General features: G+C 46.0%; 2 protein-coding genes, 1 long non-coding RNA gene and 1 other non-coding gene across 6 annotated transcripts; 2 read left to right on the forward strand and 2 right to left on the reverse strand.

Moving 5' to 3' along the window:
- The first annotated feature begins 4,600 nt into the window (after positions 1-4,600).
- Positions 4,601-19,384, forward strand: PCMTD2 (protein-L-isoaspartate (D-aspartate) O-methyltransferase domain containing 2). 3 transcript variants are annotated; one of them, XM_066234573.1, is made up of 6 exons: positions 4,601-4,922; positions 7,206-7,536; positions 11,044-11,146; positions 11,840-12,011; positions 13,248-13,371; positions 16,686-19,384. In XM_066234573.1, exons 2-6 carry the CDS (start codon positions 7,230-7,232, stop codon positions 17,063-17,065), a joined length of 1,086 nt encoding a protein of 361 aa, XP_066090670.1. In that variant the 5' UTR covers positions 4,601-4,922; positions 7,206-7,229; the 3' UTR covers positions 17,066-19,384. The 3 variants fall into 3 exon arrangements, with proteins under 3 accessions (XP_066090670.1, XP_066090671.1, XP_066090672.1); XM_066234574.1 differs by having other exon boundaries at positions 4,603-4,721; XM_066234575.1 differs by lacking the exon at positions 4,601-4,922 and adding an exon at positions 4,967-5,681.
- A 2,136-nt stretch (positions 19,385-21,520) lies between these two features.
- Positions 21,521-21,596, reverse strand: TRNAA-GGC (transfer RNA alanine (anticodon GGC)). Its single transcript has one exon. It is a non-coding gene; the product is annotated as a tRNA-Ala (tRNA).
- Positions 21,597-31,495: 9,899 nt separating this feature from the next.
- LOC136308025 (uncharacterized) lies at positions 31,496-42,103 on the forward strand. The gene is made up of 3 exons (XR_010726036.1): positions 31,496-31,565; positions 34,757-34,941; positions 42,013-42,103. It is a non-coding gene; the product is annotated as an uncharacterized lncRNA (long non-coding RNA).
- Positions 42,104-64,671: 22,568 nt separating this feature from the next.
- Positions 64,672-67,134, reverse strand: LOC136309459 (zinc finger protein 337-like). Its single transcript, XM_066237596.1, has 3 exons — positions 66,924-67,134; positions 65,917-66,672; positions 64,672-65,522 (listed from the first exon to the last, which is right to left on the reverse strand). The coding sequence occupies exons 1-3, from the start codon at positions 67,132-67,134 to the stop codon at positions 64,672-64,674; spliced, it is 1,818 nt and encodes a 605-aa protein (XP_066093693.1).
- Between the last annotated feature and the right edge of the window lie 3,188 nt (positions 67,135-70,322).

Consider the following 70,322-nt stretch of genomic DNA (forward strand, 5'->3'; position numbering starts at 1 on the left):
CTAGGCCCACTTCCTGCCCATAGAGCTATGCCTTCAATGCCATCTACCCACAACATCATGCTAGGCATGTCCTGGGGCAGCTTTCAACAGTTTCATGCACCCCTGGGCAGCCAGTAGTGTGGGGGTAGTGGTTGATGCTGCCGCCCTGCATGTTAGAGCCCTGGGCCAGGACTGGTGATCTCTGAACATTGTTTAAACACCTAAAACCTTTAAATGGAATGTTGCACAGAAATACCACTCACCCCAGGTTGAGGGTCAGAGCTGGTGTGGTCTGGGGGAGATGCTCAGTACCTTGGAAGGGTCCAGATGGGCAGTGCCCAGCGGGTCTCTGGTTCTCCCTCATTAGCCAAGTACAAAACCTTGGAGACCCCTTAGGGAGAGCCAGCCACATATGGGATGTATGCTTTGTAGGTGGGGGCATTTGAAAGTGGAGGGCAGAGCAGGAAGTATGTGTGCATGGGCACTTCCAGGTCTGAGGGATGGCACATGGTTTCTGATGCAGAGGCACAGGTGAGAGCTCTCTGTGTTTGAGTCTGGGCCCATCTCATACCTCAGAACCTTCAGCAGATCACGTCCAGCCTCTGTGCCTGTTTCCTTCTCTCTAAAGAGGTCCACAGTACATGCTGCTGAAAGAGGGGAGCCCAGACCTCAGATCACGCACCACCCTGAGTACACCCTTAAACCTGCCATCACTGCCCAACACCTCCCTGTCTGTTCAGCCACCATTTCTAGCTCCGAGATCCACGCCTGGCAAGTTTTTAGCCACTTGATGTTTAACTACCTCTGCCACCCAGGGCTCACCTGTCTGCACCCACAGGTCTAGCTGCCACCCACCTGGTGCCCACAGAATGCATACATCTGCTACTACCACCTCCCTGAGCCATGTCTCGGCCACCAACTGCCGTCAGAGGTTCTGGAGGTCACTCTCCCCCAACTGGCCCCACCTCCCTGAGGCTGCTGTCCACTCAGGTTCCTCCCCTTCTAGGTCACAAGAGATGTGGCTTGTCCCTCAACCTTGGGAACTACATGGTAAGATATGTGGTGTCTGGAGACAGACCTCTGGACCCTAATCTGACAGCATTTCTTTGAAGGACCCTGCATTAGTTGGGTTTCTACAGAGAAACAGAACCAATAAGAGATAGATTAGACATCAGGTAAATTTATTTTAATGAACTGGCTCATGTCATTGTGGGGGCAAAGTCCAAACTCTGTAGGGCAGGCTGGCAGGCTGGAGACCCAGGACTAGTTAACACTGCAGCATGCACCCAAAGGCCATCTGGAGGCTGAGTTCCTACTTGGCTTGTAGAGCCTCAAGTGCTCGGATAAGACTTATCATATCTGGGCACTGTGGCCTAGCCAAGTGGACACATAAAATCAACCATCTCAGACCCCTTCCCTATGCCTGTGGTATACTGGTAACTTTTTATTAAGGTTGTTTGTTTTAAAATGAGACTTTTTTTTTTTTCATTTTTCCAAAGCTGGAAACGGGTAGGCAGTCAGACAGACTCCTGCATGCACCCGACTGGGATCCACCTGGCATGCCCACCAGGGAGCAATGCTTTGCCCCTCTGGGGCGTCGCTCTGTTGCATCCAGAGCCATTCTAGCTCCTGAGGCAGAGGCCACAGAGCCATCCCCAGCGCCCGGGCCATCTTTGCTCCAATGGAGCCTTGGCTGCGGGAGGGGAAGAGAGAGACAGAGAGGAAGGAGAGGGGGAGGGGTGGAGAGGCAAATGGGCGCCTCTCCTGTGTGCTCTGGCCGGGAATCGAACCTGGGACTGCTGCACACCAGGCCGACGCTCTACCGCTGAGCCAACCGGCCAGGGCCTAAAATGAGACTTTTTTATTTTATTTTATGAATCCTTTTACATACACAAATACGAATATTTGAGTTTACCAGTATTTTCAGATTGACACCAGACCTCAGTCACCTGTGTAGCACAAGCAGCAAAGAAGGGCTGACGCAGGTATGAACTGTGGGTAACTCCACCCTCTGACTACAAATGCCTCAAAAAGAGGAAGGAATATTTTTTCCCTTTTCAGAGAACCTGGTTTTGTTTTTTTCCAACACAACAGCTGTGCTGGGGCAACACCTCATGGTGAATTTTGCATCTTGTTATCACTGTGGCCCCCAGCAGCTGGGGTGCTGCCTCTCCTGGCTCATTTCAGGCACCCGTCAGAAGCAGGAGAGAAGGTTCAGGTCCAAGGCCATTGATTTGGGATGCCCCACCCCCATCTGCTTCCCCAGCCAATGATGTTTCATGCATCTGTCGGCAAGAATCTCACTCAGAGAGGCCCAGGACACTGAGAGTGGGCACCCACTTCCTCTGCAAAGGGCAGTGAGGGTGGCCTTGATAGCGCTTCTTGGCTGACATGGGAGGAGCCTCCTGCCTTCCACCCACCATCACCCAGCAAGGCTGCTTAACTCCACTCTACCAGCCAGAGGAGTCCCTGATTTGCAGCCCTGAATCAGCTCAGTCTGAAGTTTAGAAACGAGCTCCTCCTCAAAAACAGGATGCTGTATGTCAAACTCCTAGCTGAGAAAACACATTGTAATTGCAAAAGCAATTCTTGCCCACAGAAGAAACAGTCAGACAGCACTGTGGTAAATAAAACAAGAAATGGTGTCCTTAGCCAGGACTGAGGCACAGTCAAGAAATAAATTGATGTATATATATATCCCCCACATGGCTGTCATTTCCAGTGGCCTTCATACTTCTGTACAGATCTGTATTTCCATCTGGTATCATTTGCTTTCTGCCTGGAAAACTCCCTTTATCATGTCATGTCGTGCATTAAAAAAATTAATATAGCCCTGGCCGGTTGGCTCAACGGTAGAGTGTTGGCCCAGCTCGATTCCCGGCCAGGGCACACAAGAGAATCGCCCATTTGCTTCTCCACCCTTCCCCTTCTCATTTCTTTCTATCTCTCTCTTCCACTCCCACAGCCAAGACTCCATGGGAGCAAAGTTGGCTCAGGTGCTGGGGTTGGCTCCATGGCCTCTGCCTCAGGCGCTAGAATGGCTCCGGTTGCAATGAAGCAACACCCCAGATGGGCAGAGCATTACCCACAGTGGGAATGCCAGGTGGATCCCATTGGGTGCATGTGGGAGTCTGTCTCTCTGCCTCTCCGCTTCTCATTTCAGAAAATACAAAAAATAAACTAACTAACAAATAAATAAATAAATGAAAGTAATAGCTTGTATTTTTTAGAGCAGTTCTTGCTTTACAGAAAAATTGCAGATAGTATAGAGTCTTATTATTAGCATCTTGCATTAGTGTGGTACATTGTTATAATTAATGTACCAAAATTGATACATTTTTAACTAAAGTCCATAGTTTGCTTTCAAGGATTGTGTGTTTGATGTTGTATGTAAAATATCGTTGCCATGCCTAGATTTCCTTCTTCGTTATTTTCTAGAAATTTTATGTGACTATGGTGAGGTTTGTGTCTAAATTCGTTTTTGTGCATGTGGATAGCCAGTTGTCCAAGTACTGATCGTTGAAAAGACTGTCCCTTCTCCACTGTGTTGCCTTTGCTCCTTTGTCACAGACCAGTTGACTGTATTTGTGTGGGTCTATTTCTGGGCCCTCTGTTCTGTTCCATTGCCCTATTAGTTTTTTCTTTCAGTAATAGCACACTGTCTTGATTACGGTGATTTTGTAGTAAGTCTTGAATTGAGTTGTGTCAGTCCTCCAACTTTGTTATCCTTCAATACAATCATTTTGTTGATATTCATAAAATAACTTGCTATGATTTTAATTGGACTGCACTGAATCTATAGACCAAATTGGGAGGAATTGAGAGTATCACTACATTGAGTCTTTCTATTCGTAGACATGGAATATATTTGTCCATTTAGTCTTTGATTTCTTTCGTCAGAATTTTGTTGTTTTTCTCATATAGATTTTGTACTTTTAGATTTATGCCTATTTCTTTTCTTGTGCTAATTAATGTAAATGGCATTGTGTTCTTAATTCTAGTTCCAATTGTTCACTCATTGCTGGTTTAGTCACACACCACATAATTATGTTTTTTGCTCAGTGATGGACTGCACGTGCAATGGTGGTTCCATAAGATTATAATCGAGCTGAAAAATCCCTATTGCCTAGCGACATCATAGCCCATGATTTCAAAGGACTTGCCAAGGATGAGAAGGTTGCAGAAATCACCAAGGCTGTGGCTGAGATGGTGAACAACTCTACTCCGGTGTGGATGAGGTGACACTGAGGAAGGAGCTCCTGGTCCTGCACATCTAAGCTTGAATGTCCCTTCCGTGCCACAGAAGCCACCGCCGCCAGTGGCTATCCCTCACCAGTCGGCCTTGCCTTTCGTGCTCAGAGGGGTCCTAGCTCGCGATGGGGCGCCGAAGCACTAACCCTCCCCCAGCTGCCCTCTGAACCGCCCACCCCCGCAGAGTGCAGCCCCGCAATACTCCTCGGCTCCCCACACCGCGCGCCTCGCTCGCTGTCAGCCCGCGGGCCGCACCTCGTGGGCGGGTCTGTGGGCGTGGCCAGAGTGCGGGGCGGGGCCCTTGCAGGGCTGTTGCCCCTTTGTGCTTCGGCCCGGGCGCAGGCGCACGCGCACTCGCACTCGGTACGTTGCCCGCGCAGGCGCCGTGGGGCGGTGGATGTTTACGGCGGAGGTTGGCGCGGCACAGACGGGCCGCGGACGGGCTAGCAGCGCCCGAGGAGCAGCAGGTCGCGGGCCGGCCGAGCCCCGAGGTAGAACCGCCGCCGCCCTGGGCCCCTCCCTGCTGTCCGCCGGCCCCCGCCCTGGTCCGAGCGCCCGGAGGGGTCCCCGGCGTCCCCGCCCCCACGCCTGTCGTCCCCGCGTCCCGCGTCCCCGCCCCCAGAGCGGCATCACGGCCTCGGGGCGCCGCTGGCCTGCAGCTCCTAGCGGTGACGTCTGCGGCCGGCTATCAGGCAAGTCAGAACCGGCTGTCCCCGCGGCTTTCGCGGGAGCGGACAGGCGCCTACGCCTGGGGTCGCGGAGGGGCCGTCGCGTCGCTCCGTCCGGGAAAGCCGCTCGGCCCGTCCCTGCGTCCGCGCTCTGCTCGCCAGAGCGGCGGAGCCGTGGTGCGGGGTCCAGGACTTCGTGCTCGCGCCGGGACAGCCTCACCCGGAGAGCTTGCAGGGCAGACATCGCCCGTGGCGTGGACGCGCCCTACTGCCCCGGGGCCCCGCCCGGCCGCAGCAGGCGACGTGGGTGCGGGGAAGACCCGGTGTTCCAGACGGGAGGCCCGTGTCTGCCGTTATTCCTCCGCGGGCGGCGTGGCGTGGGGCGGGTGCTGTCTCGCCGTCTCCCGCAGGCGTCACTGTGCGCGCATGCCTCCTGGAAGCGGCGTCCCCGCGCGGTGCGCCCCCCGAGGGCCGGAGCATGCGGGGCGCACTGACGCGGAGTAGCCGGGGCTGTGGCTGGTCCCTGCCGGGCGCGGCTGTTTCAGGATCGCCAGGCACAGCCGGCGCGGCGCCGGGTAAAGCGGTTCGCGTGCCTGTGAGTGGGCGTGGAACCCACCTGGTCCGGCAGACAGCCTTGAGCCCATTGGTGTTTGACGGAGTGACGCGCGATCCCGCGGGGGTCAGCGACGAGCAGCAGGGCGACAAAGTGCGGGGAAAGCGAGGTCGCTGCGGAATGACCGGTGCTCAGCCTACAGGTGGTCCCAGGCACCCTCGCGGCGGAAGGTGGGGTCACCCGTTGTCACTTTGTCACGTGGGATCGCGGCTGCGGGCGTGCTGCGCTTTAGAGATGGTGCCCCTGGAGGCTTGTGCGGGCTGCACTGGTATGCAGAGATGGGCGTCCGCTCCCAGCTTTGTTAGTGCCCGGCGCCCGCTAGGGCCTGCTCCTCCTGCGGCCTCTTGTCCTGCAGCCCAAATGAGGTCGTGACCGGCAGGGGGTGTCTGTGAAAGGCTGTAGCTATTTGTGCTAAAAAAAAAAAAAAAAAAAAAAAAAAAAAAAGTAGCCTTTGCATATGGAATACATTTTAAATTTTTTTTACTTATTGACTTAGAGAAACATGGTTTTGTTGTTGCAGTTATCTATGCATTCGTTAGTTGATTCCTGTATGTGCCCTGACCGGGGATGGAACCCACACCTTGGAGTATCAGGGCTCTCTCTAACCACGTGAGCTACCTGCCAGGGCAAGTGGAATACATTTTCAGGCAGGCAGTTCAAGGAAGTGATAGCCTTCAGTTCAAAATAAAACTGACCCGATCCATAGTCTTTTGGAATGGATGATGGTGTGGACATAGGGCCTCTGGGAGAAAGGCGGCTCTCAGACCCACAACAGACATGTAGTGCCAGGCCTTTTCCAGAACAGACCTTGAAGCAGCTACAGACAGCTCCACTTTTAACTAGTGACCCAAATGTTAAAATGACTGTTCTAGACTAGGGGTGTAGACCTTATCTTCAAAACTGAGCGGCTTATGCAAGATTAAATTTGACCTCATTAGCTTTTATTTCACTAGGGTAAACTGGTTATGGTTCAAAACCTGACAAGGGCTGTGGAAGGAAACGGATGGGGATCTAATAATTGAACTGTCCTAGAGATGTGCAGAGTATAGTATTCAGCTCTGAATTCTAATAGTCCTAACTGGGATTTGAGAGAGTTCCTGCTGAGCTCCCATCTCTATGTAGTGTCCCTGTAGTCTGTGTACTGATAGAGGCCACATGCTCATTTATTATCTTTCCTGGGACAACCTCTCCCACCACTGCTTTGGTCAGTGCCCAGCATTTTCTTATGATTTTCATCCAGAGGATTGTGAGGGGAAAACAAGTATAAACTTTGTAACAAAAAAATTATAATATGTTATTATGGAAGTTGGACTGCAGAAATGTGTCAGTCTTTGTGAGGCCTGGTGTTTTCCTTTCTTCTCCCCAGGAATTGATGAGATGTTTGGTAGAATGGTTTCATTTTATGTGAAGTATAACCATGACTTTGGAAGAGTTACCTACTTTAGGAATTTCAGGTTCATTTGAATTCAGTCGATACTATGAGTCACAAACTGATTCTGGATGGATAGCACCGAGTGTATTTCCTTTTGAATCTGGCATCCTTGTGGATGGGGCGGTTAGGTCTTGACAAAACCGATCCCATCGGAATTATTTTCAGAGTTCAGAATTTGAAGTCGGTATGTACTGAGGACTTCAATTATTCTGCTTTCTTACCTTTACTGTAAATGGCTCTCTGGAACATTTTGTAATTGCAGCGCTGCCCAGGTGTGCTCGTGAAGATGGGAGGTGCCGTGAGTGCTGGCGAGGACAATGATGAGCTGATAGACAATTTGAAGGAAGCACAGTACATCCGGACCGAACTGGTGGAGCAGGCTTTCCGAGCTATTGACCGCGCAGATTATTACCTGGAAGAATTTAAAGAAAATGCTTATAAAGACTTGGCATGGAAGCATGGAAACATCCACCTGTCGGCTCCGTGCATCTACTCGGAGGTGATGGAGGCCCTGGACCTGCAGCCGGGGCTCTCGTTCCTGAACCTGGGCAGTGGCACCGGCTACCTCAGCTCCATGGTGGGGCTCATTCTAGGTAATCTGGAGAGTTTGCAGGAGAAAAGGGGCTGCTGATAGTGTCCAGTGAAAGGACACTTGGCCTTCCTGGTAGTTATTTGGTGTCATTTACCAGTAGCTACCGGGTTGGGTGGTGAAGGGAAGGCCTTAGGGCACTCCTCCTGTTCCTTGTCCCCTCCCATCTGTACCTCCAGCAGGTGTTCAGCACACCTTCCTCCTGTACAGCAGAGCACCTAGACAGTTGTGCACATGTGGACTTTACCTGATTTCTCAACTCGTACAATCCCTCAGCCTGCCTGTCACTGTCTCTAAACTGAGAAGAATTAATTTTAATGTCCCCTGGAAATTAAAGTTCTCTCTAACAGTTTTTATTTGCCTTGTGATTTGCATACTGAAAGAATTAGTACCTGTAAGTTTATTTTCAGGCAAATTCCAGGATGAGAGGAGTTTCACAAATTATGTTATTTGAAGCCATTTAACAACAGTACCAGATAACTGAGGATTAATTTAATTTCTACCGCATATAAAATGTGATAATGGGGGAAAGGCATGTTAACAGCTTCCATGGCTGAAAGCTTTTACGGAAAAGAAAGTGTATGTCATCAGAAACAGCACCAGGTCCTGGGCATCCCGGCCGAGCACCAGCTGCCTTGCTGGGTAAAAAGGGCAAACCTGCCCTCTTCTGGGATGGACGGGGACCCCTGTATTACAGTGAGTTTGAAAAAGAAAGATGTAAGTTGTTTTGAAAGAATTCACATTAGGAAAGATGGGGGAGGAAGGAGGTGAAGCAGGCTGGTTCTGGGGCAGGAGTTGTCATCTGTAGGATTGGTGTGGGCAGCGGGCTGGCAAGTTCATGTGTGAATAGGATACAGGGAGTCTGGTCCCAGTCTCGTCCTCTAGGTGAGAGCTGAGACAGCCACCCAGAAGTTGGTGAGAGCTCTCGGCACAAGTTTGGGATGGTGAGAAGTCTTGCTGGCTTCTGCCTTGGGCTCTTGTGAACTGTCTAAGCTGTCATTTCCTCCTACCCTGCAGCCTGCTGCATTTGTTTTGAACATTGCTGGGTAGGTGCTGGGAGTCTGGTACCTTTTGATGTTGGAGCTGACAGGATTTGCTAAATGTGGAGATTGCCCACAAAGTTTTTGCCTGAAGTGTTTAAACGTTATCAGATCATTTTATAAGACTGACTGTGGGAGAGATCAGGCGACTGGACTTTGCACATCAGTGTTCTTTCTCGTCATTGCCAGAGTTGCTGTAGAGAATCTTAGCAGTAACAGTTGATTTTTGAGTTTCTTTATAAGTTCATATACTTTGCAATTTTGTGAAATTTTGGGACTGTAGTTGCTTTTGAGGAGTCAGAATTGATCTGGATTTTGGACCGTGCTGGGGTCAGCACCCTTACACCCGCATTCAAGGGTCAGCTCATCCTGGGAACTTTGTTAGATGCCGGAAGGAGCGACCTGAGGCAGGAAAGCTGTGCTTTCAGCTGTAATGGACCCGACGTCGTGTTTGGTTGCAGTTGAAGGGTAACTGCAGAGTTTGCTTTCCTGGGGAGACTTCTCAGATCTGCGGGAAGGCCACATGTGTGGATCATTATCTCTGTCCAGATCCTGTGTGTCCCTGGGCCTCCATCTTCAGTTCATTCAGCCTGACCACTGTATCTCGCAAATCTCTCCAGAGGTGAAAACCTTGTTGGTTTTCTGGTGCCTAGAATTGAAGTCTCAAGTCCTTCATCTGACACAGAGGTCCAGCTGCCTTCCTGCCTGACCCTGAACTTGATCCCCTTCCACCACACTCGGTGCTCATTCTGTGGGCTCCTGTCTTTGTGGAGGGCTCTCCTTTCCTGTGGTTCTTGGTGACCTCGCAGAGGTGGTGACTTAGGGTGTGGGGGAGCTGCTCTGCTTGGGGTCCTCCTGGGTCTGGCTTCAGTGCTGTGTCCTCGGACCCATATGTCTTCCCTCCCATTAGTCATCTTATTGGGGGGGGGGGCGAGGATAGGTGTTTTTACCCTTTTTTTGTGTTGATCTACTCAAGAATAGGAACTGCCTCACCTGTGGTGGCTCAGTGGATAAAGCATCAAGCTGGAATGCTGAGGTCGCCAGTTCAAAACCCTGGGCTTACCTGGTCAGGGCACATATGGGAGTTGATGCTTCTAGCTCCTCCTCCTACCCTTCTCTCCACCTCTCTCCCCCTCTCTCCCCCACCTTTCTAAGATGAATAAATAAAGTTAAAAAAAAAAAAAAAAGAAAAGAATAGGAACTATGTTCTATATGTATAATTGGGATTAACTACTTAGGTGCTTTTGATAAAAGGTGAGGGGCTAACGAAAATATGGAGGCAGGATTCCTGGGTCTCTGGTGTCCTGTGTCAGAGAGCAGTGGGGTTTGAAGTCAGTGACTTGTCAGAGTGTCTCAGTGTTGGAATAATTCAGATTTGAGGTAAACAGTGGAAATTTGATTTCTTGGGCAAGGTGCATTCTGATGAGAGGATAATGTCAGTTGTCCCAGGGGAGGACAGGGAAGCTCTGGCCCGCTGTGGGGGCCGCTATGCGAGGAAGGGATAGAAAGACCAGGTGACAAAATGCAGAGATGTGGGTGTATAGATGGTTGCTGATTTCCCAGCATTTATGTCGGAATGTAGGTGTGAGCGTTACACTGTGACTTTAGTAGGTAGATCTGCTACATTAAGTCCTGTGTGCCCTGTTGATTTCCAGAGATTTACATATAAGCAAAAGTAAGTGAGCAGGTGTGAAGTGTGGAGCTTGGAGAATCTGAACCTGTGCATCCGCTTCCTGCGAACACACCCAGAACAAGATGCAGAGTAGTCAGTGCCCTGAGGCCCCACACTCTCCAGAGAGCACAGTGCTCCCCTCTCAGCACAGATGTCATTGCCTGTTCTTGACCTTAGTGTCAACGGACTCCCACACACGGATTCACCTTAGCCATTTGTGTCAATAGTTCTCACCCAGATTTCACCAAGAGGAAGGTTTACACACTGGGAGCATTAGTAACAGAGCACATGATGTCTCTCATAGCAAATTTCCTTGAATATAAAGAAATGTTTCATTATGACTTGGAACTATAATTTTATTTCAATGATGATTTAAACCTCTTTTGTGAGGATTGTTGAAATGCCTGCGTATGAGTGTTTGGCAGAACCTTCTGTGGAAAACAATCCTGTGTCAAGCTGTATTTGCAAATATATGTTTCTTCTTCAATTCATTAGTGAGACCTTGAACTCCTGGTTCAAGGAGTTCTTTACGTTTTTAAATAATTCTTTAGAAACTGGAGAGCTGTGAGGCTCAGGGTTAAGAAACCGGCGAAGTGAGTAACTCACAGAACTGAATGTTTTTGATGTGAGCAGAGGCTGCCCTGCATATATAAGATTAGCTCTGTGATCTGGGCCAGTTTCGTGGTCAGACCAGAAATTCTGTGAGTGCCTGTGAGTGCTCATGCAGAGTGAGGTCCATCGTCCGCACAGGACCAGTCAAGAGCTGTTGTGAAAGGTTTCCTGTTCCGAACCCTCGCAGGTCCCTTTGGGGTGAACCATGGAGTGGAGCTTCACCCCGACGTGATCGAGTATGCGAAGCAGAGACTCGACTTCTTCATCAGGACCAGTGACAGCTTTGACAGGTGAGTTGAGCTGGGTCCTCAGCAGGGCTGTGGGCTGGCATGTGAGCCTTGTGAGATGGGAAGAAGTCTGTCTGTGTGTTCATGTGCCGGCAGACACGGCGGTTGTGTGGCAGGAGATAGGGGTGCGCGGATATGTTTTTAAGGGCTGTAGGTTTGTTAACAGAGACCTGAGTAAAGGTAATTTTTTACCCATATAATAAAGGAGGGAAATAGGATGTTCATTTTGCTCAGTTTTCATGTTTCTGATACACATATTTTATCCCCTAATTCGTTGTAAAACAGTTGTTGCATTTGTCATTAAACAGTGTTTGTAACCAGCTCTTGCCATTTTTAAACAAGGCGTGAAATTTCTTATTTCAGGGATACAATTTTTTAGAAAAATCAAATATGCTTTATTTACTCTCATTTCACTTTTGAAATAGATCTTGAAGAAAACAGTGACTTGTAAAGCAGAGCAGAGGTAATGATGGTAGGAGACTGGATGATTTAAGCTTGGATCAAGCGTACGGAGTTCACTCCATGGTGGTGGTTTGGAATTTCTGGGGTTCTAATATTAGTGGTGTAATCATTTTGAATTTGGCTTCCAGTTCTTGGCTCTCTAGGTTGTATCACATTGCTGTAGGACCCTAAAGTGAAGGTCTGTACCCTGGGGGTAGTGTGGATTTACTATAGAGACACACATCTGACTTTCAGGTTTGACTTCTGTGAGCCTTCCTTTGTTCCTGGTAACTGCCTGGAGATCTCTCCCGACTGTTCTCAGTATGACCGAGTGTACTGCGGGGCTGGTGTGCAGAAGGAGCATGAAGACTACATGAAGAGTCTTCTCAAGGTGGGGGGCATCCTCGTCATGCCGCTGGAAGAGAAGGTCAGACCCCCTTCCTGACTGACATCTTTGCACACGTAGCCATTTGCCAGGGTCTGTTCCAGGAAGTGGACATGTATGTTTCCTTGTAACAACTCCCTGTATTTCACAAATGAGGCAGAAGGCAAGGACAGGTTCTGGTTGTGATGGGCATCATAGAGCCTCACCACACCCATCCCTCACAGCTGTGCTGTGGTGCATGTTGTATCGTTAGGACGATTGTGTGTCAGAATTACTTGAGTAATTCCCTTCTAAGTGTCTTACATCATGACAGTGAGTATTTTACAGGAATCCTTGCTTGGTAGGAATCTTGCCAGAGACTGCTCTTTGGTCATGCATGTTTCTGTGTGTTTTCAGTGTCATTGGGAAGGATATCTCACCATTATAAAGAATTAGGGGGGAAAAATGATAAAAATTAGAAGAGCATTCCTTTTTTTTTTTTTTTTTTTTTTTTTTTGCAATTTTTTGTTATTTTTACTCTTTTATTGATTGTTAGGAGAGAGAGAAAGGGTGGGAGGGAAAGAGAGAGAGAGAGAGGGAGGGAGGCATTAGTTTGTTGTTCCACTTACTTATGCATTCACTGGCTGTCTTCCCTGAGTGGGGATGAAACCCACCACCTTGGCCAATTGGGATGATGCTCCAACTGAGCTGACCAGCCAGGGTGTAATTTTTATTTATTTATTTTTATTTATTTATTTTAAAACTTTTTTTAAAATTATTTTATTTTATTTTATTTATTCATTTTTAGAGAGGAGAGAGAGAGGGAGAGAGACAGAGACAGAGAGAGACAGAGAGAGAGAAGGGGGGAGGAGCTGGAAGCATCAACTCCCATATGTGCCTTGACCAGGCAAGCCCAGGGTTTTGAACCGGCGACCTCAGCATTTCTAGGTCGATGCTTTATTCACTGCGCCACCACAGGTCAGGCCAGGGTGTAATTTTTAAGTGTTTGCATTTAATTTATTTTGTTTGAAAAGTGATCATTCATTGTAGGAAATGAGTGAACTTCAGAAACAACCACTCATAGTCCCCACTCTGAGGGCTGAGTGTGGTCCTCGTGCGTGTCTCTAGTTTGATATCCCTTGTAAAAAAAGCAACTGTTCCTGTTTTAGAACTCACACTGGTTTCCCTAGAAGAGCGTGGGAATAGAATTTCAAGTCACAACGCTCCCATATTTATAGTATTTTTAACCTGCCAGCAGTCACATAGTTTGAGTATTCTCTCGCTCTGTCTTTGGGACAGCTGACGAAGATCACGCGCACGGGCCCTTCTGCGTGGGAGACCAAGAAGATCCTGGCCGTGTCCTTCGCTCCTCTGGTCCAGCCACGCCGGTCGGAGTCGGGGAAGTCCAGACTCGTCCAGCTACGTGAGTACCGAGTCCCACTCATTGTTCAGATGTTTGTCATCTCCTCAGTAGGAACCTTTAATAGTAAAGAGCAATTTTTCACTGCCATAACCTTAAAATTTTCCAAGTCATTTCCAGGCATTTAAAAAATTACAATCTGCTGCCTGACCAGGCGGTGGTGCAGTGGATAGAACATCAGACTGGGATGTGGAGGAGCCAGGTTTGAAACCCCGAGGTCACTGGCTTGAGCGCAGGCTCATCTGGTGTGAGTAGAGCTCACCATATTGAGCCCAAGATCTCTGGCTTGAGCAAGGAGTCACTCACTCTGCTCAAGCCCCCTGGTCAAGGCACATATGAGAAAGCAGTCAATGAACAACTAAGGTGCCACGACGAAGAATTGATGCTTATCTCTCTCCCTTCCTGTCTGTCCCTCTCTCTGTTTCTCTGTCTGTCACAAAAAACAAACAAACAAACAAACAAACAAAAACACACCCTGCCTGACCTGTGGTGGCGCAGTGGATAAAACATTGACCTGGAACCCTGAGGTTGCTGATTTGAAACCCTGGGCCTGCCCGGTCAAGGCACATATGGGATGTGATGCTTCCTGCTTCTCCCCACTTCTCTCTCTCTCTCTCTCTCTCTCTCTCTCTCTCTTTCTCTCTCAAAATGAATAAATAAAACCTAAAATAATAATAAAATAAAGTACAGTCCATTTCCAGCATATTGTGGGTTGTTAGGTTATTGCGGTCTTGTAGCTGTACAGAGAGCTGCTGCTGGTGACGCTGTGGGGAGAAGAGCCCATGGAAGGGAAGTAAACCTGCCTCTGGAGAGAGCGTGTCCCCGGCACCCCTGGCCCTGGCGCTCCTGCAGGTCCATGGTCTCTCTGCTCAGTGAGGGCTGCAGGTTTGTGGTAGAGCCGGCCTTGGCCAGGCCTGTGCCTGTCACGTTGTTGGGGTGGATACCCAGCAGAGAGCTAAGCATTCTGGCAAATGTTTTATAATTTCAACAAAAACGTACATTTCAAGGCGAATTGGAAATGATTTTATTTAAGATAAAACCATTTAGTATGGACTCTGCTTTCTGATCATTTAGAAAATTTGGAAAATGAAAAAAAAGTAGGAAGAATTAAATTACCTTTAATTTCAGTGCCCAAGGAACATATATGGTGATGAATTCTTTCCAGAAGTATTGTTTCGTTTATGAGGCATCATTTATCAAGCAGTGATGCTCTTCTTGGTCTGTACTCTGTGCAAGACACAGGAAGCCAGCATGGCTGTGGGGACATGAGAACAAGCAGCAGGAGACTTTGCTGGGGCACTGAGAGGGGTCAGGCGTGCCAAGGGTGTGATGTCTGTGCTTAGTCCTCAAGGGTGAAAAGGAATTCCCTAAGCAGAGCAGAGGAGGAGGAAGAGATGAGAGCTGGTGACTTATGACTTGCTTACAAGTCCCCAGATGCTCAGAGGAGGCATGTGGGGGACGCTGCATGGGATGCAGGTCAGACTGGAGTTGATCGTGCGGCTGAGGGGAGGTGCCAGGTATTTCACATAAGAGATGTGGCGTGTGTGCATTCAGGAGTACCCCGGGGCCCGGTGGAGGGTCACGTGTTGAATGCATGCTCCCTTAAAGATCCCATCAGAATAACTTAGCAGCCTGACCTGTGGTGGCGCAGTGGATAAAGCGTCTACCTGGAAATGCTGAGGTTGCCGGTTCGAAACCCTGGGCTTGCCTGGTCAAGGCACATATGGGAGTTGATGCTTCCAGCTCCTCCCCCCTTCTCTCTCTGTCTCTCTGTCTCTCCTCTCTAAAGTGAATAAATAAAAATTTTTTAAAAAAATTAAGAAAAAAAAAAAGAATAACTTAGCAAATGTGGCCTGCAGTCGGGAAGGCACCACCTTATAGAGCCTTAGCAGAGAGCTAGGAGGTGAGGGGACAATCGTGGTGTCTAGGAGGCTTTTAGGGGTCTAGCTAAAGACAAGTCTTTTGATGTGAGGGCTTCATCACACCGGACAAGTGTCACGACAGCCTGGCAGGCACCCTGAGATGTGGTTTTTGAGGCCAGGACTTCAGTGTGAATTCTGAGTGTAAATGATCGTGTGACAGTGAAGTGAGCGGTCCAGTTGTTTGTAGCTTTCTCTTCCTAGACTAGTAAAGTCACACGGAGGAAGACAGTGCATCATGAGGTCAGGTGGGTGTAGATGGGGTCAGCTGTCAGAACATGTGGGTGAGGGACAGTGCAGGTGGGAACCCATTGGGAGGCAGTGGGGATTGTCCAGGCTAGAGACAAAGATCGCGAGTAAGACACCAGTCTCTGCAGGAGAGGACTCGGGGCAGGCACAGGGATCCGCTCCAAGGAGGGATGAAGGAGACATGAGTGAGGCTCTGGACCCTGGTCCAGACTGGGTTAGAGCCCTGGGAGCAGCTGGCTGTGTTCTGTTCATTGAAGCTCTGAATAGAGGTCAAAGCACGGAACAAGCATACAGAGAGGAGAGGATAAACATCAGAATCTCAGGAAACACCAGGAGGGCAGGGCAGAGGAGAAGCTACAGGAGACTCAGGCTGGGACGCAAGCTGGGTCAGCCCCCCAGGCTGCCTGTGGGGGAAGTGGGTGCTGGCGGTGTGAGGTCTGAGGGCCTATGAAGGACTCATTTCAGCTGAGCACCAGGGAGTGGCAGGGTGAGCCCTGGAGGCTTTCTTGGAGGAGGAGGACAGTGGAGCAGAGATGGGTTGGAGCTGACAAGAGGGGGAGGTGCTGAGGACTTGAGGCCAAGGGAGCTTCCAGGGCTCCCCCAGACTAGTGTACACATGCAGTTAGTTCTGTGGGGCCCCTTCGGTTTGGGCAATAAATGTTATAGGCTGTGGAAACCCCCAACCCCATACTGTAGTTGTGAGTTTTTTGAGTATTTCGGTGCTGGAGGGGAAATGTGAGGCTGGTTTTGAGTTTCACATATGGAAACACTCTGCCCCAGCTCCTTCCCTGCTGGGGAAAGCCTTTGGGCCACGCGTGCAGGGTCTGCAGTAAACAGTTCTAGCCGCCAGGTTTTAATGTTCTGTGGCGTGCTTTGGAGCTTTTTTCCTCCAAAATGTTGTAGATTTGCTCTTTTCTACTTGAACAACAAAGTAACTATTCTACCTGGAAGGTGCTGTGAGAACGGTAGACAGGAGGGTGTTGGGCGATGCTGGAAACAGAATGTGAGTGACGCAGGGACCACAGTGCCCCAGCGGGCCGTCGGCACGCCCTCTGGAAGGAGCTCTCTGTGCCATGTTTGCCAACTCGTGGTTGTCAGGTTAGGCCTGCTCTGCTGTCGTCAGGCTCTGACCCGTGTCCTTTGCCGCAGCCCCCCTGGCGGTCCGCAGCCTGCAGGACCTGGCACGCATTGCCATCCGTGGCACCATCAAGAAGGTCGTCCACCAGGAGGCGGCAAGCAGGAACGGGAATGGACTGAAGACCACGCCCAAGTTCAAGCGAAGGAGAGTTCGCCGTCGTCGAATGGAAACTATCGTCTTTTTGGACAAAGAGGTCTTTGCCAGTCGGATTTCCAACGCATCGGAGGACAACAGCTGTGAGGGTTTGGAAGAGGAGCCGCAGGAGGAAGAGGAGCAGGTCCCCGTGGAGACGAAGCCTGAGCCCCCGGTGAACTTCCTGCGGGAGAAGGTGCTGAGCCTGCCCCTGCCAGACCCCCTGAAGTACTACCTGCTCTACTATAGGGACAAGTGAGGCCGTGGGCACGCAGGTGCCAGAGAGCGGGGCGCCATCTGCATGTTTTTTCTTCCAGTTTCATCCTGATTACATTCTAGAATTTTCATTAAATGGTAGGATTTCTTTAAATATAGTCTGACAAACGTAAGTACTGGGGAGAATGTGTTCTTGAAAGGGACAGAGTCTCTGAGAGGGAGGTGCTGGCCTCCAGTTCTCCCAACGCCCGAGAGGCTGGTTGTGGGCCCTCCTCACACAGGATGTGTGTCTTCAGTGACAGTGACACTAAGTCAACGCTGGCCTGTGCTGCGTATGAGACGTGAAGAAAGCACAAGCCTGTACCTGTGTAACAGTCTGGGTGTGACACACCTGTGTCCTGCTTTGAAGTTGACATTATCAGCCTCTTAGTTCCTGGCCACGTGTCTCACTAACCCTTCTAGCTTTCCAGATGGGGGAGTATTATTGGAAAGCTCTCCCTTCTAAGTAAGAGAAGTAACTCTCATGGGAGTTGTTAGTTCTGTGAAAGTATCAAACTGCCAGGTGGGTTTTAGGATGTCCGAAAGAATTCCAAGAAATGTTTCCCTGACAGCTTCTGTTACCTTTAAAAGAACCACGTCTGGTAGTTCCTAAGAGAACACCCCCAGAGTGAAAGGAACCGCAAGCTCTCCCTGTGCTGGGGTGACTGTAGCGGGGTGGGGTGGGGGGGTCTGAAAGGGATGCTGGTGTCAGCAGGCTGTCGACTGCGGTGGGTACAGGACTCGACTACAGACAGCCTGTGCTTCTCTGTTAATCATTCGGCTATTTTTCTGTAACCACATTTGAGTACTGATTTATAGACTTTATCTTTTATAACTCTGGAGAAAAAGATTTGTTAGTTTTGTAATTTTTCATAAGAGCAAATACATGTATTTGTCTAGCTCCATCGCATTAGGGCAGCGTCGTTCATGACGACTCCTGACAGATCGCAGGCCCGGGGTGTTCAGAGCTCTCCGTCTGATCAGGTCACGTGCAGGTCCAGAGGGAAAGGGTTCCGCCAGTCTAGTGGCAGACTGCTTTGAAGTTACATTGCTTATTCCAGCATATCGGTCATTTCCACATGTTTTCTTACCCAAAGGAAAGAGTACTATTCAATGTTAAACCCAAACATAGAGTGCTGGCGTAGAATTAATCATCCAGAATTTACGATTAATTTTATCCCCTAGTCTCGTGGGTGTTGCTGAGGTCCAGTGTCTCTGTGGTTTCAACAACTTAACTGAGTTCTATCTTTTTTTGTTTTTGTTTTTTTGATATTTGTGGATTTTTCAATAACCGAGCCCTTTTTATCACAGGATACCGTATGCATGCGTAGCTGGGAAAACATGTATATTGTCCTAGATTTGTAAATTTAAGCTATTGTAAAGAAGGGTGCTTCATATTGGTGTTCACATGTTTTTTAACTCAGAGTCAAGCATCATTCTTTCAGACAGAAAAGCATGATTCACGCTTACTTGCTAACACTTCATAGTTTGACATTATTCTTGTTGATAGATATAAAGGCCTTTGCAATACATGGACGTTTTTGGACATAATCTTAGATAAATGACATCTGTTAAACCTATTATATTATGCAGGTTGACCAAATTTTCTCCTGTGATTGTACATGATTTTCACTTCTTTTCAACTATGTTTGCCTTGTAAAAAGGCAATGCAGAAGACGTGTTTCTCCTTACACATGTTAAACTGTTCCTAACATTTGTACTTACATATTGTTAGTTGTTATTTTTAAACCAGAAGTTGGTTAAAAACTATAAAAATATAATATATATATGAATAGTTTGGTGTATATCTTATAAACATAAAGGGGAATTGTGAATGGTTTTCTCGTGCATAGCACCCTCGTCCCCAGAGTTGAGTGTGATACACTACCTTGTTATCAGACAGGTGAGTCTGTGTTGTCCACGAGCTCCGATTTGTGAACCACATTCTTGATAATTGTTGACTTTTATGTTTTGAGTAGTCTGTATTTTTATATGTGACTTTTGTCTTGAAAGTAGTAAAGCCATATAGATGCACAAAACAAATATCAAACCTATAAATACCAAGTATGTAAAACAACTGTGTACATAAAATACTTTCGCAGGTCTGGAACTCTCAGAGGATTAATGTAAGAAATTTGAAACAGACTTACAGGAGCTGATATACATGAATAAATACAAGGTATCAATAAAGGTGGTTAAGACATTTTAGCTTTCTTAGCATTACTCCTGTTTCCTGTGTGGGGGAGAAATTCTTGACTCCTTTATTTATTTATTTATTTTGTTTTTCAAAAAAGCTTAAAGAATAAACTTTTCTTTCTTAGAATGCGTTTCCTTTCACATTTTGTCACATTGCTTAATTCGGATGTGTACTGTGTCTGTGGTTAGTGTTCTGGCACAATTTTTCCGTATTGTGAACATGTTGAAAGATAACTCGGTAGTGGCAACACATCTGACTGGCAGCACATGGTGAGGATTTGGGTTAAGGATTTAGGGTTGGTTTGTGGTCAGGGGCCAGGGCTGGAGTTTAGGATTAGAATTTTGAGTCAAGTCATGTCTTCAAGTCTTTGAGGTGGTATTGCAACATTTCATTTGAAATTCCAATTTTTCTTATGCATCATTGCTGATTGGTGGACTCTATCTGACAGCTATAACAAAACACCATTGTGGTATATTTGGGTGGTTTCTAAACATAAGAAATTTATCTCTTACAGTTCTGGAGGCTGAAATTCTGAGGTCAGGGGACCAGAATGGGGGGGGGGTGTGTGTCTCCAATGGCTTATGTCTGAATGTATCCTCAAGTAGAGGAAGAAGGGGCTGAGCCTGTGGTGAGGACTCTACCTTGTTGACCTGACCACCTCCCAGAGGCCCCTCTTCTTGACACCATCACACTGGACGTTACAGTCTCAACTTGTGGTTTTGGGGGGGAACACAGAAAGTGAAGCGATCTGGGTACAGTTCAGCTGGGTCTTTCTGGCTCAGTCTCCCCTGAGGTGGGTCTAAGTCATGCTTTTGGCCTGGCTGTGCTTGCACTGAGGCTTGACTGCAGGAGTGTCTGTCTGCTTGCTGCTAGGACTGACCAAAGATGTTATACTGGGCCCTACTTAGTGGCAGCTTCTTGTTCCATAGGCTTAAGGAAGAGTTTGAAGAAATAAAATTTGTGTGGAAAATACAGATGTGGTTACTGCAGTCGTGAGGAGTGGATGGGATGCAGGGTGAAGGCCTCACACCCTGTGTCTGGCCCCAGATTTTGTCCTGGATCCCTGGGGAAGAGGAACACGATTCTTCTTTCCGCTTCTCGGGATTGTCGAGGGCCCGGTGGTTACAGGATGGCCAGCATGTGGGTGGAGGGGCAAGCTGCACATCTGTGACCACCCTAACCAGCTGGCTGGGCTCTGGGGCATGTTTGCGTGAGCTGAGGTAGGAGACCCGCTATGGAATCCGGCACTAATGTCATTCCTTTGTGAGGGCTCCACCTTCTTGAACTAATGACTTCCCAGCAGCCCCAGTTCCTCAGACACCACATGGGGCATTAGCTTTCAACATACGAATTTGGTGGTACTGAGCTATTCAATCCACAGCAGGAAGGGCTTGCTTCCAAGCTGGTTTGTGTGGTTGCCGACAGGATTGCATTTCTCAGGTGATGTCAGGTTGCAGACCTCAGTTTCTCCATAGCGTGGGCTGGGGCCTCCCTAGCCCCCTTTTCTTAGTGGAGCTCACATCCAGAACGGTGCCTTTAGGGGGACATGGGAGAGGGACCAGGTTCCATCACGAGAGTCAGAACCTGCACCAGCCTGGTCCAAACCCAGTCTTTGTCTTGTCTCTTGCAATTATTAATGTATTTTACTTAAGTGTGTCCAGTCCATTGCCAGTCCGTGGCCTAGCTGGGACACCAGGACCGGTCATCCCCAGACTCCACGGAGTCCTCACTGATGGGCGTGGGTGCAGGAGATGAAGACTGAGGGGAGCTGTCCATCGGTTTGGTCTCGGTTCCTTCTCTGTCCCAGGAGATGGAAACCCCAGAACAGTGAGAGGTGAGCCAGCAGGGGGAAGAGGTGCCTGCCTGGGTCATCTGTCTGCTTGTCATTTCCATAATGTAGACTCCATGTTATTACTGTGCATTTTTACTAGGAAATCACCATTCCCTCTAGTTTTCTGGGTTCCCCCCCCCCGGAAGCTAGAAATGGGGAGAGACAGACTCCCACGAGCGCCAGACCAGGATCCACCCGGCACGCCCACCAGGGGCGACGCTCTGCCCACCAGGGGGCGATGCTCTGCCCCCCCGGGGCGTCACTCTGCCATGACCAGAGCCACTCTAGTGCCTGGGGCAGAGGCCAAGGAGCCATCCCCAGCGCCCGGGCCATCTTTGCTCCAATGGAGCCTTGGCTGCGGGAGGGGAAGAGAGAGACAGAGAGGAAGGAGAGGAGGAGGGGTGGAGAAGCAGATGGGCGCTTCTCCTGTGTGCCCTGGCCGGGAATCGAACCCGGGACTTCGGCACGCCAGGCCAACGCTCTACCACTGAGCCAACTGGCCAGGGCCTAGTTTTCTGTTTTGATGCAATAGGTTTCTCTTATTTGACTATCTTTATTTTTACAGAACGGTTACAATTAATGGACAAGTATGGATACATTATTATTAAGTCAAGTCTCAGTTGCTCACATTCAAGGCTTAGTGCTGACACCTCCATCTGAGAGCTCTCAGGGTCCTGACAATCAGGGATCTGGCTAATGCTGACAACTGGGCTGACCGGATACTGCCCTGGGTGGGCTGAGAGAACATGAGCCCAGGGGGAGATAGCAAGCCTGAGAAAGAGTCTGGACACTGTGCCAGCAACAGAGACTTTATCCTCCAGGCAGGCTGGTGTGGGGGTTGGGAGGGAAGCTGTTGGTAGTTATTGTATGTGTTAAGTGACAAGATCAGATCCCTAAATTCGAAAGATCAAGCTGGTCACAGTGTGGAGATTGAACTGGAGGAGAGAAGAGCAGGGATCAGACCAGTGAGAAGACTGGTGAGAGGCTGCAGAGGAGCAGTGGTATGGAGACCAGAGAAAGACTGTGGTCAGTACTGTCCTGAGGACACAGCCAGCACAGGTGCCAGAGTCACTGCCAAGGGGACTTTGGCTCTTTGGACACCAGTAGGAGAGTTCATTCTGCTAAAAGGAGGCTATCAGCTAAATTTTCAATATATCGTCCCTTAGAAGGTGAAGAAAGGACAAAGGGAAAAGGGAGGGAGAGAGTGCTGACTACAAGTTGCATAGGAGCTAACGTGCTCCACATCACTGCATCTCCACAGCCACCTGAGAGGGGGCAGTTCTCCCAGGTGACAGAAGAGGAAACTGAGTTTCTTTGTCTCTGTGTGACGTCACACAGCTGGTAGGTCGGTGGAGCTTGGGAGTCAGCACTGCGCCTGGCTGAGGCGCAAGCAGTCCCCTGGAAGGAAACTGCCACCCTAGACTCCATTCTGTGCAGCTCGGACACTCTTGTCAGATGAGGCCTTGAGGAAAGGCACGTGGGCAGTAGCTGACCAGTGGCATGGAATGAAGAACATCTTAAATGGCTGGAGGACAGGTGGGGTATAGAAGTGGGGAAGCCACTGTTACAGGGATCTGGTGTTGATTGTGCTCCTGTGCTGGGCAAGGCTGCCTCCTCCCTCCTCATCTGTCCCCTCCCCAGATGCATGTCCAAGTCCCATTCCAGCCACTAGCTGTGGTGAGCGAGCATATGGTAAGCAGGATCATTAGGTTATGCGCCAGTTTTTCTCAAATAGAATGACCGAGATTCAACTCAAACCTACAAGACGATTGAATTGCTCTGTTTGTCCAGGATGCTGTGTGTGCCTGGTGTTGTGGGCCATCTTGGTGGAATTATGCCTCAGTTCTGGACTGTGGACTCTGTTAGAATCAGTCTTAAGTTTAATTACCTGTAAAACGGAGATAATAGTTGTTACTGTGTCATCTAGCAAATGGGAGCAAAGGGTCATATGGGGCATGTGATAGGTTTGAAATAGGAATTGTTTCAAAGTGAACTTGTTAGCAGGTCTGGGTTCTCATTTTAATAGAGAGTAGGCAGCGCTCTTAAGGGAGGAAAATGTTGTTTGCTGCCATTTTGTGGGCATTTTGGGAATAACAGCTTAGTGGACATTACTAGGTAAAACTATCCTCCACGGGTAACTAGTGTGTATCTTGAGAAAAAAAACCCTGAGTGAGGGTCTCGGGAAAAGCTCTTCTGCTACCTTGTAGTGTGAACCTTATGAATAACATTTGAGTGATCAACAGAATAAACTTTTTGCTGCCATTAGTTCCCACGTTGGAAATAACACCGGAGTGGAAGTCATGAGGAAAAGCACATCTCTGCTGCCATCTAATGTTTGTCTTCGGAATGAAATCTGGGAGCAAACTGGTTTGGGACTAGTATGCCCAGTACACTTTCTTTTCTTTTTCTTTCTTCCTTTTTCATTTTTATTTTTATTCATTTTAGAGAGGGAAGAGAGAGGGAAAGGGAGAAAGGGGGGAAACAGCAGGAATTATGATCCCACATGTGCCTTGACCAGGCAAGCCCAGGGTTTTGATGGCCAGTGCATTTTCCCCTATAACGGGGGTCAGGAATCTTTTTGGCTGAGAAAGCCATGAACGCCACATATTTTAAAATGTAATTCCGGCCTGACCTGTGGTGGCGCAGTGGATAAAGTGTGAACCTGAAAACGCTGAGGTTGCTGGTTCAAAACCCTGGGCTTGCCTGGTCAAGGCACATATGGGAGTTGATGCTTTCTGCTCCTCCCCCCTTCTCTCTCTCTCTCTCTCCCCTCTCTATAATGAATAAATAAAAAAATCTTTTAAAAAAATGTAATTCCGTGAGAGCCATACAACAACCCATGTACTTTACGCATTATCCAATGAAAATTTGGTGTCGTCCCGGAGGACAGCTGTGATTGGCTCTAGCCACCCGCAAGCATGAACATAAGCGGCAGGAAACGAATGGATTGTAATACATGAGGATGTTTTATATTTTTAACGTTATTATTATTATTATTATTATTATTTTATTTATTCATTTAAGAGGGGGGAGAGAGAGAGGAGAGAGAGAGAAGGGAGGGGAGGAGCTAGAAGCATCAACTCCCATATGTGCCTTGACCAGGCAAGCCCAGGGTTTCGAACCGGCGACCTCAGCATTTCCAGGGCGACGCTTTATCCACTGCACCACCACAAGTCAGGCACGTTATTATTTTTTTTATTAAAGATTTGTCTGTGAGCCAGATGCAGCCATCAAAAGAGCCACATCTGGCTAATGAGCCATAGGTTCCCGACCCCTGCCCTATAACTTGTGCATACTAGGTACCATACGCAGTAAAAATTTTTTGTTACATTTAGAATGAGAAAAATAAAAATTTAAAATAGAGATATGGAAATAACTTCTAGTCTTTTCTACTGGGTGGATATTAAACTATCTCTCACAAATAAATGCATCTTTTCTTTAATAATCTGGTGAAATATTTAAAGAAGCATCATGTCAAAGCTATCCTAACTTTTTCAGCTTCTGGCATTGATGGAAAGGCATTTCTGATCTTTTTTTCATTTCTGATCATTTTGATCTGCCATTCTGAATGTTAGAATGGAAGACAGTAGTTTATTTCAATATAAGTTGACACACTGACCTGGGAATACTGAATTTTAAAGCCACAGTCTGGCTATGGGTCAGCAGAGAGAACTCATCTGCTCAGTATCAGTCATGACTCAGGCTCTAGTGTCTACTCATTACTTTTCTTACAGTGCATTTAACAGGCTCTTATGTGTTTCACAGCCAAAGTAAATTTTCCTGGATTGAAGTAAGCTTAACAATCACAGTTACACTCCAGCACATTTCTTTAGATGCTGGAACTGACTTTATTTATATATTTTTTTCATTTCAGTATTCTGAGTACATCAAGAGGCCAAAACAGCTTCCCAGGGAAGACACATAGTACTTTTCTTAGATTCCTTATAAGCTATCTTTGCAACTGTTTTTGTATCAAATGATGAACAAGTTTTAACTAATTATGTCATTACTTGTAATAAACCTGCCAACTCTAGGTCCACCTTTTTTTTCTTTTTTCTTTTTTGTAAACCTGCCCAAAGAAAATGGCTTCCAGATCATAAGGTTTAGGGCAGCCGTGGCCAAAGGCGCTCAGGCCCTGGCCCATGCACAGCAAGTCACCCTCAATCTGTGCTCCAAACCTGGCTGAGCAAGTGTGTTCTCTCTGCTGTGCATGATCCTCACAAAAGCACAATTTGTTCTCAGGTTTTAGAGATTCTCTTATGTCTGCTGGTCTATTAGAAATTAATCAGCTCAAAATCATCCTTAAGCCAAAGAAGTGTATTCAAATGTTTTAGAGAACATCAGTGTGGCAGTTTAATTTATGCATTTGGAGCTAAGGAGGACAGGGTAGGAAGGTCACAGGAGGGTAGGGGAGAGCAAGGTCAGGATTGGGTTATAAACTAGCTAAGAGTTGGTGTTCTCTCACAGCAGAAGGAGGGGACAGATGCACAGAAACAATGGGCAGAGCTTGGTCCAGGCAAAGATAAGCTTCTTACTATTGAAGTCATATGCCTAGGCCCTAGGGTGTGATTACTCACCTTTACCTGCTCACTTAGGAATTGATGATCAGTGTCTTTTTTGGCCATAACCTTTTTCATTAGTTCTCCGTAAAGATAAAAGTGTTAATATCGTAATAAATTTAAGTGGGTCTGATAGGGAATTGAGGCATCAGGTGAGGTGTCTGAGAATAATTGGTTGTCAAACAGATTGTTTGATTATGGATCTTTATTGCCAGAAAAAAACTCACAAAAAACCTCTTGTGAGTTATAGAGTCTGGAAATTCTTGGAGCTGGTATTGCTTTGTGAGCCAGCATTGTGGAATAATTAGAACCACAGTGATTTAGTGATTCTTCCTGATTTTCCAGTGGTGAAAATTTGGAGACAATAATGCTTCATTTTGGGGGGCTTATAGTTTCCAATTCTATTTTTTTTTTCCAATTCTATTTTTTTTAAGTGAGAGAAAGAGACAGTGAGACAGAGAGAGGGACAGAAAGACAGGCGGGAGAGAGATGAGAAGCATTAATCCTTCATTGTGGCACCTTACTTGTTCATTTGAGTGTTTTCTCGTATGTGCCTTGATTGGGGGGGCAGCTACAGCTGAGCCAGTGACCCCTTGCTCAAGCCAGAGACCTGGGGCTTCAAGACAGCAAACTTTGGGCAAAGCCAGTGACCATGGGGTCATATCTATGAACCCATGTTCGAGCCGGTGACCTTAGGGATTTGAACCTGGGTCCTCTGCATCCTAGGCCAACACTCTATATACTGTGCCACTGCCTGGTAAGCCTTCAGTTGTATTTCAAGAGAAGTCGTGGTCTATGTGGCTCCATTTCAGCTGATGTTTGTCAATGTGAATGTACTTAAACAGCACTGTTTGGAGGAGCGTGGAGGGGGGCAGCCTCTAAACTGTGGGCGAGGTGTGGACTACACAGCCCCTGTGTTGGGCAGGGGGCGCCCAAGCCAGTCTGTCACCCACAAGGCACTTGTGCATTTGTGATATTGTCTTATGGACACCCAGCATAGCTTTGCCTTGTCAGGAAACACACCAGTGATGGAATCTGTTGTTTCTGGTGGTGCTATTTGGCTGAGGCATTTAAAAACTTGAGAGGAAGGGAATTCATCTTGTTTTAAAGTGAGGCTGATTGTTGCAGAAAAAGACAGTAAAAATAGCACAAAAAAAAACTGTGAAAATGAAAGTAGTAGAAGGTTTGTGAAAAGAAAACTAGAGAAAGGAAGTCTTATATATAGTTAAGGTCAATAAGATCTCATTAAATTTAATTAAATAACTGAATGTAAACAAAAAAGTTAGCTGAGCTTTAATTTTTAATTTACTGATTGATTTTAGAGTTACAGAGAAAGTTACTCCCGAATGTCCTTGGGGGACCCCCTTCTTACAGCGCAGGACCCAGAGCAGAGCTGACAAGAGTCCCTCACGCTCTCAGGGAAAGAGGTTTCCTTGCACACAAATGATCCAAAAATGACATGACACCATCCCCATTGTCTCAGGGAGGACTTCTTTTCACACTCCCCAGTCCCAGAGCTGATGTGACAGGACCCCATCTTCTCACAAAGAGGGACCCTTCTGCACTCTCAGGACCCAGGGCCTATGAGACAAGATCCTCTGTTCTCCCTGGTGGGGCCATTTCCCACACTCACAGGAAACAGAACTAATGTGACAGGACTCCCTATTGCATCAAGTGGGACCCCTTTCCACAATGACAGGACCCAGAGGTTACAGGCACAACCCCTTACTCTCACAAGTCAACTCTTCATTTCCTGTGTGAGGGCCCCTACTACTGTGACCTCATTGTCTTGTATTCAATGAAATATGGATTTGTCTTGAGCATGTATTATACTTCTAGTAGCTCTTGTTTATCTGATTAAGTCCATTTGATTATTAGCACAGCTTTTGGAACTTATAAGGTACAAGGAAAATATGTTTTCTTGTGGTTTTTTTTTTTTTAATCCCTCACACTATCGATGAGCTGGACATGTGAAGATAAAGGCCAAGAAACTGACCTCAGGAAAGTGCTGCAGCTGAGACGTGCCAACTAGGATAACCAGTATTTTTGTTTACTTTGAGCTTTTGGGTTTATTTCTGTAGGATTTGGTTTAATTCAGTAGTGCTTTGTGTTATATTCCTCTCTCCTTCATTTACATTGGCTACAAAACGTATCTGAGCCTGACCAGGCGGTGGCGCAGTGGATAGAGCGTCGGACTGGGATGCAGAGGACCCAGGTTCGAGACCCCTAGGTCGCCAACTCAAGTGCGGGCTCATCTGCTTTGAGCAAAGCTCACCAGCTTGGAGCCAAGGTCGCTGGCTTGAGCAAGGGGTTACTCGGTCTGCTGAGGCCCGTGGTCAAGGCACATGTGAGAAAGCAATCAATGAACAACTAAGGTGTTGCAACATGCAACAAAAAACTAATGATTGATGCATCTCATCTCTCCATTCCTGTCTGTCTTTCCCTCTCTCTGACTCTCTCTCTGTCTCTGTAAAAAAAAAAATATATATATATTTATATATATATATATATATATATATATATATATATATATATATATATATATATATATATATATATATATATATATATAAACATATCTGAGAAGCTAGCTGCTTGGACTCAGAGAATCGTAAGTTTTTCTGTATCAAGTCCCGGCTGTGTTCACATTACGAGGATCTGGTTCAGCTCCTGCGTCTGTCCAGTGGAAACTTAGGTTCATTGTCCAGCTCCATATCTGGAGTTTGGCTGTGGGGTTTCTGTGCAGATGTGGTGGCAGAAGTCGTCCGGGGTGTCAGGCCGGACAGGGCACAGGCCGCCAAGGTTCTAGGGGTGGAACGTTGATGGGAGAGGGTGGTGATATCCAGACAAATAACCTCCAGAGAAACAAGTGCCTAGGATGCTGCCAGGTGGGGGAGGGGAGGGGGTGAGACAGTAGGGGAAGGAGCGCAGCTCTGGTGGGAGGTGAGAGAAGGGCCTAGGCTGGGCCAGGTGAGGGGTGTAGTGTAGGCGGAGGTGGAAGCAGGCGCGACCGCATCACTTCATCACTTCGGGGCTGGAGAAACCCGGGGTGAGAAGGGAGGGGCTGTGGCCTGTGTTTGGAAGGAGGACGGGGCTGCTGTGAGGGGCGCTATGAAGAGGTAGGTAAGGGAGGGGGTGTGTGTGCCTATGGTTGAGTAAGGTGCAATAAGAGAGGACTGAGGCTTTCAGAACAGAGAGCCTGGGTGCGACAAGGTCATGGAGAGAGAGAGGGAGAGAGAGAGAGAGAGAGAGAGAGAGAGAGCTGGAGGAAGGGGAATAGGATTGAAACCACGACCATGGAGCTGCCCGGTGATGTGTCTGAACTCCCATTTCCCCCGCGGAAAGGAAGAGACAGCAGGGTCCACCAGCATCAGTTGCAGCTAATTCCAGTAGCCAGGCCTTCAGCTTTAAAAAAAATGTTTATTGATGAGAGAGAGAGATTTGTTGTTCCATTTACGTCAGCATTTACTGGTCGTCGCAGTTGGAGGACTCGTTACAGGACCCCCTAGTCTCGTGTGGGACCCCTGCACCCAATTTCAGGGGCAGAGCCGAAGTGACCGGACTCTCCACGCTGAGTGGATCCCCGCACACACTCCGGTACAGAGGAAACAATCTTCTCTGCTGCCATCTAGTGTGCACCGTGGGAACAGCACCCGTTTACCGAGCATCTGCTATTGTCATGTTGTAGGGACACAGTGAATGTCCAAAGCGCCTCCATCACCCCCAGCTCTGGATGTCTGTGTCTCCATAATGGTAGGAACTAAAGCGCATGGGAGAAAGTTCACCACTCTGTCAGGTGGGACTATTCTCCACGAGACAAAATCCAAAGGTCACATGACCCCCTCCTAGGTGGGGCCCCTCACCACAGTCTGCTGAACCATGACTCCTTTGTTAGGGCCCCCTTCTTACATCACAGGGTCCAGAGCCGATGTGGTCAAACCCAGACCCTCTACTCTCTCAGTTGTGACCCTTCCACACCATCAAATGATGCAGAGCAGATGTGACGGGATGCCCTATGCTCTCAGGGAAAGACCTTTCCTTGCACTCACGTGGATCAAAAAATGACGTGATGCCCTCTGCCGGGGTCCAGCCCCGGGGGGGATCCAGGGGTCCCACAGGAGGAGACGGCGTCGGCAAAATCGAGTGAGAGAGCCGAATTCTTTTCTTTCTCTTTATTCTCTAGTTAGCATTTACTGCCAGGCATCTCTACCAAATGCTGGTCTAGCTTTCTTTTTATGCACACACACTAAGTTACAATCACATGGTATTTTGTTTCACTATGGTTACATGTTTCCAGATAACAGTTAATTCATATCTATAAACTATAAATCAGGTGGTAAGTTATTCAAAGTACAGTTATACAATAGCAATAACAATATTGGTACAAATTTCTAAAAGATTAGTACTAATTAATAACTCTACTGTTGTTGTGAGTCAAGGGTGCAAAGAGAGATTAGCAGACAAAATCATTAAGGACTAGCAAAGGACCACCGCTTGCTCAGGCAAATGGCCTTGAGTTCATGCAGTGTCCTAATTTTTCTCACAAGACTTCAAAAGGCTTGGTTATTAAGAAATTGTCATAACATCAAGAGTAACTTTTGCTTAAAGATATATAGAGTGCACCTGCAAGATAGCTTAGTAGCAACATAATATCAGAAGGCATTAATTGCTATTGCTTCTATGGATTCTTCCATATTCCTCTTTATTATCTGAATGAAAAACCTTGGGAAAGTATATAAATCTCATGAGAATGTCTCACTGAGGAAGCCCAGTAACTGCCTTTAGTCATAAAACAAGTCTCTTAGCAAAACATTCTTTTCTTGCTGGCTGTGCTCCCATCCCAAGCCATGCAACAGGCCATTCCATAACACCTTACCTAAGATTCTAATGTCTAGTTAAACTTTATTCATTTACTATATTCATACACTAGTTAAGTTCTAACTTTATTCTTTCTAACATGATTAATAAGAAGAAATTCTCTTACAAACTTAACCCTTTATGAGGGATATCATGGCCAGCCTCTTATGTTTATGAGCCCAGTTCAAGGGGCTTACAGGCTTTTCTGTGGAACTTACACCTTCTGTCTCATTTCCAAAGAAATTACTACGAATCTACAGGGAAAGCACGGTACTATTATTCCTGTGCCATAAATAATAGCACACACCCAGAAAAGGGGGGAATATAAGGCCAGATTAATTCAAAAGATTAAAGGGGGAAGTATCGTTGTGCCTATCCTTGCGGTGACTTTGTCAACCCGCAGCTGTTGGTCTTCACTGCAGTGACTTTGTCACCTCGCAGCCATTGGTCTTCTCTGCTGTGACTTTGTCAATCAGCAGTTTTTGATCTTCTTCTGCTGTGACCTTGTCAGCCAGCAGTTGTGGGTCTTCTCCTGCTGTGACCTTGTCAGCCAGCAGTCGTTGATCGGCTCCCGACAGCCCTCCTTACTCTCTCAGGGAGGGACCTCTCCTCACACTCACAGGTTCCAGAGCTAATGTGACAGGACCCTCCATTCTCTCTGGTTGGTCTGTTTTCTTTGCTCACGGGGAACAGAACTAATGTGACAGGACTCTCTGTGTCAAGTGAGATCCCTTCCACAATAAGTGGACCCAGAGCTTACGGGCACAATCCCTAAATTTCACAAGGCAGAGCCTTCTTCCTGTGAGAGGGCCCCCTGTTACCTCACTGTCTTGTATGAATATGAATTCACCTTGAGCATGTATTAAATGTTGAGTATCTCTTGTTTATCTGATTAAGTTTATTTGATTATTACCAACGCTGTTGGAACTTACAAGGTACGAGGAAAATGTGTTTGTTTGTTTTTTATCCATCATACTGTCGATGAGCTGGACATGTGAAGATAAAGGATGAGAAACTAACTTCAGGAAAGTGCTGCAGCTGAGACGTGGACATCTGCCAGGTAGAATTACCATTATTTTGTTCACTGTCAGCTGTTTGGCTTCATTTTTTGTAGGGTTTGGTGGAATTATGTAGTGCTCCCTCATTTACACTGGCATGAAAACACATCTGAGAAACTAGGTGCTTGGACTCAGAGTTATGAGTTTGCAGTATTGAGTCCCAGCTGTGTTTACATTGTGAGGATCCAGGCCCTGGCCGGTTGGCTCAGCAGTAGAGCGTCGGCCTGGCGTGCGGGGGGACCCAGGTTTGATTCCCGGTCAGGGCACATAGGAGAAGCGCCCATTTGCTTCTCCACCCCCACCCCCTCCTTCCTCTCTGTCTCTCTCTTCCCCTCCCGCAGCCAAGGCTCCATTGGAGCAAAGATGGCCCGGGCGCTGGGGATGGCTCCTTGGCCTCTGCCCCAGGCGCTAGAGTGGCTCTGGTCACGGCAGAGCGACGCCCTGGAGGGGCAGAGCATCGCCCCTTGGTGGGCAGAGCGTTGCCCCTGGTGGGCGTGCCGGGTGGATCCCGGTCGGGCGCATGCGGGAGTCTGTCTGACTGTCTCTCCCCGTTTCCAGCTTCAGAAAAATACAAAAATAATAATAATAATAATAATAATAATAAATACATTGTGAGGATCCAGTTCAGCTCCTACATCTGTTGTGTGGAAACTTGAGTCTGTTATCCGGCTCCATGATGGAGTTTGGCTGTGGGGTCTCTGTCGCAGATGTGGATTCAGTCTCTGGGGTTTGTGGTTGAATATGTATTCAGCTGTGTTGAATCTGGGGTCCCTCTGTGTGTGTCTCCATGTCCTGGTTTCCAGGGTGGGGCTCACACACAGCTCTAGTCATAAGATGTAATGTGTGGCATCTCGTGTCCAAGATCTTGTGTCAGTCTCTGGTGTCTGGCATTTGGGTTGCAGGGTCTGACTTGGGTCTGGAGAACAGTGTTTGGTTTGGGGCCTGGGGCCCAGGGTCCTACTGTAGTTTGGAGTCTGTTGTTTAAGTGGAGGAACGTAGGGTCTATGTCTGAGGTTCTGAGTCATCTGTGGCCTCTGTCCGGTGTCTGTCAAGTAATGGTTGTTGTGTTTACAAAGACAGGTAGCTGGCTATTGGTGAAGAAAGAGAGGTAAGGAAATTGCACATTATATTATATAAATCTAAGAAGCATGTTTTAGGAAGAAATTTCAGCATTCCATTTAGCTAAAGGTTTATCTGCATGAAAGCTCAAGTATTTCTAGGCTTGATGACCCATTTCAGGAATCCACTGTGTCCTCAGAAGTTCATTGTCCCCTGTGTTCCAGTCGGGCAGGAGTGAGTGAAGGAGGCCCAGGTCATCACACACTGGAAGGTGTCCCAGTTCTTAGCTATGGACACAGATAACCCACATTGGCATATTGAGAGCTAACTTACAAAATAAATAGATAGAGCCCTGGCCGGGTAGCTCAGTGGGTTAGAGTTTCCTCCCAATATGTCAAGGTTGTGGGTTTGATCCCTGGTCAGGACATATGTCAGAAGGTATCATTGAATGATTAAAGAAGTGGAACAATATAACATTATTTCTCTCTCTCGCCCTCTGTCTGTCTCCCCCCACTCCCTTTCCTCTTGCTCTCTAAAATCAATAAATAGCCTGACCTGTGGTGGTGCAGTAGAGAAAGCATTGAGCTGGAAATGCTGAGGTTGCTGGTTAGAAACCCCAAGCTCTGCTGGCCAAGGCACACAGGAGAAGCAACTACCAGTGGATGCTTCCCGCTCCTCCCCACCTTTCTCTGTCTTCTCTCTCTAAAATTAATAAATAAAAACTTTTAAAATTAATTAATTTTTGAAACAAATAAGTTGGAGAGTCCCATCTTTACAAGGACCCCAGTAAGGCCATATGAGCTATTGATACAGCTTGAGGATCTCAAACTTGATGCCAGGAAGGGGTTTAGGGAAAACAGCCCAGCGGCCTGTGGGTGTGGCCCCTCTGTGCCATAGCTGCTCTGCTTCTAGAGAAGGCCAAGAGCAAGTCATAATAATGGTGGGGGTTATGGGCACTGAGTCCTGCTGTCCTTTCCTCTGGATGCCTCCCCTTTTCAGGAGGCCCCTCAGTGTCCCTTCTTGGACTGTGGTCTACAAGGAATGAAGAGGTTGTGAGGGTGCAAGGACTGGGAGGGTGTCCTTGGGCAAGCCTGGGCTTCTGGTTGCTCAGTCACATCAGTTTATTATTGGCCTGGATGTCAGCTAGGAACAGCAAGGACAGAGTGCAGGAGGGCCGTCCTGAGCTCCAAGGTCTCACATGCCATGTGGTGGTGGCTGCAGAGAGTTGGGGATGGATAAGAATGTCATATGAAGCATGGGCCAAAATAGGACAGAGTGAGAGAGATTGCTGGTCACACGGTTGGCAGGAGCTAACACGCACCACTTTCCTGAACCCTCACAGCCACCTGAGAGGGAGCGGTTCTCCCCAATTGACAGATGAGGAGACTGAGTTTTCATTTATTTGCCTGAAATCACACAGCTTGCAGGTGGTGGAGCCAGAAGTCAGCTCTAGTTCATTCTGAGCCTGTGGGAAGCTCCTGTCAGGTGAGGCCTCAGAGGAAGGACACGTGGGTAGAAGCAGACCAATGCTCTGGACTGAAGAACAGATTGTAAAGACAGGGAGGGGGTAGAAGTGGGGAGGGCACTCTTAAAGGGATCTGTTGTTGGTTGAGCACCTGGGAAGGGCCAGGCCACTTCCTCCCTCTCCACTATCCTATCTCATTTCCTGCCCAAGTTCCACCTCAAACACCACCTTAGGTGAGAACATGGCAAGCTGGACCACCAGGTTATGTGCAGGTTTTCTTAAAAACATAAAAAATTTTTAAAAAGTACAATATTCAACACAAGACTGCAAAGAGTAATTAGATTGTTCAATTTGTCCAGGATACTATGAGTGTGCACTCTTCTAGCCCATCTTGGACCATCAGTTCTGGAATTTGAACTGTATTAGAATCAGTCTTTAAAATACCTGTGAAATGGAGATAACAGTTGTCCCTGTCTCATTTGGCAAACGGGAGCGATAGGTAAGGTGAGGCTTGTGAGGTCATAAAATAGGAATTATTACCAGGTCTGGATCATTTAATGCAGTGGGCAGTGCTGTTGCTTAATTTTTTTTTTCTTTTTAATTGAATCCAGAGAGGGGAAAGGGGAGAGAGGGAGACAGAGCATCAATCTGTCCCTGTATGTGCCCCAGCCTAGGACTGAACCAGCCACCTCTGCATCTCATCACGATGCTCCAACCAGCCGAGCCGTCCAGCCTGGGCTTTTGCTGCTCTGTTTTGCACATATTTGGATCAACATCACAGTTGACCTGTCTAGGAAAAAAAACCCCACAACTATGCTTTTGCTGCCATTTCGTGGATATCTTGAGAATAACAGGTAAAACTCACCAGAAAATTTTTTCCTCTGCTGTAATCTGGTGTACAATTTGAAATTAAAAGCTGAGTGTATGCGACCAAAAAACTGTCAACCTACTTTTGCACCACCAACCTGTCTTTTCCCATCTCTCACTTTGCCTTTACACGCTTATATTTTAGGGACGGCTTGGGAAGGGGTGGACAACGTGGGGACGTGACCGGTCCTGCGAGGGGCCGGGCTGGGAAGGCGCTGGGCCGTGTGATGGGCTGTGAGGGGCGGGGACGCGGCGGGTTGAGTCGGGTGGCGTGGGCGGGCTCGGCGAGGGGCGAGGGGCGCAGTGAGGGCGGGGCAACGCGGGGGTGGGAGGGTGACGGCGAGGGGAGGGACAGCGCGGGGCGGGGACAGCGGGGCGAGGACAGCGAGCGATGGAGTGGAGATAGGGAGGGGGCGGGGCGGGACCGCGCGGGGCAGGGTGTATGGCACCGGGTGGTGACGGCGCGGGCGGGGAAGGCAAGAGCAGGACAGCTCCCTGTGGCTGGGTCAGTCCCAAGAAAGGAGCTCCAGCCTCGCCTTAGACAGGAGCTTCCTCCCCGGAGAGGGGATAACTCCCCGGAGAGGGTCTCCCTCCTTGGATTTGGTGACCTTCCGAGTGAGGGGGCCCTCCCTCTGTAGAGTGGCTCTCCTTCCATGGAGGGGCGCCCCCTCCCTGGAGATGTCTACTGAGGGGAGGGAGCCCCCGCCCCCCCGCAGGTCTCCCTTGTCAAGTTAAGCAACGTCCAGACCTGTAGAAATTTTATAAGTTTATTTTAGCCAAACTGTCGCCAATTGCTGGTAATCAAAGCCACAGCGGATTGAAAAATGATCTGGAAAAAGGCATTTTGCCCCGTATTTTGTACATCAGAAGCAAAGCAGAAGACAAGGGGGTTACATGAAATGGATTGATAATAGATTAGGGAGGCTGAGAACGCAAAGTAGGGTAATCTGTGGGACTGGATAAAAGTAAAAATGTATATACTGAAATTTCTTTTACCTGGGTGGGAATAGGATACGTAACAACTACCGTGATAATAACAACAAGGGAGTGGTTGGCTTCTGCTCTGGTGATACAGCTTGCTCTTAGGACTGCAGGAAAAAATTACCCTTACGTTTCAAAGGCGTGCTATTGTTAGATAGGATAGACAGGCACCAGGGTAGGAAAAAGGGAAGGGGAACAAAGGGGGTTTTATCTCATCCACTGAAGGAGGGGGTCAGCGGTCATGCAGTCTGCCAGGACAAAATCACCAGATGTCTAAATGGCTTTGGTCAGAGTATTAGGGAAAGTGAACCTTGGAAGTTACAGTTAAAAAGTATATGGTCTGTAAGACCCCAACAGGTAGTGGTGCTCAGACTAGGTGAGTTGCCCACTTGTGTCTTGTGCCAAGTGCACAGCTTTGCTAAATAAACTGCTTGCTTTGCTTGAACACTGCACCCTGTCTCTTTCCTGAATACTTTTTCACCCGAGAAGCCCCCTTGGACCTGAGTTTTCTCTGTGCCATTATCAGGTACAAAAGACAATAGACAGGCTCAATTAAAGTAAGCTTTTGACATTCGTTAGAGAAAAATACCTCCCTAGGACATGACTACTTACCATGAACTGCTTTTAGTTAGAAAGTTTTCATTTTAGATCATCTTGTGTGGTTATTGAGGTCTCTGAGTTTGTAAGGCCACCATGCAAGCCTCCTCAGAGCTTGTCACATTCAGCATGTAGCCCCTTTTTTGTCCACACCCTCCTCAGAGAGAGGCTGGCTTCCTAGAGAAGTGCTTCCCTGTCCCAGTAGAGCCCTAGCTCTATGTCGATCAGGTGTCCCTGATTCAACTTCCCTGTGCAGTGGGACACTCCTGCTTAGCAGCAGGGTTGGCTGCCTCTTTGAGACTACTCTTGAGGAGGCTATGAGGATTCTACTTATTGGTACTGAGGCCAATTGCCAACCGGAGGAAAGACATGACTAGTACACAAGTGAGTTGCAAGAATTATAAGCAGTGTATTACTCACAGGTCCTATGGCATGCCTGGATACAGCTTAATGGGGCCTCTTGGCTGTCCTTTGTTAAAGTGGCCAGCTTGGAGACAGTCCATCTTTAATGTTGGAGTCTGGGTGAATAACTGTAGCTGGGGACCCCTGGACTTTAGTACCCTTTCTGTCATATACCTTCTAACACAGGGGTAGTCAACCTTTTTATACCTACCACCCATTTTTGTATCTCTGTTAGTAGTAAAATTTTCTAATCGCCCACCGGTTCCACAGTAATGGTGATTTATAAAGTGGGGAAGTAACTTTACTTTATAAAATTTATAAAGCAGAGTTTTAGCAAGTGAAAGCATATAATAATAATTACTTACCAAATACTTTATGTCGGATTTTTGCTAAGTTTGGCAGAATAAATCTTTATAAAACTGTTGGAATCCATAGGAGTCTGAGAAGACCAGAGTAACAGGCTTTATTGAAAGGAAGAAAGGAACCCTGCTGGGCACTTCTTCTGGGGAGAACAGCACCGGTTACAGACTAGGGGCGAGTTATATAGTGTTTGGGAGAGCCTGAGGGGATACTGAGGCAAAAGTCCTGGTATGTTCCCTTTTATGGTTTGAGGATTTCAGCTTTCTGGAGTGCTCCTTCTTGGGACAGGTTGACCAGCTTCTTGGAATTCCTCTGTCTTAGGGGTGATAGTCCAGTAAGGGTGAGGTCTGACAGATAAGCGGAACATCAAGAGGGCATTTTGGAATTCACGTATCTATAAAAAACAACTTACTATAGTTAAATTTATCTTTTTATTTATACTTTGGTTGCTCTGCTACCACCCACCATGAAAGCTGGAATGCCCACTAGTGGGCGGTAGGGACCAGGTTGACTATCACTGTTCTAACAGGTGTTAATCTCCAGGATTATCACATCAATCCAGTTTTGGGGATTTCCTTGCGGGGAGCTCTTTTTTATGTGACTCTACATAATTGTCACATCAAGCCTCTTTTAGGGAGTTCCTTGCAGAGAGCTCTTTTTATCTATATATAATTTCACACACACGCTAACTGGTCCCTGAGCTAAGGGCATGGTTGCCGGGGTCCAGCCCCGGGGGGGGGATCCAGGGGTCCCACAAGAGGAGACAGCATCGACGAAAATGGAGTGAGAGAGCCAAATTCTTTTCTTTCTCTTTATTCTCCGGTTAGCATTTACTGCCAGGCATCTCTGCTCAATGCTAGTATAGCTCCCTTTTTATACACACACCGAGTTACAATCACATGGTGTTAATTATTGCTTTTGTTTCACTATGTTTGCATGTTTCCAGATAACAGTTAATTTACATCTATGAGTCACAAATCAGGTAGCAAATCATTCAAAATAACTTGAATAACAACATCAGTAAAAGCTTTTAAAGTATTAGTCTGTTGTGAGTTAAGGGGCAGAGAGAGATTTAGCAGACGACAAACAATGGACCACCGCTTGCTCAGGTAAATGGCCTTGAGTTTATGCAGTGTCCTACAAGATTCTGAAAGGCTTGCCTCTAAAGAAATTAACATAACATTAAGGATAGCTTTCACCCAAAGATATGCAGAGTGCACTTGCAAGATAGCCCAGCAGCAACACAAGACATTAACTGTTATTACTTTCTACATTTTATTTAAACACTAGTTAAGTTCTGACTCTATTCTTCTCAGAATATACCACTATTTGCAGATCAAATAAGCAGGAAGAAAGGAATGTTTCTCTACTTATCACATGAAAAGGCTAGGGAGGAAAAAATGTTAAGTGAAGGCCGAAGGGTGCTCTGTGCACAGCCACTGCCTCCTAAGTCACAATTTATTCTTTTTAACATGATTAAGAAGGAATTCTCCTACAAACTTAACCCTTTACGAGGGATATCATAGCCAGCCTCTTATGTCTATGAGCCCAGTTCAAGGGGCTTACAGGCTTTTCTGTGGAACTCACACCCTCTGTTTCATTTCCAAAGAAATCACTACGAATCTACAGGGAAAGCACGGTACTATTATCCCTGTGCCACAAATAATAGCACACACCCAGAAAAGGGGGGATATAAGGCCAGATTAATTCAAAAAGTCAAAGGGGGGAGTATCGTTGTGCCTATCCTTTGTGGTGACTTTGTCACCCCGCAGCCATTGGTCTTCTTCTGCTGTGACCTTGTCAGCCAGAAGTTGTGGGTCTTCTCCTGCTGTGACCTTGTCAGCCAGCAGTTGTGGGTCGGCTCCCGACACATGGTCTTGCTTATCATATCCCTATACACTAGATTAGCTCCCACCCAGAGTGTGTAGCCTTATTCACTTACCTTAGTTGCTTTTAATAGTATATACTAACATTTCTAGATATCTTCTATAGTTTCTATAATTCTATATATATTTAAGTACTGTAACATTTTATTACTGTAACATTCTACCCCTTGATTCTGGTGAACAATACATTTTCTGGCTTCTGGTGCCTGACCAGTAATGCTTCTTGTGTTCGTGTTGGCAGGAAGGTAAATATTGGTAGAGAAAGTGAGTTGGACACTGTATTTTATAAAACTCTGAATGCCTGCTCCAGGGAGAAGCCTTAAGGTTCCATTTAGTATAATCTGATAGAAGGCTCCAGTATTCATAGGCTTGATGGCACATTAGAGCAGTGTTTCCCAACCTTTTTTGTGCCATGCCCCACCTTAACCTTTCTAAAATTTTTATGTCCCCCCTATGTAACATACATAATTTTTGTTGGAATCCATGGGAGTCCGAAAGACCAGAGTAACAGGCTTTATTGAAAGGAAGAAAGGAACCCTGCCGGGCACTCCTCCTGGGGGAGAAGAGCACCAGTTACAGACTAGGAGCGAGTTATGTAGTGCTTGGGAGAGCCTGAGGGGATACTGAGGCAAAAGTCCTGGTATGTCTGGAATGCTCCTCCTTGGGGGGCTTCGAGCATGTGGGTGTTGAACCAAAAGTCCTGGTATGTCCGGAGCCCCTCCTTGGGGTGGGTTGTCAACTTTTTGGAACTCCTTTGTCTCAGGGGCGATAGTCCAGTAAGGGTGAGGTCTGACAGATAAGCGGAACAGCAACAGGGCAGTTTGGAATTCACGTATCTATCAATTTTTAACATTAAGAAATTGATTTGTTCACTTAATAAACATAAATGATAGGTTCTAGGAAGAAATCACTATGAAATTGTTAACAAAACACAGTAAGTAAAATTTCAAAACATATAATGAAAAACAGAAATTTAAATTCCAAATAATTTTAATACAGATTTTTCTATATTAATTTATTATTTTAATTTAGTGTGATCCTTGCGCTTGATGCTTGCTGCACAGAGATTTTATATTAGGTTCCAATTTGGTTAGCTTTAGTCTCAAGTCTCCACATTGTGTTATATCCAGCCGATTTTTATTTTTTATTTTTTTATTTTTTTAGTGAAAGGGACAGACAGACTGGAAGGGAAAGAGATGAGAAGCGTCAATTCTTTGTTGCAGCATCTTAGTTGTTCATTGATTGCTTTCTCATATGTGCCTTGACCGGGGGGCTACAGCAGAGCGAATGACCCCTTGCTCAAGCCAGTGACCTTGAACTCAAGCCAGTGACCTTGGGCTTCAAGCCAGCAACCTTGGGCTCAAGCCAGAGACCATGGGTCCATGTCTATGATCCCATGCTCAAGCCCGCACTTGAGCCAGATGAGCCCGAGGTCAAGCAGGTGACGTCTAGGTTTCGAACCTGGGTCCTCAGAATCCCAGGCCAACACTCGATCCACTGTACCACCACCTGGTCAGGCCCAGCCGATTTTTTTTTACCAGTAAATCATTTACAGCACTAAATCCACATTCAGCTAAAAATGAAGATGGAAATGGTAGCAATAGTTTTCTTGCACATTTGGTTGAATTTGGGTATTTGATTTCTGTTTCCTCACAAAGCCATGCCATCGCTCCTTTGATATTAAATAAAGCTTTAACTGACTCATCATTTTGCAATTCTGCGAGTTCTTCTTGATACTGCATATTTGATATACCAGACAAATCCACTAACATTGGCTGCATCATCCATGTTGGGAAATCAATTTGTTTTAAATCAGAAAATCTTTCTTTTAAATCAGCCGATAGAATATTCAAATGATTGACAATAACAAGTAAAGCGGTATCAGTTACTTCACATTTTTGGAGCCAATGAAACTGTTTAGTTTTTGTTGTTAATATGTTTCTGACATAACTCAATATTGGTAATGAAACTAAATACCTTTGCTTTTGCATCGACAAGAGTTTTATTTGTTCCTTGAAGTTGCTTATTTAATATATTTAGTTTTTCAAAGATATCGGCTAAATAACTCACAGATGCTTTAACATCTATTGTTAACAGATACTTCATTTCAGGTTTGTTGCTTAAAAAATCACTAAGAGTATCAAACAGTTCCATAAATCTTTTCAAACAGTTTCCTTTAGATAGCCATCTTACTTCAGTATGAAGTAAAAGTCTCACATGGTCTTCATTTTGTTCTTCACAAAATAGCTTGAAAAGACGCTCACATTTGGCACTAGCTTTAATAGCATTAACACACTTTATTACTGTATGTAATACTTCATTCAGAACAGGCGAGATGTTTTTAGCTACCAAGTTTTCCCTATGAATAACACAATGCACAAGAATCATTTCTGGATTCGCATCTTTCATCAATTTTAAGCAGCCATTTTTCTTGCCCATCATATTGGGAGCACCATCTGCAGCACAAGATGTTATATTTTTTATTGGTATATCATTGACATCTAAGTAGTTTTTTAGCTTATTATATATATATCTTTGGAGGTAGTGGTGCTTTCTAATCTTTTACAGAACAACATTTCTTCAGCAAAATGTCCTTTATCAATATATCTTATGTAAGTTATCAATACTGCCTCACTGTCTCTCAAAGTTGATTCATCCATTTGCAAGGAGAATTTTCTTGTTTTCAGCTTTTCAATAAGTTGTTTTTCAATATCCTCACTCATTTTGTCTATTCTTCTGCTAACAGTATTGTCACTGAGTGGCATAGCTTTTACATCTTTGTCATCTTTTTCAAGAACCGTTTTAAGAAATGCTGATATGCATTGTTCACAGTGGCCAGGACATGGAAACAACCAAAAAGCCCATCAATAGATGACTGGATAAAGAAGATGTGGCACATATACACTATGGAATACTACTCAGCCATAAGAAATGATATCGGAACATTTACAGCAAAATGGTGGGATCTTGATAACATGATACAAAGCGAAATAAGTAAATCAGAAAAAACCAGGAACTGTATTATTCCATACGTAGGTGGGACATAATAGTGAAACTAAGAGACATTGATAAGAGTGTGGTGGTTACAGGGGGGAGGGGGGAATGGGAGAGGGAAAGGGGGTGGGGAGGGGCACAAAGAAAACAAGATAGAAGGTGACAGAGGACAATCTGACTTTGGGTGGTGGGTATGCAACATAATTGAACGACAAGATAACCTGGACTTGTTATCTTTGAATATATGTATCCTGATTTATTGATGTCACCCCATTAAAAAAATAAAATTATATAAAAAAAAAGAAATGCTGATATTGACGGTTTTATTAAATTCTCTCCTATAGTGTGATTTTCTCCAGTTTTAGCGATGAATGAAGAAATTTGATAACTAGTCTCAAGAACACAATTATTAGTGGAAGTATGAGCAGTAAATAGAGACTTTAATGTTGTTCTTTTTTCAAAATTTTTCTTTAAAGTTTTAAAGTAACTCAAATCTGAATTAATATGAGCACTATGTTTCGCCTTCAAATGCGTCTCAAGACGACCTCGTTTCATTGATTCGTTGGTCAAGCATTGCTGGCATAAAAGACAAAAAGGAATCCGCTCATCGTGAACAGCGGGTATGAACCCAAATTTTAAATATTCCTCTGAATATTGACGAGTTTTTTTCTTGCTTGCACCACTCATTTTACTATGGGCTATAAGAAATAAAAATAAGATTAATTAAAAACTAATATTAAAATATGTGTCAAAATATATTCAATGTGACATAGAGTAAACGTATACTAAAAATTCATATTTATTTAAATGTATATAACACATTTACTACACTACCACCGCAAATCAAAAGGTATCTATATTTTTTCCACTTGACAAAAATTTCTGGAAAGTTATGCTTCTAAAATTAAAATTGTCGTGCATGCACTATAATAGCCCCAATAATATTTATAAAATATTAGTGCTTTCTAGCCCCAATGCAAGAAGTACTTAATAAAGAGTTTAATATTGATAAAAATAAAATCAAATACTTACCAATTATATCTATACAATATATATATGTATATTTATTAAATCAACGAGCTTTTACAACAATTTTGACTGACACTTATTTCAAATTAACACCAACTGAATGATGTGAAACACTACAGAAGTTGCAATGGGCCAATTAGGTGAGAATAACTGCGTTGTTTAGTGAGTTTTTAAAATGTCCGGGGTTCCCCGCGGCAGACGGCACACTCCGCGGTGAACCCAGGACGAAGTTTATCTGACGACGTCAATCACCCAGTTGATATTTTGGTCTCATCAAATGAAATTATACTTAATAATTATTTACCGCAATTATTTAAGAATTGCATTTTTTGTTAAATTTGGCACCGATATCTAGCATTGCATTTAAATGACCCCGGGGCCAAAGAGTTAAAGTCGTGTCAAGTCCATTTTCAAATTGCCCCCCTTAACTATCAAATTGCCCCCCTGTGGGGCGTGGGCCCCACGTTGGGAAACACCGCATTAGAGGAAACCATTGTGCTCTGAGATGTCCATCATCCCCTCAGCCCTCTGGTTCAGGTTTGGGAGGAGTTTCTCCACCGCAGTGCTGGTCATGTGCTTTTGGGATGTGAGAGGGAAATGGTTCCATTGCAGGAGAGGCATCATGGGAGTCAGAAATGGATGGGCAGGAAACACTTTGAGGTGCAGAATTAGATTGTTGATGTAAAAAAAAAAAAAAAAAAAAAGTAGCCTTGTCTAGGTGAAAAATAGAAACATGGTCCGAAGATATATCTTGTTTTTTTTACTTTGTTTTTCTTTCTTTTTGTTCTGCCTTTCTGTTGAGAGAAATGCACTAGGCATGTTGCAGGTCTATCACAGCTTTTTCCATTGGATTTTTGCATTTTTTACATTGGTGAGAGAGAGAGAGAGAGAGAGGCATGACATAATTTTTTCAATTGTTCCATTTAGTTGTTTACTCATTGGTCACTTCTTTCAGGTGCTAAGACCTGTGACAAAACCCAGAACCTTGGAACACAGGGAGGACACTTCATGCACTGAGCCATCTGGTAAGGGTACCATAGGTTTTTAAAAATTATTATTATCTTTCAGTTGATGAAATTATTTTGGAATTCTGCCCTGGCCGGTTGGCTCAGTGGTAGAGTGTCGGCCTGGCGTGCAGGAGTCCTGGGTTTGATTCCCAGCCAGGGCACACAGGAGAAGCGCCCATCTGCTTCTCCACCCCTCCCCCTCTCCTTTTTCTCTGTCTCTCTCTTCCCCTCCCGCAGCCGAGGCTCCATTGGAGCAAAGATGGGCCCCCGCGCTGAGGATGGCTCTGTGGCCTCTGCCTCAGGAGCTAGGATGGCTCTGGATGTAATAGAGCGACACCCCAGAGGGGCAGAGCATTGCCCCCTGGTGGGCATGCCGGGTGGATCCCAGTCCGGCGCATGCGGGAGTCTGTCTGACTGCCTCCCCATTTCCAGCTTCGGAAAAATGCAAAAAAAATTATTTTGGAATTCCCATTGCAATGTATATTACAGGTTATTTAAAATTGTATTTTAGAAGTGTAAGTATAAGGACTTCCTGGCTTATCGATTACTAATGATTTCAAGGTTAACTGTCATGAGAAAAGGAAACACAGGTTATGGAATTTCAAACTTTTGAAATTTATTGTCACATGCTTTATACTGCAGTGTGGTCCCTTTTAAATGTGTCCTCAGTGTGTGTCTCTGTTGCTAGGTCGTGTGCATCTTGAGAACAAGACGTTGATGGCAGTCAGGAGGAACAGGGTTGGGTACAGTGCATATGTCAATGGTTGTATGGTAGGAATCAAGGGAGGACAAAAAAGTCCAGACAACTTGATGAAGGAAGTAGGATTTATTTAGCTGGCGGAGCAGCATTACCCCAAAGGAGGCAACCAAACATGTACTCTCTGAAGTTAGATTTCTCACATCTTATATACCTTTTACAGAATACAGGTTTTCATGCAAGGGGCCCGTGATCCCTTTGTCTAGAGGTATGAGTCACTCTCATGACTCCAGGATGGGAGAGTGAGTTTAGGTAGATTCAGAGGATAAGTGTTGGAAAATTTTCAATTAAGGCATGTAAACATTGTTTCTTAAAAGCTTTTGAGAAACAAAAAAGGGAAGAGGTTTTCAGATAAGTTCTCTCTTCTTTGCTTTGTGTAGCAAGTGGCCCCAGGCACCCTTTCAGAGAACTGTAGGAAGTAGTTAATCTATAACTGGCTGACTCAGTTACCCCTGCAGGCTCCCTTCCCTTGCATTCTTCTTGTTCTTTCTTTCTCAGGGAAGAGGGGCCTGACTCTCCTTCCTCAGGTGATCCACTTACCCGCTGATGTTAAGTAAGTTTTTTTTTTCTTTTTTACAGGGACAGAGAGAGAGAGTCAGAGAGAGGGATAGATAGGGACAGACAGACAGGAACGGAGATAGATGAGAAGCATCAATCATCAGTTCTTCTCTGTGAGACCCTAGTTCATTGATTGCCCTCTCAGATGTGCCCTGACCGTGGGCCTTCAGCAGACCGAGCAATCCCTTGCTCTAGCCAGCGACTTTGGGTCTAAGCTGGTGAGCATTTTTTTTTTAATTTTGCTCAAGCCAGATGATCCCACGCTCAAGCTGGCGACCTCAGGGTCTTCGGCATCCCAGTCCAATACTCCATCCACTGCGCCACCGCCTAGTCAGGCAAGTTTTCTATCTCTAAGCTGACTTTCATTTTATGGCAATATATTGGTTTTGAAAGATATTTTCATTCCCCAAATGAGAGAGTTGGATGAAACCCATGGTTATTCCCTCACCAGGTAGCTCAGTTAGAGCATCATTCTGGTACAACAAGGTTGTAGGCTTGAGCCTCAGTCTGGGGGCATCCAAGAATTAAACAATGAATGCATGAGAACATTAGTATTGTCACATTTGGAGTTTAGCAGTTCTAATAGGTGTGAGTGATGTATTATTGTAGTCTGAATTTGTCATTTCTTAATGATACATCAGGCAGAGCTTATTTTTACAAGGTTAGGTGCTTGGTCTCATCAAAATAAGAAACATGAATTCTAAAAATTTATATGGAACCAAAAGAACATGAATAGCTTCAGCAATCTTGAAAAAGAAGAATAAAGTGGGAGGTATCACATTCCAGATATCAAGTTATACTACAAGGCTATTGTACTCAAAACAGCTTGGTACTGGCATAAGAACAGGCATATAGATCCATGGAACAGAACAGAGAACCCAGAAATAATCCTACAGCTTTATGGAAAACTGATATTTGACAAAGGAGGTAAGAGCATACAATGGAGAAAAGAGAGCCTCTTTAACAAATGGTGTTGGGAAAACTGGACAGGTACCTGCAAAAAAATGAAACTAGACCACCAATTTACACCATACACAAAAATAAACTCAAAATGGATAAAGGACTTAAATGTAAGTTGTGAAACCATAAGCATCTTAGAAGAAAACAGGCAGTAAGCTCACTGACATCTATTGCAGCAATATATTTGCTGATTTATCTCCATAGGCAAATGAAATAAAAGACAGGATAAACAAATGGGACTATATCAAATTAAAAAGCTTTTGCACAGCTAAAGACAATATAAACAGAATAAAAAGACAAACCACACAATGGGAGAACATATTTGACAATACATCTGATAAGGGGTTAATAACCACAATTTATGAAGAACTTGTAAAACTCAACACCAGCAAGAGAATCCAATAAAAAAAGGGCACAAGAAATGAATAAACATTTCTTTAAAGAGGACATACAGATGGCCAATAGACAGATGAAAAAATGTTCAACATCAGTAATCATTAGAGAAATACAAATTAAAACCACAATGACTGCCTGACCAGGCGGTGGCACAGTGGATAGAGCATCGGATTGGGATGCAGAGGACCCAGGTTCGAGACCCCGAGCTCACTAGCTTGAGCATGGGCTCATCTGGTTTGAACAAAAGCCCACCAGCCTGAACCCAAGGTCGCTGGCTCCAGCAAGGGGTTACTCGGTCTGCTGAAGGCCCGAGGTCAAAGCACATATGAGAAAGCAATCAATGAACAACTAAGGTGTTGCAACACGCAATGGAAAACTAATGATTGATGCTTCTCATCTCTCTCCATTTTTGTCTGTCTGTCCCTGTCTATCCCTCTCTCTGACTCACTCTCTGTCTCTGTAAAAAAGAGAAAGAAAAAAAAACCCACAATGAGCCTGACCAGGCGATGGCGCAGTGGATAGAGCATTGGACTGGGATGTAAAGAACCCAGGTTTGAAACCCTGAGGTTGCCAGCTTGAGTGCGGGCTCATCTGCTTTGAGCGAAAGCTCACCAGCTTGGACCCAAGGTCACTGGCTCCAGCGAGGGGTTACTAGGTCTGCTGAAGGCTCGTGGTCAAGGCACATATGAGAAAGCAATCAATGAACAACTAAGGTGTCACAATGAAAAACTGATGAATGATGCTTCTCATCTTTCTCCATTCCTGTCTGTCTGTCCCTATCTATTCCTCTCTCTGACTCTCTCTCTGTCTCTGTAAAAAAACAAAACAAACAAAAAAACAGTAGAAATACTGTACGATGATCAGAGAGTATCAGCAAAAGGGAAACTTGGAAGTTACAGTTAAAAAGTATGTGATCTCTGCCTGACCTGTGGTGGCACAGTGGATAAAGCATACACCTGGAACGCTGAGGTCGCTGGTTCGAAACCCTGCACTTGTCTGGTCAAGGCACATATGGGAGTTGATGCTTCCTGCTCCTCCCTCCTCTATAAAAAATGAATAAATTAAAAAAAATTTAAGAAAAAGTATATGATCTCTAAGACCCCAACAGGTAGTGATGCTCAGATTAGCTGAGTTGCCTGCTTGTGCCTTGTGCAAAGTGCACAGCTTTGCTTAATAGACTGCTTGCTTTGCCTGAACACTACACCCTGTCTCTTGCCTAAATTCTTTCTCATCTGAGAAGCCCCCTGTAAAGCCAGTAGCCACGGCCACCATCACAGCCACCTGGCCCATGCAGGTGTGCATTGGATTCGGACAGTCGGTAAAGAAACAACAGAGCCAAAAACTGATGGGCCATCATCTTTAATCCTAGCTTGCACCTGGTGGGCAAGTAAAAACACACTGAGCTCCAAAACCCACTCACATTCAGTGCTCACAAAGCTACTGACTTATCCGAGTTCCCTAGAATCAAAGGTTTCTAGCTCATCAGATTTATTCACCTCTGTTCCCCATCTCCTTCCTTCTCCCTGCACAAACTCTGCACAAACTGGCTTCTCACTCAGCACTCCGCCATCTTGGCTGCTTCTCCTGGCCTCCTCCACGTGGCCTTTCTCTGTTCTCCTCTCTGCTGTCTCCTCTAATGCTAATCTCAGGAACCAAGAGTGCAAGCTTCCCGTTCTGTTCCCATTTTATAGTGTAGAAATCAAAACCTTTAATCCAATATACAAAATGTAAGGTATTTTTCCCCACCGAGAAGGAAGGAACGGGGCTCGGAGCCGGAAAGTGTGGAATAACAAAGGCTTTGTTGAGTACAGCGCATCCTGCCCAGCAAGGTTCCCTGGCCCCGAAGAAAGAAATATGGAGGCCAAGGAAGTTGCAAGCATTAAACCGCGTGGGAGATATTTAAAGGGGTCCCTCTAGGGAAGTCGAGCTAACATGACATGGTGAAATCTCACTGGCTGGTAGATGGTTGCTTTTTTCCAAATGGTTCCTGTGAAGCCTCTTTTGGCTTGCTTGGTTGTGGGTGGTCCTAGCCAAAGTTCGTGGGTCTGGGTTCCCCACATGACCATCCTCCATTATCCACCGACCTTACACAAAATAGGGAAGTCTCTAATACAAAGTCACTTATCTGAGGCATGATGGGATTGTACTACCCCACATCAAAAAGGGTGGGAAAGGCTTAGTCCTAAAACCAAGCCCCAGGCTACAAGGATCCTGCTTGCCCACAGCCTGCCCCAAACACACATTAATATCACCTGGGCGACAGGCTTCCATGTGGGCAGCACCATCTTTAACAAAGTGAGCATAATATGATATATTTTAGCTGCCCAACACCCTCTTGGACCTGAGTTTTCTCTGGTGCCATTATCAGGTACATTACTGTAGATGCAAAAGACAAGAGACAGGTTCAATTAAAGTAAGCCTTTGACCTTTCCCATAGAGCCACACCCAGCGCCTGGGCCAACTTTGCTCCAACGGAGCCCTGGCTGCGGGAGGTGAAGAGAGAGACAGAGAGGAAGGAGAGGGGGAGGGGTGGAGAAGCAGATGGGTGCTTCTCCTGTGTTCCCTGGCCGGGAATTAAATCTGGGACTCCTGCACACCAGGCTGATGCTCTACCACTGAGCCAACCGGCCAGGGCGAGTTGGTGTAAGTTTTAAAAGGACTGAGTATGTGTGGTTAAAAAGGAAGGGGGTTTGGAGAACATTCAGGAGGGAACTTCTCGGGCTGAGGGGCAGCTTCTTCCTGCTGTCATCCCTATCTATTTGATATTTTCCTCGTGAAGTTCTCCTTGGGATATTGTGGAATAGGAGTGTAGGAGCGTTTGATTGTAGGTAATTCTAGAGATTTCTCTCACGTGGGCCTATAGGAACTTGGTAAAGAAGGGGGCAAGTATTTGGAGATTAGGAACGCAGAGATAGGAAGGGTTGTATAGTGGGGTGAAAGTTCTTCCATGGTAAAGTTAGAGATATTCTTTCCTGGTAGCCCTGGAGAGAGCAGTTAGCTTGAGTTAAAAGAAATGTTTCATGTCTGTTTGTAGGCTCTTCTTCAGCCAAGAAGACCCAGCGATCTTGTCCCCTTACTATGTGAAGCATAAAAAGATTGAGAAGCATTAAGAGGTGAATGCTATTGGCCCTGGCTGGTTGGCTCAGCGGTAGAGCATCGGCCTGGCATGCGGGGGACCCGGGTTCGATTCCCGGCCAGGGCACATAGGAGAAGCGCCCATTTGCTTCTCCACCCCCACCCCCTCCTTCCTCTCTGTCTCTCTCTTCCCCTCCTGCAGCCAAGGCTCCATTGGAGCAAAGATGGCTCCTTGGCCTCTGCCCAGGCGCTAGAGTGGCTTTGGTCACGGCAGAGCGATGCCCCAGAGGGGCAGAGCATCGCCCCCTGGTGGGCAGAGCGTCGCCCCTGGTGGGAGTGCCGGGTGGATCCCGGTCGGGCGCATGCGGGAGTCTGTCTGACTGTCTCTCCCCGTTTCCAGCTTCAGAAAAAAAAAAAAAAAAAGAGGTGAATGCTATTTATTCTCCTAGTTCTTCAGGGACACCGGAGAGCTTTAGAGTTAGGGAACCTGTAGGGGTTGAAAGATAGGATTTAGGAGGTTTGCTGATATAAGGTTTCAGATGTTTCTGTTTCACGAGGGCAGGTTTCAGGGTTGATGTGTAGGGCTAGGTAGATATTTCCAATTTTCTGATTGGCGAAGTTCTGCATGTGGTTCTGTAAGAAATTAGTGAACAAACGTGAGAGGCAAGGTCCAAAAGTTAGAAAAATAAATAGGAGAGTGAGTGGACCAATGGAAGGCAATAGTAAACACACCCAGTTTGTGTGAAATCACTGATTCCATGTTTACAAATTCGCTGGGCTTCAGAGATAGAGAGGGAGGGAGGGGGAGAGAGAGAGAGAGAGAGAGAGAGAGAAGGAATAAGACAGGGAAGTGACCATTCCCCCTGTCCCTAGACCTATTTCTGTAGAGATTCCTAATAAGAAGAGGGATTACTTGTACAGCTCGTTTGGTCCTTAGATTGACGGGTAGTGTACTAGGAATTGAAAGAGGCTCATGGGGTGGAATTAGGTTGATATTTGGGGTGAGATAGATTAGGGTACATGTTTCTGTCCAATTAGTAGGGAGACACATATAGGTGTTGGTCCCATAAGAGTAGAAAGCCCCTGATTGGGTGAGGCAGGCTGAGAGGTGAATAGAGAATGGAAGGACAAGGGTTTGGGTTTTTTTCTCTGTTTCTGAGCTCCAGATGGTCAGGGTAGAGGAAAGAGTTGTCCCACTAAGTGGGGAGAGTAGAGGATTGTTAGCTAGGGTGACTGATTAAACATTTTTTGAAAACCAGTTTTCTGACTGTTCAAATTCTTTTTTTTTTTTTGGTAGAAACCTACAACCTGCACAAACCTTCTACAACTTACATAAACCTTCAACTTTCATAAACTTTCTTATCCAGAAATAACTGGCCTTTATAACAACTTGATTTTTCCTTTTTCTTTCAAAAAGTATTTTCATACCTCATACCTTCTATTATCAAAACCATACAATTCCTTTGTAGTGAGAACTCTTGATTTAAAAATCTTTAACCTTTAGTGACAAGTAAGTTGACTTTCTTTTTATCCTAGTTTCCCTTTTTCTAAAGCCTGATTAAAAGAGTCCTTAGTTTTTTCATATATTTGCCATATGTAGACCAACCAGCTAAAGGTTTGTGGTTGGAGTAAGGCATGCCATTTTTCATTTTAGCAGCAGTGTGAGTTGTCAGGATCATGGTGTGTGGACCTGTCCATGTGAAACTCAGTCCTTGGGTGATGTAATGCTGGAAGTGCCTCTTGGATAATCTTTTTTTTTTTTTTTTTTTTTTAATTTTTGTGTAGCTGGAAACAGGGAGAGACAGTCAGACAGACTCCCGCATGCGCCCGACCGGGATCCACCCGGCACGCCCACCAGGGGCGATGCTCTGCCCACCAGGGGGCGATGCTCTGCCCATCCTGGGCGTCGCCATGTTGCGACCAGAGCTACTCTAGCGCCTGGGGCAGAGGCCACAGAGCCATCCCCAGCGCCCGGGCCATCTTTGCTCCAATGGAGCCTTGGCTGCGGGAGGGGAAGAGAGAGACAGAGAGGAAAGCGTGGCGGAGGGGTGGAGAAGCAAATGGGCACTTCTCCTGTGTGCCCTGGCCGGGAATCGAACCCGGGTCCTCCACACACTAGGCCGACGCTCTACCGCTGAGCCAACCGGCCAGGGCCCTTGGATAATCTTTGAACAGTTTGCTGAGTAACCTATAATTCCTAGAACCTGCAAGTACTTAGGGAAAGGATGGTTACATTTCTACACTTTGCAGTTAGAGTTTAAGTCCTAGTGACCACTGCTTCTAGCTGGAATTAGCAGCAGGTCTCAGCCTATAATAGGCATGGGGCATTGAGATAATAGGAATAAAGGAGATACTATACATTAAATAAAGTAACAAAATCAAACTGTCAATACCCACAGTAGAGATTTTTGGGGGATAAATAAAACTTAAATATTCAAGTGAGGCATAGTAGATGGCCCTTGTGTTTACAAGAAATGAGATTAGCTTATCTGCTATTTGGAAGAAATACCTTAGGCACCTGAATGATGTCCTTGGGTCTTCAGTGGCAATTCCCAGCATGCTGGGAAAGGTCAGGTCACAGGTAGCTGGAGCAGGGCTAGAAGAGACTGAACCCTCCCTCCATGGATCAAGGGGGCAGCTTAACTTCTCATGTCCCTCTTTCCACAGCAGAGGTGTGTCCCTGGATGGGTCCAGGAAGCCTGGCAGGCTTCAGTTCAATGACCTTTTTTTTCACTCTTAAAGTAGGGCCCTGATGGAATTCTATGAAGCCCTTTAGGGCACTGGAGCCTTTAAGAACGTATGCCAAAAGCTGGTATTTTCTGACTTCTTTTGGGCCTTATTTGCCTTTTCTGTTACTTCTTTGGTCATTATAGACCTTAAAAGCCATGCTCAGAAGATCTCACTGAGGGGTTTGCCTAAGAGAGAAAAATTGGGAATCCAATGTCTAAAGAAACCTATTAGACTGAGGAAAGAAAAGATTTTATTTGTGGTGGTAGGTGATTGGAGACTGCAGAGGGTCTGAGTTAGATCTAGGGTGAGACCTCAAGTCGTGGGGGTTAAAGTGATGCCAAGATAGACTATGGACTAACTAAGAATGAAGTTGAGTCTTAGCAGAGAAGACATGATATCCCTTCACAACGAGGAAGTTAAGGGTGGCAGTGTGTTTCCTTGAGGCAGGCAGGGAGGAGTAGGTTATCTACATATTGTAAGAGAGTACTAGTTTTAAGATTGCACACTGCTAAATCCTGAGCTGGTGCCTGCCCAAACAGGTGTGGGCTGTTTTTGATCCCCTGGGATAAAATAGTCCGTGTAAATTGCTGGGCTGCATTAGTGTCCTGGTCAGTTTAAATAAAGGTAAATGCAAGCAGAAAGTAAGAGTCAGGGTGTAGAGGAATGGTAAAGAAGGCATCCTTGAGGTCTAGGACCCTGAAGTGAGTGGTGTTTGAGAAAATTTGTGACAGTAACTTGTAGAGATTAGGGACTACTGGATGGAGGGGAATTATGGCCTCATTGATTAGGTGTAAGGCTTGTAGGAGGCAATAAGCCCCTGAAGGTTTTTGAACAGGAAGTATGAGGGTATTGTCCATGGGGATGAGTAAGCCTGGTTTATGAGGTGCATAATTACTGGTTTAAGGCCTTAGAAACAGACACAGTTACACATTAAACTAAGATTTTTACAAATTATGAATTAAGAAATTTAAATGAGCACACTTTACTTGTTTCAATTCAAATTATACTAGAGATATTTTCTGTCAAAGAGACAAGACAGATTACTTACTCACATAGCTTAATTTACAATTCTGATTTTTATGTTTTTCGAGATGGCAGGGAGTTGCCAGCATAGAGGGGAGGAAGAGAGAAAGCAGCCGGATGGACAATGTGAGCAGCTGGATGGAAAAGAATGAGGGTCAGAATCTGCAGGAGGAGGAGGAGGAGAAGGTTAAAGTACTGGTGTGGTGCCACGTGGTCAGAGGAGTCAAAAGGATTTAGAGCTCTGAGGAGAGGGGAGAGGACAATGGGTATTGGAAGGCACAGTCAGTCTCTGAGGAGGGGGAAGGATGGGTCAAAGAAGAAAAAAAGACAGCCGAAGCCAGTGGAGTGGGGGTATGGGTCAAATAAGAAAAAGGGACAGAGCTGTCCATCTGTAAGGAGGGAGGAGGGGTTTAAGAACACTGTTGAGAAGGGAGGGGCCCCTGGACAGCAGGGGAGGAGAAAGAGAGAGTGTGGTATTGCAAGTGAATGAGATAACAGGTTTCTGCAAAGGGAGGGGGCTTTCTGGAGGGGAGAGACTCAAGTAGAAAAGATTTTCAGAGGGACCAGGGAGGGGTGCCCTCAGGGTCAGGCAGAAGAAGGAGAGAGTTGAGAGTCCACGGAGAAGAAAAGATTAGGAACAGAGGTTTTAGGTGAGGTTTCTTTGGCCAAAAACAGCCTATGTGTAGAACAGAAGATACAGAAATTAAGAACATGAAAGAAGGGAGAAGAAAAGCCTTCACGTAAGGAATTTCTCATGCCCTCCCCATCTGGTGGCAGAAATTGTCAAGATCTCTTAGGATATTGTAATCGAATGTCCCATTTTCTTTTTCTTAAAAAATTTTTTATTTATTTATTCATTTTTTTAGAGAGGAGAGGGAGAGAGAGAGAGAGAGAGAGAGGAGAGACAGAGAGAGAGAAGGGGAGGAGGAGCTGGAAGCATCAACTCCCATATGTGCCTTGACCAGGCAAGCCCAGGGTTTCGAACCTGCGACCTCAGCACTTCTAGGTCGACGCTTTATCCCACTGCACCACCACAGGTCAGGCGAATGTCCCATTTTCAAGCCAATGGGAGTCATTGTCTAGTCTGTACTGAGACCATGCTGTGTTATAGAAGATTAATTTCTTCAGTTTGAGGTCTGAGAGACCAAGTTTGGTGAGGTTTTTTTACGAGACATCCTAGAGGGGTCTGGTCGGAAGGCTTAGACTCTGAAGAGCCATGGAGACAGGTGAGCAAGAGGGGGCGTCCCCTCCTTTTGTCACTGTCCCAAGAGGAGAGAAGCTCCATGTGGGGAAGTCATCCCTGATAGAGGTCATCACCACCTGTCAGGGAGCTCCAAGGAAGAGAAGTCCGACTAGGCACCCAGTCTTCCGTGCAGTCCACTGAGACTGAAAGTCAAACCCCTCAAAATGTGAGGCGTGTCAGAGAAAACCATCCGACCAGGAAGGGGTGTTTTTAGAGAGAAATTTAGAGGCCAACCGGGGAAGGGGGAGGGAGAAAGTCCTTACCTTTCTCTGGTCCAGCAGGGGTTCAGGACAGGGTTAGACTGCTGGCCAATTGACCTACAATTACACGTCCAAACAGAATCAGGGAGTAAGACCTGAACGAGCTGCCACTGCCCATTGCTTCTCTGGTTGTAAGTTTGGACGGCAATGAGGGACCATCCAGGCAGTTAGTACCTTGTCCCGGGTTTAGGCACCAGATGTAAGAATGAGATGGCACTCGATCACCAGGTGTGCAGGCTTTATTAGAGTTGAAAGATCTGCTGGGGCACTTCTCCAGGAGAAGTGCACCAGTACAAGCTAGGGGGACAAATTATATGGGGTCAAGAAGAATTTCAAGCATGTGGGTGTTGAATCAAAAGTCGTGGTATGTCCAGAGCCCCTCCTTGGGGCGGCTTGTCAGCCTTTTGGAATTCCTCTGTCTCAGGGGTGATAGTCCAGTAAGGGTGAGGTCTGAAAGATAAGTGGAACATCAAGAGGGAAGTTTGGAATACACATATCTATCACTACAGGCTACCAGTGTTTCAAATTAGCAAAACAGTAGATCTGTCTTACCTACACAGTGGAGTTACAAATTAGTAAGTCAGAAGTTTACTTTACCTACAGCTAGTCCCATACCAGTACCAATTCTAAAACTAAAAAAGAAAGCAAGTATTCAGAGGAAAGCTAGAACATAAAGCAAAAAGAGTTGCTTTGCTTACCTCCTTGATTTCTCTGCTGAATTATCCAAATTATCAAATTTGGGAACTGGAAGGCATCTACCATAGAACTCTCCAGACCCCACAGGAAGACCAGGAGCCCTGGAAAGTCCCAGGTGGCGTGCCTCTCCATGAGATTCAAGTGGGGCCAGGCAGCTTCTCAGAGAGACCAGCCAATTCAGGGTGTCTCTATCCAGTGACACAAAATACCGGATCCCAAATGAGCCCCCATATGTTATAAAGTACTGCACCCCAGATTCTGAAAGGCACTGTACCTCATTTCATCAAGTTCATGTAGAGACACCCAGTCCAGATGAATTTTGAAGAGTTTTATTAGAGGAGGAGATTTATTAAATATGCCAGCCGCATATGGCTGACACGGGGCATCAGGCCCAAATCATGCAGTCCCAAAAATAGTTCAGGGACTGCTTATACACCCTTGATCACACATGGGCAGGGGAGAGCATGACATCATGGCATAGGATGGCAACATTTGTTTAGGGGATTCACAGAAACATTAAGACTTTCAAGGTGCCTGACCAGGTGGTGGCACAGTGGATACAGTGTTGCACTGGGATGTGGAGGACCCAGGTTTGAGACCCCGAGGTCTCCAGTTTAAGCGCGGGCTCATCTGGTTTGAGCAAACCTCACCAGCTTGGCCAAGGTCACTAGCTCGAGCAAGGTGTTTCTCACTCTGCTGTAGCCCCACAGTCAAGGCACATATGAGAAAGCAATCAATGAACAACTAAGGAGTCACAATGAAAAACTGATGATTGAAATGCTGAGGTCCGGTTCAAAACCCTGGGATTGCCTGGTCAAGGCACATATGGGAGTTGGTACTTCCAGCTCCTCCCCCCTTCTCTTCTCTCTCTCTCCCTCTCTCTCTCCTCTCTGAAAATGAATAAATAAATACAAAAAAAAGTCCACAGAAAAACTGATGATTGATGCTTCTCCTCTCTCTCTGTTCTTGTCTGTCTGTTCCTATCTATCCCTCTCTCTGACTCTCTCTCTGTCTCTGTTAAAAAAAAAAAGACTTTCAAAGTAACACAATCAAAGATGTTAACAAATCTTTCAGGGTTTAATTTTCTTCACTAGCCTAGAGGTATTTTACCCTCAAGATTCTAGGAAGGGGGAAGAATTACAATCAATGCAAGGTGGTATGTAAATTCTGCCTCCTATTGAAAGAGCAAAATTGGCCTGGGTGCTGAGGATGGCTCTAGTTGCAATGGAGCAACACCCTAGATGAACAGAGCATCGCCCCCTAGTGGCCTTGTCGGGTGGATCCCAGTCGGTCGCATGTGGGAGTCTGTCTGCCTCCCCATTTCTCACTTCAGAAACATACAAACAAAAACAAACAAAAAATGGAATATGTGTTACAGGGAAAAGCCTCAAGGTTCCATTTAGTCTTATCTGATAGAGGGCTCCAGTATTCATAGGCTGATGGCACATTAGAAGAATCCATTGTGTCCTGAGAAGTCCATTGTCCCCTCTGCCCTCTGGCTCAGGTTTGGGAGGAGTTTCCTTAATGCACTGCCAGCCAGGTGAGAGGGGAAGGAAGAGGGAAAAGGTTACATTGTAGGAGAGGCACCATGGGAGTAAAAAATGGATGGGAAATACTGAGGTTCAGAATTCAGAGTGTTTATAGTCAAGAGAGGTTGTCCTTCTCGGCTGAAGAATAGAAACATGGTCCTAACAGAGATCTGGGCCTTGTGTTTGTCATTTTATCCTGCCTTCCTGCTAAGAGAAACACAGTGGCCACGTTGTGGATTCATCACTCCACTTTTCTTGTTCATTTCTTTTTTTTTATCATTCATTTTTAGAGAGGAGAGAGAGAGAGAAAGAGGGAGAGGGAGAGAGAGGAGAGAGAGACAGAGAAAGAGAGAAGGGGGGAGGAGCTGGAAGCATCAACTCCCATATGTGCCTTGTCCAGGCAAGCCTAGGGTTTTGAACCGGTGACCTCAGCATTCCAGGTCGATGCTTTATCCACTGCGCCACCACAGGTCAGGCCATCACTCCACTTTTCGTTTTCCAAGTTTATCCATTCATTTGAGACACAGAGAGAGAAGCATTGAGTGTATTGCTCCACTTAGTTGTTTCATTTAGTTATGTGCTCATTGGTTGCTCCTTTTAGGTGCCAACAATGGGGCTCACACCTGTCACATTGGCAATGGGAAAATGGTATCTGTACTTAGCTACCTGGCCAGTGCCCCATACCATATTTTTACACTGTAGTATTTTAATTATCATTCAATTGAAGTTATTTTATATTTCCAATTGTGATTCATTGGAGGGTTATTTAGAAAATGTCATTTATACCTTAAACCAGGGGTCAAGAACCTTTTTGGCTGAGAGAGCCATGAATGCCACATATTTTAAAATGTAATTCTTTGAGAGCCATACAATGACCCATGTACATTACACATTATCCAATAAAAATTTAGTGTTGTCCTGGAGGACAGCTGTGATTGGCTCCAGCCACCTGCAACCATGAACATGAGCGGTAGGAAATGAATGGATTGTAATACATGAGAATGTTTTATATTTTTAACGTTACTTTTTTTAAAATTAATTTATTTATTTATTCATTTTTTTAGAGAGGAGAGGGAGAGACAGAGAGAGAAGAGACAGAGAGAGAGAAGGGGGGAGGAGCTGGAAGCATCAACTCCCATATGTACCTTGACCGGGCAAGCCCAGGGTTTCGAACCGGCGAACTCAGCATCTCCAGGTCGACGCTTTATCCACTTCACCACCACAGGCCAGGCCGTTATTACTTTTTTAATTAAAGATTTGTCTGCGAGCCAGATGCAGCCATCAAAAAGAGCCACATCTGGCTCGTAGGTTCGCAACCCATGCCTTAAACTATAAGGAGCTTGTAGGTTCTTCTTGTTAATATTTTTTAGGTTTATGGCCATGACAGCAAGACACACACTTTGTATTCTTTCAAACCATGAAGCTTGTTGAAGGTTGCTTTCTGTTGCTTTGTGGCCTCTGTAAATATGTTTGAAGTGTGCCTCTCTGTCACCTTGTGCACATGCCAGTTTCAGAAGAGAACTTAAGTAAAATCACCTTAGTGTTAGACAGCAAGACTGCAAGGAGCAACTTGTTGACCCCTTTACCTTATTTCTTGTGTCCAATAGGTTTTGGGGTTTTCCATCTTAAAGTAATATGTAAGATGTGTCACTTGTTCTCAAATTAGCTGCATGTTATCCATGTCACCTTTGTAAATATAAGATTCCGGTCTGACTTGTGGTGGTGCAGTGGATAGAGCATTGATTTGGAATGCTGAGGTTGCCAGTTTGAAACTCAAGGCTTGCTGGGTCAAAGCACATGTTAGAGGCAACTCCTCAGAGGTGATGCTTCCTGCTCCTTCCCCCTTTCTATCTCTTCTGTCTTTTCTCTAAAATCAATCAATAATTTTTTTTCAAAAAATCTTAGATTCTGTTATTCAGTTTTTGAAGTGTTCTATACACCCAGTATGACCTCATTGTCTTGTATTCTTGGGAATATCAGTTCCCCTTGAGCCTTTATTATATATACATTGACTATCCCTTGTTCATCTTATTATTTCACTTGATTATTAGTCCAGCTGCTAGAATTTTCAAAGTATAAGGACATATTTTTATTTCATTCCCCACAGTGTCAAGGAGTCAGGCATGTGACATGAATGGCTGGGGAATTAAATCCTGGAGAGTCCTGCAGCTGAGATCATGGACATGTATCAGCTAAGGGTAAGCTTTATTTCTGTTCCCTCTGTCAGTTACTTGGTTTATTTTTATAGGGTTTGGTAGAATGTGGTAGGGCTGCTAGTGATGTTTCTCTATTCTACATTTACATTGGTAGTGAAATATATTTTGAAGCTCGCTGCTTGGACTTAGGGAGTCATGAGATGTCCTTTATGGAGTCCTGGCTGTGTTTGCATTGTATCAGGTTCAGCTCCTGCATCTGTCATTTAGCAAGTGAGGTCTGTTGTTTGGCTCCATGTCTGAAGTTCAGTTATGGGGTCTTGTTTACAGACCAGGAGCCTGTCTCCAGGGTTTGTTGTTGAATCTGTATTCTGCTGTGCACCTGGGGTCCCATTGCATTTAACCTCGTATCTGAGTTCCAGTGTGGGGCCCATGAGCAGCTCCAGTTCTAGAGCATGATGTATGGACTCTGGTGTCCAAGGTGCCATGTCAGTTTCTGGCATGGGTGTGTCCTAGTCTCGATTGGGTCTGTAGACCAGTGTTAGGTGTTCGGTGCCAAGTTCCCTTTTTGGTTTGGGGGTTGGTCCAGTGTTCAGTTTAAGTCGTCTAGGGTCCACAGAGCCCTGATTCTGTCTAAGGACTCTGGTGTCTGTTCAGTAATGATTGTTGTGTTCATGTTGGCAGGAAGGTAGATATGGATGGGAAAGAGAGCAAAGCGAATGGGAGATTCTATTCTATAAAACTCGGAATACCTGCTTCAGGAAGAAGTCTCAAGGTTCCATTTAGTCAAATCTGATAGAAGGCTCCAATATTAATAGGCTTGATGACACAGTAGAGAAATCCATTGTGTTCTGAGAGGTCCATCGTCCCCTCAGCCCTCTGGTTCAGGTTTGGGAGGAGTTTCTCTAAGGCACTGCCGGTCATGTGTTTTGGGGAAGTGAGAGGGAAATGGTTCCATTTGTAGGAGAGGCACCATGAAAAGCAATAATGGGCAGGAAACACTGTGAGGTGCAGAATTAGATTGTTGATGGTAAAAAAGGTAACCTTTTCTAGGTGAAAAATAGGAACATGATCCAAAGAGATATCTAGATTTTTTACTTTGTTTTTCTTTTCTTATTTTCTGCCTGTCTGTTGAGGGAAATGCACTAGGCATGTTGCAGGTCTTTCTCAGCTTTTTCCATTTGATTTTTACATTTTTTTACATTGATTTGAGAGAGGGAAGCATGAAATAATTTTTTTCAATTAGTTGTTCCATTTAGTTGTGTACTCCTTGGTCACTCCTCTTAGGTGCTGAGACCTGTGACAAAACCCACAATCTTGGCACACAGGGAGGACACTCCATGCACTGAGCCATCTGGTCAGGGAACCATAGGTTTTTAAAAATTATTATTATCTTTCAGTTGATGAAATTATTTTAGAATTCTAATTGCAATGTATGTTACAGGTTATTTAAAATTGTATTTTATAAGTGTAAGTATAAGGACTTCCTGGCTTATTTGTTACTAATGATTTCAAGGTTAACTGTCACAAGAGGAAGAGACATGGGTTATGTAATTTCAAACTTTTGAAGTTTGTTGTCACTTCCTTTATAGTGCAGTATGGTCCCTTTTCAATGTGTCTCTGCTGTTAGGCCATGTGCATCTTGAGAACAACACATCAGTGGTGGTCAGGAGGAACAGGGGTGGGTACAGTGCATTATATGTCAGTTGTTGGATGGCAGGAATCAAAGGAGGACAAAAACGCTCAGACAGCTTGATGAAGGAAGTAGCATTTATTTAGCTGGCAGAGCAGTGTGACTGCAAAAGAGGCAACCAAACATGTACTCCCCGAAGTTAGATTTCTTACATCTTATATACCTTTTACAGAATAGAGGTTTTAATGCAAGGGGCTCGTGATCCCTTTGTCTAGAGATATATGTCACTCCCATGACTCCAGGATGGGAGGGTGAGTTTAGGTAGATTCAGAGGATGTATTGGAGTTTTTTCAATTAAGGTATGTAAACACTGTTTCTTAAAAGCTTTTGAGAAATGAAAAGGGGAAGTGGTTTTCAGATAAGTTTTATCTTTTTTGCTTTGTGTAGCAAGTGGCCCCAGGCACCCTTTCAGAGAACTATAAGAAGTAGTTAATTTATAACTGCCTGACTCAGTTACCCCTGCAGGCTCCCTTCTCTTGCATTCTTCTTGTTTCTTCCTTCTCAGGGAAGAGGGGGGCATGCCTCTCCCTCCTTAGTTATATTTTCTATCTCTGTACTTTCTTTTTTTGTGGTAATATATTGGTTCTGAAAGATTATTTTCTATCCTTAAATGAGAGAGTTGGATGAAACCCATGGTTATGCCCTCACCAGGTAGCTCAGTTAGTTAGAGTGTCATTCTGATACACCAAGGTTGTAGGCTTGATCCTCAGTCAGGGGACATCCAAGAATTAAACAGTGAATGCATGAGAACATTGGTGCTGTCATATTTGGAGTTTAGCAGTTCTAATAGATGTGAGTGTTGTATTACTGTAGTCTTATTGTGTCATTTCCTGATGATACATCAGGCAGAGCTTATTTTTACAAGGTTAGGTGCTTGGTCTCGTCAACATAAGAAACATGAAAACTGGAAGTTTTTAGGATCTTATTTGAGCCAAAATGACTCCAAATGTTTTGGTTGAAGATCTCCATTCCTACAGACTGACAGTGTAGCAATTTATCTTTTATTATTTTTTAAAATTTATTTTAGGCCATGGCTGGTTGGCTCAGTGGTAGAGAGTCAGCCTGGCGTGCAGGAGTCCTGGGTTCAATTCCCAGCCAGGGCACACAAAAGAAGCACCCATCTGCTTCCCCACATCTCCCCCTCTCCTTCCTGTCTCTCTCTTCCCTCCCACAGCCAAGGCTCCATTAGAGCAAAGTTGGCCCGGGCGCTGAGGATGGCTTTGTGGCCTCTGCCTCAGGCGCTAGACTGGCTCTGGTTGCAACAGAGCAGTGCCCCAGATGGGCGAAGCATCACCCCCTGGTGGGCATGCCAGGTGGATCCTGGTCGGACGCATGTGGGAGTCTGACTGCCTCCCTGTTTCCAACCTCAGAAAAATACAAAAAAATATTTATTTTAGACAGTGTAGAGAGGGGGGAGTGAGAAGGTGGGAGTAGAAAGCATCAATTTCCATATGTGCCTTGATCAGGCAAGTCCAGTCTTTTTTTTTCACTTAATTTGTTTTATTTTATTTTATTTTATTTTTTGTCTTTTTTTTTTTTTTTTTTACAGGGACAGAGAGAGAGTCAGATAGAGGGATAGACAGGGACAGACAGACAGGAATGGAGAGAGATGAGAAGCATCAATCATCCGTTTTTTGTTGTGACACCTTAGTTGTTCATTGATTGCTTTCTCATATGTGCCATGACCGCGGGCCTTCAGCAGACTGAGTAACCCCCCGCTTGAGCCAGTGACCTTGGGTCCATGCTAGTGAGCTTTTTTGCTCAAGCCAGATGAGCCCATGCTCAAGCTGGCTATCCTGGGGTCTCGAACCTGGGTCCTTCTGCATCCCAGTCCGACGCTCTATCCACTGCGCCACCGCCTGGTCAGGCTATTTTTTGTCTTTTTATGAAGCTGGAAATGGGGAGGCAGTCAGACAGACTCCCGCATGCACCCGACCAGGATCCACCTGGCATGCCCACCAGGGAGTGATGCTTTGCCCATCCAGGGCATCGCTGTTGCGACCAGAGCCAGTCTAGCGCCTGAGGCAGAGGCCATGGAGCCATCCCCAGAGCCTGGGCCATCTTTGCTAAAATGGAGCCTTGGCTGTGGGAGGGGAAGAGAGAGACAGAGAGGAAGGAGAGGGGGAGGGGTGGAGAAGCAGATGGGCACTTTTCCTGTGTGCCCTGGCTGGGAATCAAACCCGGGACTTCTGCACGCCAGGCCGACGCTCTACCACTGAGCCAACTGGCCACGGCCTAATTTGTTTTAGATAGTGCAGAGAGAGAAGCAATTTTTTCCTTTTTTTTTTTTTGCAAGAGAGACAGAGAGAGGGACAGATAGGGAAAGACATGAAGGGAGAAAGATGAGAAGCATCAATTCTTTGTTAGGGCACCTTAGTTGTTCATTGATTGCTCTCATATGTGCCTTGACCAGGAGGCTACAGCACAGTGAATGACCTCTTGCTCAAGCCAGCAATCCTGGGGTCATGTCTATGATTCCACACTGAAGCCTGCAATTTTACACTCAATCAAGCTGGTGAGCCTGTGCTCAAGCTGGCGACCTTGGGTTTTTTAACCTGGGTCCTCTGAATTCCAGTTTAGGGCTCTATGCACTGCACCACTGCCTGATCAGGCACCATTCTCATTTTATAGATTAAAATACAGAAAAATGGAAGTTGAGAATCTTGCCTTAGATTGCACAGCTGGTGAGGGCAGAGCTGAGATTCAAAGCAACTATTGAATGATCCATGTGGTATCACCATGAGATGCTCACCCTGTAGAGGCCAGTGAGGAGAGAATGAGAGAGACCAGGTGCCCAGACTGAGCCAGGTACAGACATGCACATGCACATGTTCTTCCCTGGTTTGCACCACTGAGACACAGAGGTCAGAGGAAATCATGACAGAAGCCAAGAGAAGCCCAGGGAGGAGGGTTGTGAGCCTACTAGGAGAAAAGGCTCCACTTCCTGGGAGTCAAGGAAATTCCTTTCCTGGTGAGTCTGTCTCAAATCTCTCCCTGGGCAGTAAGCTAAGTAGATTGACTCCAGACTTCCACATTTCCAGTTGTTGAGTTTCTATGCATGACAGTGTGAGTTCTCTGTGGCTCTCCTGGAACTCTGGTTCCAGTGAAAGGGGGAATGAGGTATGTGAGCTTCAAAGTTTTATGAAGATAAGATTTATTAGAACCAGAGGCCAAGATACCATGGAGGAGATTGGTGTTGACATTCCCATAGCACTTAAGGAACTGTTTGTCTAGCTCATCTCTTGTTATGAAAGTGAAGAATTTGTTTAACCAGTTACTTCTGTATTACATACACTCTTGGGAGGGAAGTGGTCAATAGACTCCTTCTGAAGTCTCTTCAGAGGTGGGATATGACCCATGTAACAGCTATGACTGTGGAGATGCAATTTTATGCTAATAACTCACTACACTCTTTGCAAACATAAGGCTTCTCCCCTGAGTGTTTTCTCTGGTGTATGAGGAGTTGTGACTTCCGTGCAAAGCCTTGCTCACACACCCTGCAAACATAGGGCTTCTCCCCTGAATGTGTCCTCTGGTGTCTGAGGAGATGTGACTTACGTGCAAAGCCTCTCTCACACTCCCTGCAAACATAGGGCTTCTCCCCTGAGTGTGTCCTCTGGTGTATGAGGAGATGTGACTTCTGTGCAAAGCCTCGTTCACACTCCCTGCAAACATAGGGCTTCTGCCCTAAGTGTGTCCTCTGGTGTATGAGGAGACCTGACTTCCATGCAAAGCCTCGTTCACACTCCCTGCAAATATAGGGCTTCTCCCCTGAATGTGTCCTCTGGTGTCTGAGGAGATGTGACTTACGTGCAAAGCCTCTCTCACACTCCCTGCAAACATAGGGCTTCTCCCCTGAGTGTGTCCTCTGGTGTATGAGGAGATCTGACTTCTGTGCAAAGCCTCGTTCACACTCCTTGCAAACATAGGGCTTCTGCCCTAAGTGTGTCCTCTGGTGTATGAGGAGACTTGACTTCTGTGTAAAGCCTTGTTCACATTCCTTGCAAATATAGGGCTTCTCCCCTGAATGTGTCCTCTGGTGTCTGAGGAGATGTGACTTCCGTGCAAAGCCTCTCTCACACTCCCTGCAAACATAGGGCTTCTCCCCTGAGTGTGTCCTCTGGTGTATGAGGAGCTGTGACTTACGTGCAAAGCCTCTCTCACACTCCCTGCAAACATAGGGCTTCTCCCCTGAGTGTGTCCTCTGGTGTTTGAGGAGATCTGACTTCTGTGCAAAGCCTTGTTCACACTCTCTGCAAACATAGGGCTTCTGCCCTAAGTGTGTCCTCTGGTGTATGAGGAGACCTGACTTCCATGCAAAGCCTCGTTCACACTCCTTGCAAATATAGGGCTTCTCCCCTGAATGTATCCTCTGGTGTCTGAGGAGATGAGACTTACGTGCAAAGCCTCTCTCACACTCCCTGCAAACATAGGGCTTCTCCCCTGAGTGTGTTCTTTGCAAAGCCTCGTTCACACTCCCTGCAAACATAGGGCTTATGCCCTAAGTGTGTCCTCTGGTGTATGAGGAGACTTGACTTCCATGCAAAGCCTCGTTCACACTCCTTGCAAATATAGGGCTTCTCCCCTGAATGTATCCTCTGGTGTCTGAGGAGATGTGACTTACGTGCAAAGCCTCTCTCACACTCCCTGCAAACATAGGGCTTCTCCCCTGAGTGTGTCCTCTGGTGTTTGAGGAGATCTGACTTCTGTGCAAAGCCTCTCTCACACTCCCTGCAAACATAGGGCTTCTCCCCTGAGTGTGTCCTCTGGTGTTTGAGGAGATCTGACTTCTGTGCAAAGCCTTGTTCACACTCCCTGCAAACATAGGGCTTCTGCCCTAAGTGTGTCCTCTGGTGTATGAGGAGACCTGACTTCCATGCAAAACCTCGTTCACACTCCTTGCAAATATAGGGCTTCTCCCCTGAATGTATCCTCTGGTGTCTGAGGAGTTGAGACTTACGTGCAAAGCCTCTCTCACACTCCCTGCAAACATAGGGCTTCTCCCCTGAGTGTATCCTCTGGTGTATGAGGAGATGTGACTTCTGTGCAAAGCCTCGTTCACACTCTCTGCAAACATAGGGCTTCTGCCCTAAGTGTGTCCTCTGGTGTATGAGGAGACCTGACTTCCGTGTAAAGCCTTGCTCACACTCCCTGCAAATATAGGGCTTCTCCCCTGAATGTATCCTCTGGTGTCTGAGGAGATGTGACTTCCGTGCAAAGCCTCTCTCACACTCCCTGCAAACATAGGGCTTCTCCCCTGAGTGTGTCCTCTGGTGTATGAGGAGATGAGACTTCCGTGCAAAGCCTCTCTCACACTCCCTGCAAACATAGGGCTTCTCCCCTGAGTGTGTCCTCTGGTGTTTGAGGAGATCTGACTTCTTTGCAAAGCCTCGTTCACACTCCCTGCAAACATAGGGCTTATGCCCTAAGTGTGTCCTCTGGTGTATGAGGAGATGTGACTTCCATGCAAAGCCTCGTTCTCATTCCTGCAAACATAGGGTTTCTCCCCTGAATGTGTTCTCTGGTGTCCGAGGAGATATGACTTACATGCAAAGCCTCTCTCACACTCCCTGCAAATATAGGGCTTCTCCCCTGAGTGTGTCCTCTGGTGTATGAGGAGATCTGCCTTCCACTCAAAGCCTCGCTCACACTCTCTGCAAACATAGGGCTTCTCTCCTGAGTGTGTCCTCTGGTGTCTGAGGAGATTTGACTTCTGTGTAAAGCCTCGCTCACACTCCCTGCAAACATAGGGCTTCTCCTCTGAGTGTGTCCTGTGGTGTCTGAGAATATGTGACTTATCTTCAAAGTCTTGCCCACACTCTCCATACTTGACAGCAACAATTCTTGACATTCCTACTCCCATTGATACTTTGCCTGTGTCCACTGAATTTACTTCCTGGCCTGTGCTGGGCACTTCCTGCATCATTCTCTCTTGCTCACTAGAGCTTCCCATGTGTCCTTTACAAGGTTTGAAAAAGGTCTTTGAAATCCTCTTCTGCCTGGGCCTTTTAAGCAAAAGCCTGGACTTTTCTTTGACCTCTTGACCTTCAGCTTTGTCATCCCAGTTGTGTGTATCAGTATGTTGCTGCTGCTGACTTGGATCCTCTGGGCAGGGATCCTCTGATTGCAGCTGTTTTCTTGTAGATGTTCCTAGGAGAATCTGAGGGCAGTGACTGCGTCCCATGTGTTGGGTGAGGAATTTCTGACTGGAGAAGACCAGAGAGCAGGAAGGACACATGTGTATCTCTGGCTTTGGTTCTGCTGAAAGAGTAAATTTTGGTCAGGGTAGAGGTTGATACGGCTGCATGAGTCATATGTTTTGTCTGATGTTAAGACTTCTCCCATGAGTCATTCTTATGGGTTTGACCGTATAATCTCTGTCTTCCACAAAGTGTTTCTTTTTCTTTTTTTTTTTTTACAGAGACAGAAAGAGAGAGTCAGAGAGAGGAATAGACAGGGACAGACAGGAACGGAGAGAGATGAGAAGCATCAATCATTAGTTTTTCATTGCGCATTGCAACACCTTAGTTGTTCATTGATTGCTTTCTCATATGTGCCTTGACTGCGGGCCTTCAGTAGACTGAGTAACCCTTTGCTGGAGCCAGCGACCTTGGGTTTAAGCTGGTGGGCTTTTTTTTGCTCAAACCAGATGAGCTGGCGCTCAAGCTGGCGACCTTGGGGTCTCGAACCTGGGTCCTCTGCATCCCAGTCCGACGCTCTATCCACTGTACCACCGCCTGGTCAGGCCACAAAGTGTTTCTTTACAGTCTGTTTTATCTTTTAATTTTTATGTACTATATCTTCTTTACAAATCCAGAAAGCCCATATCAAGGGTCCTTTTTACACATTGCCAGATGAGGGACTGTCAAGTAGCATCAGGGGCTGTTTCACCCCTTGTATGGGTGGAACAATGCTGACCTTTCTTATATACACGTAGCTTTTAACACAGTTGTTTAGAAAGACCACTGGCCCCAATTAGGAATTGCTTCCCTCATAGTTTCTGACAGATGATAAACTGAAAATATGTCCTTCCTCAAGCCTCACACCAAATATTCATACTTGATTTCATTTAGTGTCAGCCCATTTCATATACAATGGGAATTCCTGTTTCAAAATATATCCCCAACGATACTTTTTAAAAATTGATTGATTTTGAGAGACACAAAGAGAGGAGGAGGAAGAAGAAGTAGAAGAAGAAAAAGAAGAAGGAGAGAGAGAGAGAGAGAGAGAGAGAGATAAAGGCATTTATTCATTTTTCTACCTAGACATGCAGTCATTGGTCATTTCTCGTATGTGCCCTGACCCGGGCTCAACCTTGGTATTACAGAATGATGCTATAACCAACTGAGCTAACCAGCCAGGGCCCCCAACCATACTTCTTACATGCCTGACTCCTATCCCTCTCTAGCTAATCCACCATCCTCTCTCACTTGGAGATGAAGTAATCTCTGAGAGGATTCCCCACTGAAGTGTATTTTACAAAAATTAACAAAGCAAATCTTAGAGAAAAAGCCACCCAGTAGCTGAGAACAGCACCATTGTCCCACCTCACTCAGGAAGGTCCCCAGTGTCTCAGCTTGGATCACAGCACTGCATTTCCAGGCTGCTGGGCATCTATCCGACATCTGCTCTTACCCTGTATGCTAGACAGTAGTGGCCCTCAGAAAACAGGCCCTGGACAGTTTCTCAGTGGACAGAGTGTTGGCCTGGCATGTGGAAGTCCAGGTTCAATCCTCAGTCAGGGCACAAATGAGAAGTGACTATCTGTTTCTTTTCCCCTCCCTCTCTCCGTTCTCTCTCTCTTCCCCTGCCAGAACCAGTGCCTCAGTTGGTTCAAGCATCAGCCCAATAACTCAGTTGGTTCAAGTGTTGACCTCCGGCACTGAGGATAGCTCGGCTAGTCTGAGCATGGCTTCATACTGGGGTTGCTGGGTGGATATTGGTTGGGGCACATGAAGGAATCTGTCTATCTCCCCTCCTCTCACATAAAAAAATTAAATCAAAAGTAAAAAATATAAAGATTTTTCCTAAGAATCAAAGGCATATGAAATGAATCCTTCATTTCTAAAGCATCTGATTTGAAATCTTACTGACTTTAGAGTATACCATGAAAATTTCTAAGGTGAGTTATTTCTTTTCATTTTGAAGAGCAGTTGTGCCCACCTCTAGCTGCTGCGAGCTCTCTCTTCCACTTGCTGATGCACTTGATGCCCAGCTTCTGGCCATACTTGTCACCATGCCAGACTAGCAGCTCACAGTCTGGCCTGATGACCCGGCAGGTTCGGTAGAAAATCTGCCTGCGATACTGAAAGGCCACCAGGTTTTGCTCTTCATCATCCCGGGCACAGTTCACATACCTGGGATTGAGGCAGATGAAAGAAAAGAAACCCACAGGTGATGAGTTCTTACTACCTCTCAGATCCATGTCCAGCTCTGCACCTGACACTCGGGCTCCAATGTCGCCCACTCCCACAGTGCTCCTGGAGAACCTTCTCTCCACTGTCTGAGCATGTCACAATGTCATATGACTTCCAATGTCCATGTCCTGCTTACGGTGCTCATCCTGCCTAATACCATTTTCCAAAGCCAATTGGAGATGTAACCTTCACCCTGATTGGCCATAAAACCCAGTGACCTCTAGCTTCTCTAAACTAAATCAGGTTCTGTTTATATCACAGAACTTGCTACTTGATGTTGGACTCTGTGTCTAGATTAGTTCACATCATTCAATACTCAGCCCAAGTCCATCTTTTCTTGAGAGGCCTTTCTCCATTCTCCTCACATTTTATTTAGGTAGCTTCAACCAGGTTCCCATAAAAACCTGGAGGTCTCCCCCACCCCCAGAAGTGAGAAGTGGGGAGACAGACAGACTCCTGCATGTGCCTTACCGGGATCCACCTGGCATGCCCAGGTGGATGATGATCTGCCTATCTGGGACGTTGCTCTGTTGCAACCAGAGCCATTCTAGTGCCTGAGCAGAGGCCATGGAGCCATCCTGAGAGCCGGGGCCAACTTTGCTCCAGTGGAGCTTTGGCTGGG

The sequence above is a fragment of the Saccopteryx bilineata genome, chromosome 6, assembly GCF_036850765.1.
Source record: "Saccopteryx bilineata isolate mSacBil1 chromosome 6, mSacBil1_pri_phased_curated, whole genome shotgun sequence".
Classification (NCBI taxonomy): Eukaryota; Metazoa; Chordata; class Mammalia; order Chiroptera; family Emballonuridae; genus Saccopteryx; species Saccopteryx bilineata.

What these genes read in the sequence shown, in the direction of transcription:
- LOC136309459 (XM_066237596.1), bottom strand. Translation starts at nt 67,134, where the DNA reads ATGTCAAGAATTGTTGCTGTCAAGTATGGAGAGTGTGGGCAAGACTTT. An exon ending in TTGCAGAGAGTGTGAGCGAG is followed by an intron (nt 66,673 to 66,923) that starts GCTTTGAGTGGA and finishes AGTGTGAACGAG; the next exon opens with GCTTTGCAAAGAAGTCAGAT. An exon ending in TTGCAGGGAGTGTGAGAGAG is followed by an intron (nt 65,523 to 65,916) that starts GCTTTGCACGTA and finishes AGTGTGAACAAG; the next exon opens with GCTTTGCACAGAAGTCAGAT.
- PCMTD2 (XM_066234573.1), top strand. Translation starts at nt 7,230, where the DNA reads ATGGGAGGTGCCGTGAGTGCTGGCGAGGACAATGATGAGCTGATAGAC. An exon ending in TCATGCCGCTGGAAGAGAAG is followed by an intron (nt 12,012 to 13,247) that starts GTCAGACCCCCT and finishes TCTTTGGGACAG; the next exon opens with CTGACGAAGATCACGCGCAC. An exon ending in GTCCAGACTCGTCCAGCTAC is followed by an intron (nt 13,372 to 16,685) that starts GTGAGTACCGAG and finishes CCTTTGCCGCAG; the next exon opens with CCCCCCTGGCGGTCCGCAGC.